The 70,660-nt window shown below is 37.1% G+C and overlaps 1 protein-coding gene and 2 non-coding genes across 3 annotated transcripts; all 3 read right to left on the bottom strand.

The window, feature by feature from the left end:
• Nucleotides 1-16,047: 16,047 nt before the first annotated feature.
• On the bottom strand, nt 16,048-20,894 carry LOC118491600. Its single transcript, XM_035989494.1, has 6 exons — nt 20,810-20,894; nt 17,143-17,274; nt 16,858-16,982; nt 16,578-16,763; nt 16,404-16,472; nt 16,048-16,305 (listed from the first exon to the last, which is right to left on the bottom strand). The coding sequence occupies exons 1-6, from the start codon at nt 20,892-20,894 to the stop codon at nt 16,048-16,050; spliced, it is 855 nt and encodes a 284-aa protein (XP_035845387.1).
• On the bottom strand, nt 19,922-20,028 carry LOC118491780. Its single transcript, XR_004892225.1, has one exon. It is a non-coding gene; the product is annotated as a small nucleolar RNA R71 (small nucleolar RNA).
• A 30,030-nt stretch (nt 20,895-50,924) lies between the features above and the next one.
• On the bottom strand, nt 50,925-51,031 carry LOC118491932. Its single transcript, XR_004892377.1, has one exon. It is a non-coding gene; the product is annotated as a small nucleolar RNA R71 (small nucleolar RNA).
• Nucleotides 51,032-70,660: the final 19,629 nt, after the last annotated feature.

Genomic DNA, 70,660 nt, shown 5'->3' with positions numbered 1-70,660 from the left:
AATGAAAAAAAAACATGGGGGGTGGATGGAATGATTTTGAGGGAATGGAATGCCTTATGGAATGGGTGATTCCATTCCCTTGACCAACCAAACACCTTTTTCTTCATTCCCTCATAATGACCCATTCCATTCCGCCTCTCATTCCTGCATAACAAACACTACCTAAATGAAGTCTTAGATGGACAATGGGTTACTTAAATGGGTAAACCGAATGTTTTAAAAGGGGGCCGGGCATGTCGAAAAGCATAATGATTTTTTTTCAAACAAGATCATAACTCAAAAGAAGAATTATGGGTCAAACATGCTCTCAAAAGACCTTGTAGTAATTGAAAGACTAAAAAGGACCAAAATGCCCTTGTTAGCTAATTCGAACAAACAACCTTTAAAGGTTGTTTGGAAACGAGTTTTATGATAGGTAAATACTTAGAATAAGTATAGAAGCCGAAAGAGATATTATATTAGTCAAATGGCACTATTTGAGTTTTTGCCGTAAAATAATGATTCGAGATGTAAAATTTGGTTTATATAGGTCACCACATTAAACCCACCGTAAATACAGTTGTGGTGGGAGATTATAGGATAAGAAATGTGGTGATAGAATGCTAGAAGCAATTGCGAAACAAACAAATTGATCAAGTCAAGATCAAGTAGGAGCATAGGAAAGGTTCAGACTCTACGTGGGAGTCTGAAGAGGAGATGCGACGTCTCTACCCTACATTATTTGGTACGTACTTCGGTTTCGGGGACGAAACCCTTTTAAGGGGGATGGACTTGTAACATCCCGAAAATATAAGTTCATAAAATTTACAATTTATTTGTAAATAAATTAGTAAAATAAACTAACTAGGGGTGACACTAACCTAGTTAGATAATGACTAGTGAGTAGTTAAAGGACAAAAAGGGGACTAAAGAAAATTAGAGGGACCAAAAAGGGATTAAACTAAAATTTAGTTTAATAAAACATGAAAAATAGAAATCTCAAACACACATACGTGTGTGAGATCGACCAGACAAGAGCAGGGGGCGACCAAGTTCATCAAAACCCTAGTTCAGCATAAAATCTCTAAATTGAAGGATCAAACTCAGTCCAAATCAAAATCCGAACATAGATTAGTGATCCTCATCACAAGGGGGTTACAAGGTATGTAAAATTTGGTGTTAATTCTCTGTTTGAAATTCTCATGAAATTGGGAAATCTGAAATTTGATGATGCATGTTTGTGATTTGGTTAACTTAGTGATGACATGGTGTCTAGGAGTAAAAACCTAGACAATAACATGTGAAATTATGGCTAATTCCTGAAATTCTCATGAACACCATGAAGGTGATTCATGGGTTTTGTGGAAAACTAGTAAACACTAGGGTTTAGAAGGATTATTCTAGTGTGATTTGGTCATAGAAAGCAATTTCTGAAATTATGATATTTAAAAGTTACATGAAGGCTTTATTGATGAATAAGTTTAGCTTAATAGCAAACTATGAACTTGAAACATGAATGATATAAAATTCTGCCCGATAGGTGTTCGCATAAATGCCTCAAAGAAGACTTAAATCTGAAAATTTGAGTTAACCGTATGATTGTGATGTCTAGGCAAAATATGCGAATTGTGAATTAAAAGGAGTTCTAAACGTGTTTTCGTTGAACTCAATAGGCAAAGAATCCGGATCGTCAAGCGGACAAGCCGGAGCGGATACGCGTTTGAAGGGTGTGCTCTAAAGGTACGCGACTTGTCGTCTCGTTACATTTATGTTGATAAGCCTAGTCGTAAATACGTTAATGTTGTTATAGCAAAAATAGTTGCGTTTGGTGAGCCTAGGAAGTGATGGAATTCACTCGACAAACCAAACGGGTCAAAATAAATAGTTGGGTAATTATGGTTAGAAAGCAATGTCGACGAATTATGAAGGTATGTAACTTGACCCGTTACATTTATTAGATTTGATGATTTTAATGTGTAACTAAATCTTTGAATAAGAGTTGTTTTGAAATAAGCGATGAAGTCGTATATTGATTGATTGATTAAACTCGGTTGGTACTCGTTGGTAGTCGTCATAGAGGAGGACTCCTTAGACGAGCCAAACGGGTCAAATAATCTAGTAAAACATGATTAAGGCTCCGGAATACGAGGGAATGTTCTTTGATTTTGCTTAATATATAACATGTTTGAGTCACTAGAATCTTATGTAGTGGTTTGTTAGAAAAGTAAATTCCAGGAGTTGGGTTTGAGTGAAATGAACAAAACAAACGAGACATGGAATTTCCAGGTACCACCGTAAATTACGGTAGTACCGTAATTTACGATAAAGATCATTGATTGTTACGATGTGGGTCTCCTGGTTTACGGTGACCAGAAATCTCCAGGTCTCACCGTAAATTACGGTGATACCGTAATTTACGGTGGATCCAGAATAACTTATATATATTTTTGTTATTTTTAATGTGACGTCAAACCTTGGAATTATGTTATATCATATCGTTAAAACTAATGATTTTAACGGTTTGATCATAGGTAACAAGATGGATCTTACGGATGGCGATCAAGCACATAATGAAGAACCGAACACTATATTTTGAAGCTTCCGCAATGTTTTAAATCTTTAGTAGTATTATGTACGGGTTGTAAACGTTATTAAACTACTTTTGAAATGTTTTAACTTAGCCACTAGTTGACTAAGGTTGATGTACTTATGAGTTCCGTTAACGAATACTTGTCACTTAATCAATATTTTGGATATGATGGTGTATTTTACTATTAAAATCAAGTGATAAATAGAAGGGTGTTACATGAAGTGCCTACGGGTAATAATTAACGTCCTCTGGGACTAAGAGACAGTAGAAGTCTACAACTCACTGTCTAGAAAGGTTTTTGAACTGCGATTCAGACCCAAATACCTCGATTCTGTGAAAATCCTGGTTATAAATTAAAACCGTCCTTGGGATTAGAATTTTATGCTAATATTAAAATGTGATATAGGATTATAATAAAGGTCCTGAATAAATAAATGAATAACAAATTAACCAGAAATGGCTAATTAAAACCATGGTTAATAAAATTATAAAACACTGTAAAAGCTTCTAAATAAAACCTTGCCCATTATTTTCTATATGAAGCATTTGAAGCTACATGGCTGGGTCGGACGAGGTGAACAGTCGTCCAGTGGAGAACCACGAGAATGCTAAAATACAAGTTATAGGTGCAAAATTGCAAGCATTAGTTGACAATGCTGTTGCAAAGGCTATGGAACGTCAGTACAGTGATTATAGTGGGACCCGAAGTAGGACCCTATCTACATCACCTTCCAAGCCTAAAACTCATCCCAAGGCTCATAATAAGCCACCACCTACCCCACCTAAGTTTAAGAAAAATAAGTCTAAGAAAGATGATGACAGACATTCCTCCAACGAAAATAGTATTCCATTCAAGAAGATTGTGTTTGATGATGCACCACGTGCCAAGTCCTGTACATATAAATATTTTGTATCTTGTAAGCCCCGGGATTTTACTGGGGAGAAAGGGGCGGTGGATTGCATGACTTGGTTGGATGAGATGGACACGGTGGTAGACATAAGTGGTTGTGCTGAAAGGGACATTATGAAGTTTGTGTCACAGTCTTTCAAGGGTGAAGCCATAGCATGGTGGAGATCGTTGATTCAAGCCACCGGAAAGGTACATTTGTACAACATGTCTTGGGAACAATTTGTTACCGTCATCAAGGAAAACTACTACCCTCAGCATGAGGTTGAAAAGATAGAGTCTGATTTTCTATCTCTGGTTATGAAGAACCTGGATTGCCAGGCTTATCTCACAAGCTTCAATACTATGTCAAGGTTAGTTCCCTACCTTGTGACACCTGAACCTAAGAGGATAGCCCGTTTTATTGGGGGTCTGGCCCCAGAAATAAAAGCAAGTGTCAAGGCCTCTCGGCCTGCTACATTCAGATCAGCAGCTGACATATCTCTGTCCCTCACGCTGGACGCAGTTAGACAGAGATCGCTGAGAAATACGGATGCCGAGAAAAGAAAACGCGAAGATGACAGTTCACGACGCTCAGACAAGAAGCACAAGGGAAACAACGACCACAAGAAGGAGTCGGGTTCTAAGAAAGGCGATCAACAGACGGGTGATAAACCCAAATGTAAGGTTTGTAAGAAGCACCATTTTGGGAGGTGCAGGTATGAGTCGAAATCCCAGTCCCAGCCGAAAGCATGTGGGATTTGCAAGTCATTAGAGCACAAGGCTTTGGATTGCAAAAAGATCAAAGATGCTACGTGCTATAACTGTAATGAAAAGGGGCATTTTAGGACCAACTGCCCAAAGCTTGCAAAGAAGGCTGAGGAGGGAAAGAAAACCAATGCTAGGGTCTTCCAGATGAATGCACAGGAAGCTATTCAGAACGACAATGTGATAACAGGTACCTTCCTCGTAAATGATATCTATGCAAGGATACTTTTTTATTCTGGAGCAGATAAATCCTTTGTAGATAATAAGTTCTGTGAGTTATTGAAATTACCTGTTAAAGCCTTGAGTGTGAAATATGAATTGGAATTAGCTGATGGAACCATAGAAACCGCTTCGACTGTATTAGATGGATATGTCATATCCATTAGGAACCACTCTTTTCCTTTGTCCTTATTACCTTTTAAGCTAGCTGGCTTTGATATAGTGATAGGCATGGATTGGTTATCGCAAAACCAAGCCTAGATTGTGTGTAACAAGAAACAAGTGGTTATCAAGACTCCGTCTGGTGAACCACTTACCATTCAGGGAGATACTCAACATGGATTGCCTGAGCAAGTGACGATGCTCATGGCATCCAGATGTCTGAAGAAGGCTTGTGTCATCTATATGGCACAGGTAACCATTGATGAGGAGAAGCCTAAGATTGAAGATATACCTGTCATTTCTGACTACCCTGAAGTTTTCCCGGAAGAGCTGCCTGGTTTGCCACCAGATAGGCAAGTGGAATTCAGGATTGACATCATCCCTAGAGCTGCACCTGTTGCTAGAGCGCCTTATAGATTAGCACCAACAGAGATGAAGGAATTGAGGACGCAGCTAGATGATTTGCTAGCCAAAGGTCTTATTAGACCTAGTTCGTCTCCATGGGGAGCACCAATCTTGTTCGTCAAGAAGAAAGATGGTTCGATGCGTTTATGCATCAATTACCGTGAGCTTAATAAGGTCACTATCAAGAATAGGTATCCTTTGCCCAGGATCGACGATCTGTTCGATCAGCTACAAGGAGCGAGCTACTTTTCCAAGATTGATCTAAGGTCAGGCTATCATCAATTGAAGGTCAAGGATGAAGATGTACACAAAACTGCGTTTAGGACTCGTTATGGTCATTACGAGTTCCTAGTGATGCCTTTTGGGCTCACTAACGCACCTGCCGCATTCATGGATCTCATGAATCGCGTCTGTAAGCCTTATCTAGACAAATTCGTCATCGTCTTCATCGATGACATTCTCATTTATTCAAAGAACCAAGCTGACCACGAGAAGCATCTTCGATGTATTCTGTAACTACTTCGGCAGCAGAAACTTTATGCCAAATTCTCAAAGTGTGAATTTTGGCTTCGTGAAGTCCAATTTCTTGGACATGTGGTTAGTGACCGTGGTATCCAAGTAGATCCCGCTAAGGTTGAAGCTGTAATGAACTGGCAAGAGCTGAAGACGCCTATGGAAATTCACAGCTTCCTAGGATTGGCAGGATACTACAGATGCTTTATTGAAAACTTCTCAAGAATTGCAGCACCCCTGACTCTACTCACTCGCAAGAATAGCAAGTTCGATTGGGGACCTAAGTAGCAAGAATCTTTCGATATTTTGAAGCAGAAGCTGAGCAATGCTCCTGTACTGACATTGCCTGATGGGATCGATGAGTTTGTAGTTTACTGTGACGCATCACACACCGGGATGGGTTGTGTGTTAATGCAGAAAGGCAAGGTCATTGCCTACGCTTCACGACAGTTGAAAGTGCACGAAAAGAACTACACCACCCATGATTTGGAACTGGGTGCCGTTATATTTGCACTTAAGCTTTCGAGGCACTACCTGTATGGAACTAAGTTTGTGATCTACTCTGATCACAAAATTCTTCAACACCTGTTCAATCAAAAGGACTTGAACATGAGACAGCGACGCTGGATGGAAACCTTGAATGACTACGATTGTGAAATAAGATACCATCCAGGAAAGGCAAACGTGGTTGCTGATGCCTTAAGTAGAAAGGAGAGGGTGAAGCCTCTAAGGATCAATGCCAAGCGCATTGAGATAAAGAGTAATCTGAATGAAAGATTGTTAGCTGTACAGAAGGAAGCTATGCTAGAAGCAAATTATCCTGAGGAAAAGTTAGGAGTGACTGAAGAACAGTTATCCTATGGTAAGGACAGAATCTTGAGGTTAAATGGACGAATATGGGTTCCTGTTTATGGAGGACTTCGGGATGTTATCCTCAAGGAAGCCCACAGTTCCAAATATTCCGTTCACCCTGGAGCTGATAAGATGTACCATGATTTAAAGGCTAACTATTGGTGGATAGGCTTGAAGAAGTCTATAGCTGCTTATGTAGCTAAATGCTTGACGCGTGCTCAAGTCAAGGCTGAACATCAGAAGCCGTCAGGTTTGCTACAACAACTTGAAATTCCCACTTGGAAATGGGAAATGGTGACAATGGATTTCATCACCAAATTGCCAAGGAAGAAGAAAGGAAATGATACTATATGGGTCATAGTTGATAGACTGACTAAGTCAACACATTTCCTACCCATTAAAGAGACTTATAGCTCCGACATGTTAGCCCAATTGTATGTTGATAAAATCGTATCTCTGCATGGAGTACCAGTGGCTATTATCTCAGACAGAGAAACAGATATACGTCTTGGAAAAGTTTCCAACAGTCTCTGGGCACGCAATTGAATTTTAGTACGGCTTACCATCCTCAGATGGATGGGAAGAGTGAGCGTACCATCCAAACCCTGGAAGACATGCTACGTGCATGTGTGATTGATTTAGGAGGTAGCTGGGATAAGCACCTACCTTTGGTCGAGTTCTCCTACAACAATAGCTACCATACCAGCATACAGGCTGCACCTTTTGAGGCACTATATGGTAGGAAGTGCAGAACGCCCATCTGTTGGGCAGAAGTAGAAGACACTCAATTATCAGGTCCTGATATAGTCTTTGAGACAACGGACAAGATTATCCAGATTTGCGACCGCCTAAAGGCTGCCCGGGATAGGCAGAAGAGCCATGCTGATAAAAGGCGAAAACCCCTCAAGTTCGAGGTTAGTGATAAAGTTTTGCTCAAAGTATCACCTTGGAAAGGGGTGATGCGATTTGGCAAGAAAGGTAAGTTAAGCCCAAGATATATAGGACCATTCGAGATCATCGAATGTGTAGGGTCAGTGGCTTATAAGTTAAACTTACCGGAAGAGCTCAGTGGTATTCATAATGTATTCCACATCTGCAATCTGAAGAAATGCCTGGCTGATGAATCGCTAGTCATACCACATACAGATGTGCACATAGATGAGAGCTTGAAATTTGTGGAAAAACCTGTGTCGATTGAGGATCGACAGGTAAAGAAGCTTCGAAGGAAGCTTGTGCCTATTGTAAAGGTGAAATGGGATGCCCATAGAGGTCCCGAGTATACGTGGGAGTTAGAGTCCACAATGAAAGAGAAATACCCTCAATTGTTTTCGTAAATCTCGAGGACGAGATTTCTTTTAAGGGGGGTGAGGATGTAACACCTTGAAAATTCATGTCCAATAATGTACGAACACGTGTCATAAGCTCTGAACGTGTGAAAGAATACTTTAGAGGGACTAAAGTTGACAAACAAGGAAACTATGTGAATATAAGGGTCCAAAGTGTCAACAATGGATAATTAAATTTAAAAATATCCCTACAAGATATTTATACCTTCAAACGAATAAATCATGGATCATACGAAGCTAAATATGAAAGAAAGTGAGGAATTACAAACCACAGGGGCTAAATATGTCAATATGTGTAAAGTATACCTCTGAGTGACCTTTTAGCAGACCCGAAGCTTTGTAACGGTAAATTATACTCACTAGAAAATGTGGTAAAAATTTCATAAAGTTTCGCTATCGTATGAGAAAGTTATGATCAAATTCGTGTACGAGGGGTTAAAAGCGTCAACATTGAAATTTATGACTTTTCGGGTGATTACAAGTTGATCAAGGACTTGCCCATGTTTATACATGTTTTGGAACCCTTAAAAATAAGTTTAAAAGGGCAAAAATGCAAGAACAAGAGTCAAAACCACGTAACAAAGGACCAGGGACCAAAAATGCAATTGTTAAAACATGTTTGGCTGGTTCTGGCAGGCCAGACGGCCCGCGTAAGAGTCCCTTATGGACTTACGCGGCCCGCAAGAGAGACACAACGACAAAAAAACCTGCAGGTGCCAGTTGCAGGGCTGTAACCGACTTAAATGAGTTGTTTTCTTATACTAGAGGCCTCTCCAATGGTATAACATGCAGTAGGGGCACTTGTCTTGATCTGGTAACAATTGTAGACCCTTTTGGCATGATCTTAGATGATCAAAACTCATATATAAGGAGCTCTAGTTGTGACCATGTTGTTCATTCATTTGCAAAAGTTCGCAACTTCATCTCTGGAGCTCTCTGGACATCAAGCCAACTTCTTAGTGGTCCCTAATCATAATTAGGACTCTTGTAAGTATACTTAACCTTTCTAAATTCGTTTTAGCTTAGTTAATTAGCTAAAAGTCAAACCTTCGTAATTAAGGTTTGACTTCGTGATTAATTAAAATTTTTCCAGTCAAATCACGAATTAAAAATACCTATAAGTAGGTAATTATGTGGGTAATAAACCCCTAAAAGGGTATTCTCAAATTCCCACTCTAACTATGTTAATTGTCGAGTCAAAGCTTACTTTAAAAAGTCAACAAAATGTTTATTTTCAAATTAATGCATAATTAGCAATGTAGGATACATGCAACCTGTTTGATCATTAATATAACTTGGTAACTAATGTAAGAACATGTCCCAACATGTTCAACTCGACAATTTTCAGTTTAGGCTCAGTTTGGAACCGAAAGTCGTATAGTTTGACTTCTGCTTTGACTTTCAGTTCTGACCCGTTTAAGCCAAGTTTAGGATTGCCTTAGAGCTTCTTTTGGACCTATACACATGTTAGTATAACCCTCTGTGATTTTACAACTTGGTTCATTAGAAACCCGATTCACATGCATGTTTCCGGTAAATGCTTATATGTTGACCATTATGCCCAAATGACCTTAAAATATGATTTTTGGAAATATGAAAAGGTAGACACCTTAGCTTCTGATTTATAAGCTTGCACCAAAAATTTGACATCAGTTTGAGGTATAGATTAAGGGTTATGCTCATTAGCGTAATTAGAAGCTTCTTTAGTAATTAAATGGCGTAAATTGCATATAGCCTATCTAAACCCAAATTTTTATACAAAAATTTGTACCCACTGTTATAAAATAATATTTTGGGATTTTTAAAGATTTTTATTCAATTTTAGGCTGAGCATAACTTAGTGTTCTAAGCTTAATTCGGCTAATGCCGGTTTTGCCCTTTTGGGCTATAAAATGAGTTTTATAAATCCTATTGACCCCAAACCTTTTTTCTACTGATCTAATATATTAAATAAAGTATTTTGAGCCTTCTGGAATTTTAAAAATATCAGCCTTCTATACCAAACCCCGAAATGGCTCCAAATCGCCTTTTTAAGCGTTTTTAACGCATAAGTATGTACTAGAACCTTTTTAAACAAATGGGGTTGAAACCTACTGATGTATTCACTAAATTTTTATATTTTAACAGTAGGCTAATGTTTTAAACTCAGAATTTCAGTTTTGACCTTTTAGGCCCTTGTGAAATTACCAAAATGCCCCTATGGAGCATAGTATGGTTATAAGTAATAAATTTCACATATATATGATACCCTACTGTTATAACTTATTAAATTAAGTATATTTATTGATTTAATCAGACCTGTAACCCAGGTTATTAGTTAAACTCTTTCACACCCTTTAAAATGACCAAAATGCCCTTATGAGGCATAGTTTGGGTTTAAAACCATTTGGGGCATAATGGAAGGTATCTTACTGATATCACAACATGTTTAAGGCATATTAACTTAGGAAACTTGTATATGACTCTTATGGTTACTCGTTACGCACTTTACGCGTTCGGATCGGCTTATGTAACTAGTTTACCCATTTTAGCCGAAACGGGTCAAACCATATCAGTTCTGTCTCAAAATCCAGAATGTGATTAAGTTACCCATAATAAACAAGTATGCAAGCTTGTCGGGTCAAAACCACATTCTAAAACGGTCTTCTCCTTATCATGCGTTTAAACCGTAATCTTCATTTAAAACTAACCGGTCTAAGCTTAGGCTAAATGAAAAGACCCGTTAGGATTCTAATAGGTTATTAAAAACCTTCATTCCAGATATAGGAGCCCAGTAAAAGCTATCTGTACTTGCTGATTTGATACGGCTGGGATTAAATCTATATTTAGCTCAGGTAAATACATTTAACTTATTTTCCCTTATACGGGCTTGGAGTACGGTATATAAAATACCGCTTCGTCGGGTAATTGACCTTAACCGGTCGGTGGTTAAGTGTTGTCAAAATGACCCGTTTGAAAATGTTGTTTTGTTTGTTTAACGCCTTTGGGAGTTTAATGACCATGTCCCGGATATCCTTGGCATCATTCAAAGAATGGCCACGACCTTAGCACACGGGTGTAGGCGTACACCCGTAGTGCCTTCAAATCAATAAAGTATAATTGTCGGTACGAGAGAAGTCTCGCGGCAGAACTATACTAAGTGGTGTGTCTATTAATCTTTAACCCGGCACGACCCGAACAACTGAACGCATAATAAAGATGTAATTCTTTTACAAGATTATAAGCAAATAATTATCCCAAGTTATAAAAAGTTTTGTGCCGCGGGCATTCAAATCAATTTTAAACCTTTCAAAATGAGTCAGTTAAGTTGTATTTACCAGTGTAAACTGACGTATTTTCCAAAAAGGCTAAGTGTAGGTACTACGCGTAATAGGCTGGCCACTCCTTAGCATCAATAAAAGTCTCGCAAGCTTAGGATGCATGAAGTCTGTTGAATAAAAGTTTCCTCTTTGTTTTGATCCGCCTGTGGATCTGTTTTAACTGTTTGTGATACTCGATATTACAATTTTATTTGGTTGAAATAAATCTATCTTTTGCTTCCGCTGTGCATTTATATTTTGTATTGTTTGACTATGACTATATCAACTACGTCACGGAACCCCCACCGGGCCCACCGGTGACACGTGGAAAATAGGGGTGTGTCAAGATGGTTTGTTAAGAACCTCGTCAATGTCATCGTCTGCACCATATACTACGTTTTGCTGACCAGGTAAATGAAACGGCAATCGAATAACTGCGGGATATCGATAATGAATATCATAGGAAAAGATCCTCCAAGCAGATTCGCATGCAGAAATATACCGGCAATCGTAATACTTTTCTATCTCATCGACTACAGGTTCCTACTCATCCTGATTTCCACTTTCAACAACTCTAAGAATAGTTCTATCTAGGCCTTTGTTAATGTACTTGAACAAATATTTGATAGAACCAACTTGATTGCACCATTCAACGTTAATATGCGCCTGGTATCTTTTTAACAGCACTTTACTATATGGAACAACATATCTATTGTCTACGTTCACGCGTGATTTAACAACAGATAGGCCAGAATCCCTTCTACGATAAACTGGAAATCCTTTTTTATCCAAACATGTTTCGTTAACAATTTTTTTAGGAAACGTCTTGGAACACTTACGATCGATCATGCAAGGATAATTCATATTGAGAGCACCACATGGACCATGAATCATGTAGTCTGCCACAAGTTTATATAACTTTGGATCCTCGGCTATGTCTGGAATTTCGGCAGAAATGATTGGATCTAGTTGGTCAACGGATAGTATCTTGCTGTCAGCATGCATGAATACACATATGTGTGCATGAGGAAGTTCGCGTTTTTGAAATTCAACAGTATAGACAACTACAGAGTACAATAACAAAAATATCATACACTAGAAAAAATATATAACTAACTTATATTATCAACAATAAATATAGATTAATAATAATACTATTAATAAAAAATAAAGTAACTTTATTTAAAAATATTAGCCTTTAAATGTTATCGTATAAAACAAACATACCAGAATTAACCCTGCCCAGCAACTTGCCTTCTTTCAAGTCTTTTGTTATGGAATCTAGTTTTATCTTGAAAATTCGACAAAAAATGTCCGGTCTATCTTCAGGCCTTATCGTCGTATCTTTTAAAAACCTTTGCACTTCCGGCCATTTTGGATTACATGTAATAGTAATGAAAAAATCTGGATACCCAAACCATTTGCACAAAGACATTGCATCTAAGTAATTTTGCATCATATATCGAGAACCGCCAGTGAAGGAAGATGGAATAAAGATACGTGTTCCAATTTTTGACATATCTTTTTTTCCAGCATTATTTGCATTTTGTATATTCTGAACAGTTTCTGACCTCAAATGTGTTTGTTGTCGCCGTATGTAAAACAACCTTTCACTCTCGATCATAGTGTAAGCATCAACAACAAATTGTTGGAAAAGTCATTTTGCATTATGAATAACAGAAAACTTATCGACACGATCTTGTAATCTATAAGCAAAGAAATCACGCATAGTACACATTGTACGTTTGCTGTTCGTGTCTGGATTGAGACCTCTATGAAGAATGTCAACCCTGTACATATCTTCTCCATATGGAAATAGAAGAGGGTATCGTAGAGAAAGATAAGAAGGATGTAATTCACTTATGCACTCAATCCGACCAGATCTTCTTTTCACTACTATATCACGATTTTCAACAGCTTGAGTCAGATCTCCAATAACTAATGCAGCAACTTCAGAAGCTTCAGGAAGGTTATATGTTCTACCATCTTTGGATCTTTTACCAATAAGACAAAGCTTCAAGTCGATGTAAGGGTTTTCATTTAAACAGTTTCTAGCTTGTCTATAACTTTTAACCAAAGCTTTGTTAGTGTCTAACATGAGTGTAAGTTCCTCAATGATCTGAACATCAAAAGCTGACTCAGTTATTGTAAAAGAAGTGTTTGAGCCCCTGTAAAATTAACAAAATGTATGGATTAATAATGTTTATATCTGTATTACTAACATTAATAGCATATAAAATAAATCCACCAATATAAGTAATTATAAAGACTACGAAATAAATACATACCCAACAGCATTTTGTCGATTAAATATTTCATTATCTGTGTCGTATATATACAACTGGCTGAATTTTGGCTCATTTCCATCATCAGGTAATAGACTCCCTATAGTATGATAATTTTGACCACTTAATCGAAAGACATAAGGTGCATTTCCACGGTTGATAGTTTTGTCAATCCTTCCTCCCATAGATGTAAATGAGAACATAGAATTATAACGCCGAATGTTTTTTAAAAAAAATTGCTCTTCGCACTGACGCCAACATATAAATCTTTCAAAATTTCAGGAGGCTGCTTAAAATCAGGTAACAAAACTTTACCGTATGAACAGCAAATGAAATAGTTAAGTTTATTTCGCTTATGTTCTCCCTTATCCGCATCTGCTTTCCATAGCTTTGCGTTACACGTTTGACAAACGATGATCTGGTCACCATGATCCAAGTAGTCTGAATGTTTTTTTTTGTATTTCAGTTAAAAGATTAATATTATTAAACATAATAAATCTATGTTGTTCAAAGTCAATATAAAAAGAAATATGTGAAACAGTAATAAATAAAAGAGGATCAACTTTACCTTTTGATATCAGGAACCTCGTTATCATCATCTGTTGTCAAATCAATAATAGGTATAGGTGTTAAGTTTCGTCGTTTTCTTACTAATTTACGCTTTCCTGATGACATTCTTGTCAATGGTGAAGCTTCGTCTGATGCGAGAACAGTGTTTGGTGGAATTCTAGATGATGACGAAGATATGATGTCAAGACTTAAAGTGGATGCTGAGTTGCTTGTAATGTTTGTTGGAATACCACTGGAAGATGCAATATTTCCTATAAAATTATTATAACAAATGATATAAAATCATATAATAAAAAACAAACTGAAAAAAATATATAATTTCTTAAAATATATAAAAATAAGTTTCATCTTAATAATGTTTCATCAACCAAAATTAATGTACAGAAATGACATGGATTAGTAAAATTAGAGAGAATTAAAGTTGTTATGTTTTTAACAACACTTGATGATAGACGAAAAAAATCTTATTTCATAATTTGATAAACATGACAAAAAATAAAGTGTTACCTGAATTGAATTTAGATCAACTGGAAGAGACATTGATGCTTGATAGGACGCTAAAAGATGATCTGTTCAACCTAAAAGTTGTGTTCGGACTAATATTCTCTTTATTTTGAGTATAAGAACTTAATGTCGATTGAGTCTGTGTTGAGATTTTATTTAATCTTTTGCTATTCAAATATATCCGTCTAGCCTTCCTTCTTTTAGCAGCCTCATCCTTGTCTACATTACGTATATCAACTAAAATGACATATACATTAGTAAAATATATATATATATATATCAATAAAATATTTGTAATAAAGTAAGGAATATAGATTTGAAAATACCATTGGAAATATCATGTGAACGATATGTTGTAGAAGGAAGATTCGTTTTATGAATTTCCGAAGATGATAAACCGCAAGAAAAAATGATGTTTATACCACGGGTAGAAAATGATCTGTTATACAGGGGAGATGTGGATGAACTTAAATTCTTTTATTATTAGGAGTTGAATATTTTAGTGTGGATTGACTCTGCGATGAGGTTGTATTGAATCTTTTACTATTGGAATATATTCTTCTAGCTTTTGTTCTTTCAACAACTTCAAATTTGTCACTATTGCAGCATATATCAACTGAGATGATATATGAATTAGTAAAAAAAAATGAAATGAAAAAATAATTGAATAAATAATAGTTCATAACAAATACTTTAAGAACATACCGTTAGATATATCAGACAAAGGATTTGTTAAATTCACATTTATGTTACGAAAATCGAGACTTGATGCGGATGTACCTTTACGAATGTGAGACATTTTCTATAATGCAAAGTATAATTACTTGTCATATAATGTTGCAAATAAATAAATAAAGTTAGATACACTAAATGTATAATGAGGATAGAACACGTACCTTATATCACGTGAAAGCGGTAAGTATAATAGTATACTTTATCAAACTCGATCAGTGACTTCTTTGTTGTGAGAACAAATGATGTACATATAAATAACAATATATGAGAGTGTATTCAAGTACTGAAAACGAAATAACCTTAATTATGGATATAAATTTAATGATACTAATTAAGAAATAATGCATTATTGTATTCCCTAAATTTATGAAATCTGTATTTAAGGTAATTACACGTTTTTTAAAAAAAATTATTAGTTAAGACGTAAAATATATATGGAAAGACGAAAAATTCTATATCGGACAGGTATGCTTTCTATAACTATTACACCTTAACTAATTTAAATAAAAGATTCGTAACTGTAAGTGGACAACATAAATTTCTCTAAAAAATATATTTAAAATAATTTACTTTATTTTTGTTTTAAACATTGGAAAAATTCGATATATGTTCTCATAATACATATTCAAGTTACATGAATAGTTATAATAAAAACCACATACAAAATACAAATATACTATTAGTAAGAGTTAAATGAAATGTAAAGAAAAGACATTAAAATGGAACTAAAATTAACATGTACATTAAAACAATGATTATTATTCAAAACCAAACATCAAAACTTTCGGAATTCAAACCATGTATTGTCCGGAAGAAACAAATAAAAACCATAAACCAAAACCACGAATTCAAACAATCAATTGTTTTAGAGGACACCAACAAAAACCAACTTTTAAAAAACAACCAATAACTTCATGTTATGAAAACTTCAAAACTATTTCTCAATTTTAGGAATTAAGAGGTTCCTCTTCTCTGCACTATTGACATCCTTAACCTCGCCAGACTTATGGAGCTTCGTTGCAGATGTGTGAGAATCTTCTTCAACATCATAGACTTGAACCAAGTTTCGCTTCACTTCATCCTTAGCTAACATGGAATTAGGAGTATCAGTAACATCCAAAGCAAGAGGTGAAACGGTGCTCGCCATGTTAGATACAGGAGTTGTGTTTTCGGTTCCTTTGGCACAAGAGTCCTAACAAAAGACAAATTTAACAGGTTACAAATGCAACTCATAGTTGAACATATATGAAATAAAACTAACACTAACAAAACACAAATTCACACAAATACCTTCAAACCATCAGATGTCTGAGAATCAAATTCTGAACCACCAATATTCAGAGACAAATTCTGAGAAGACTGCATATTTTTTAAAATAAATACTTAAAAAACGATATCTAAACTTCAGGAAAGTAAGATATTTAAAACGTAAAACAATAAGGTCAGAAAATTTATATAACATACAGTTATCTGTGAAGAAGATTGCTTCTCTTGAAGTTCAGATATAACGTTAGGATCGATAGTTAGCTTGATTATACCATACTTATGGATGTTATACTTCAAGACATAGCTAGTAACGTCTATTTTAAAAGCAGCACTCTGGCCAACCAATGCATCTACTTCAGCAGGAAACTTCATGGAATCAGAACGCTGAAAAAAGTAAAATATTTATCATTTATCAAGAAATATTAACTTTTATGTAAATATAAAACATAACCAATATGAGTACAAAAAGAAAAGTTACAAATTCAGGGTTGGCAGTAAGAATATCTTCAACAGACTTTCCTAACAACTTCCGTGCTTCACGATCAAACAAAGTAAGTGTAACAGAGGCAGAAGGGGTCTTGAACTCTAAGTTGAGTCTTAAACCTATTGAATGTGGGAATGTTCATATTATAAAACAAAAAAAAGGTCTTGCATGAAAAAAAAGGTTCGCAAGGTATATTGACTTACTTGAGCGAAGAAGTTATAGTTTTAAAAGCACAACGATCAGACAGATAGGTAAGAACCTCCTTTGTTACAGCAGAACCTGATTCCTGGGTGTCATCAGTCAGATTAACAACTTTGTTGATCTTCTTGTTACATCTGTTACAACCCTCATAGAACCATCTTTCATCTTTGTAAACACCCATTATATTACCCAGAACAATGACCTTGCAACCTGAATATTTATATCATAAGATAAAAATCTATACAATTAAGTTGTAGTGTAAATGATGTGTGTAAAATGCAACATATAAATTACATCAATTAAGGCATAAAACTAACCCTTTTTAAGTACTAATGTTGGAAAAAGAGTATTTTTGTCTTCCTTTTGTATTTCCAGGATAAAATGAGCTCAAATTCGCAAAAGAAGCAAAAAGACAACTAATTCTAACATAAATACAAGAAAAGGAACAAAAGTGGATTGCCCGACCCCTCAACAGCATCCTCCCAAGCAGAAAAGAGAAGTCAGAAGACTGAACACGCCCCGTGCTCAGCCAGCACGGGGCCGTGCCCAAGAAGCAGCAGAAAAGACAAACCTATAGAATCTTCTATTGCCCACCACGGGGCCGTGTCCAGTGAGCACGGGGGCGTGGCGAAAGTACAGCAGGCACATTAATTGTAATTGCGAATTACAATTAATGAAGAGAGAGAGTGTCAGACGGGCACGGGGGCGTGTCCAGCGGACACGGGGCCGTGCCCAGCCCTCTGTTCAGCCTATAAATAGGAGTGCTTGGTTTCATTTCAACTCATCCCTTGGCACACCACCTCTCTCACACTTCATCCACCACCCACCACCATCACAACACCATCATCCACCACCATCATCCATTGTCCATCATAGAGTGTGTGAGTCGTCTCGGGATCCAAGATTGATCGTAAGAGTTCTTGACAATCAAGGCCATGTTTGCCTAAGTCTCTTACATCACTTGGTGAAGACAAGTGTTTAGTATAATACTTTTTATTTTTAATCTTTTGCACTTTTTATTTGGTTTTGTATTAATGACTTTAATAACTAGTTGCTTATGTTGAAGGTGATCTTTCCTTATCGTTTGTCCGTGGTGTCTTGGCATTATTTTACTGTCTATATAAAATAAAAGATTTTCACCATTCATATCTCCACCATTCATATCTTCACGGTCTATATGGAGGTATGTTGGCTACCTGGTCGGGGGTTAAGGGAACGGTTTGGTAAGGGTCTTGCCCTTGTTCTGCGTTTAGAGGTCCTGCAAGGGACTTGGGTCAAATTTAGTAGGATCTCCTTCAATGCCCATAGGTATTGGATGGCGGGGATCTAAACTCTTTGACCCCCTCATAAGTTAACTACTATTAATACTATAACCCGGCTATTTAGGACTGTATCCTTGCTGACTCAGACTACTTAGCCGAGGGTAACGTCACAGCCAAAAGCGGGGCCTACCACAATTTGCATTAATAACTTAATTCATTATCTTCTAATAATCCGACCCTTTAGGATTGTATCCTTGTTGACGCAAACTACTTGGTTGAGGGTAACGTCGCCTTCAAAAGAGGGGCCTACTACAATAACTAAGATAATCTCTTAAACAAGTGCAAAAGTGCGAAAATAATCAAAGGTTATACTAATACACGAGTCGGATCCAAGTGATTCATCTTGTCTATCTGTTTTTATTTTATTTTTCAGCATTTAGTTACTATTTATTTTCTTAGTTTAAAAACCTTTTCTAACTTTTTGATTTGATTAGACGTTGAGGATAAACCGGTACTAAAAGCTCTTGTGTCCTTGGACGACCTCGGTATCTTACCAACACTATACTACGTCCACGATGGGTGCCCTTTCCCATATGTGTGTTTAGTGTTAGTGAATATCGTGTTTTATAAATTTAAAACTTGGCTAAAAGTGTAAAAAGGGCTTAAAATATACATCAAAAATATATTACACTACACACGCATCAAGTTTTTGGCGCCGCTGCCGGGGACACAAGGATTTTAAGAAAGTTAGGAATCAACGGCCTAATCATATTTTTATTTTTCTTTTTATTTTTTAGGATTTTCTTAGTTTTTCAGCTTCTGCAGAGCTCAGCACGGGCCGTGCCTGGTCGGACACGGGCCGTGCCCAGCATCGTTACTGGCAGTTTTTAGTTTTCCAAGTTACAGAAGGCTGACCACGGGGCCGTGTCGGTGCAACATGGGGTCGTGTCCAACTTTCCAGTAACAGGGATCTGGAAAACAATTATTGTAACTCCGACCACGGGCCGTGTTCACTGGGCACGGGGCCGTGGTGAACCTTCTGACCAGCATTCTTTTCTGTTTTTATTGCAGGACTTGGAACCAGACGCCGTCCTACATAGTGTATGAGCTCCAGTTCTAATAAGGACATAAAAGAACCTCTAGAAGAACCCGAACGCTTTCTCAGAAAAAGACTAAAAGCTAAAAACCAAGAGAAAGTTTCGGGGAACCCACCTCCAATGGCAGACCAGCATACCCTCATGGATTATCTACGACCCACCGTAGGTAACCTAGGCGCCGCTATCAATGCACCGAATGTTGAAGCCAATAACTTCCAACTTCGGCCGCATTTGATACAAATGCTCCAAAACTCCGTAATCTTCCATGGGCTTGCGGACGAGGATCCCCATCTACATATTACTAATTTCTTAGAAATATGTGATACCTTTCGGATCAATGGAGCATCAAATGACGCCATCCGCCTCCGAATGTTTCCTTTTTCACTAAAAGACCGAGCAAAAGCTTGGCTCAACGCCCTCCCAGCTGGATCGGTAAACACTTGGGATGAACTAGCCCAAAAATTTCTATATAAGTATTTCCCTCCCGCTAAAACGGCTAAATTAATGACTGAAATTAATACATATTCACAAGAGGACGGGGAATCCTTATATGAAACTTGGGAAAGGTTCAAGGAGCTATTACGCAAGTGTCCACATCATGGCCTTGCGATATGGCAACAAGTATCCACTTTCTATAATGGACTGTTGCCACACACAAGGCAGACACTTGACTCTAGCTCCGGGGGACTTTTAGGTAATCGCCGCCCGCATGAAATATATAACCAAATTGAGGAAATTGCTCAAACCAATTTTCAGTGGCACACCCCCTGAGGCAATAAATCTATTGCCCCGGGCGCCCATAAGGTTGATGAAAGCACTTCTTTATAAGCCCAAATCGAGGCCCTTTCTTCAAAAATAAAAAAATTAGAAATGACAAAAACAGTCTCGGTTATGGCTTGTGAAGGGTGTGGCGGGCCACATAAAAATTGGAGTTGTATGAAAGAAACGGACGATCAACAAGAGTCGGTCAGCTACATTGATAATAGACCTAGGCCGTCGGGTCCTCCAACGGGCACTTACAACCAAGGATGGCGAAACCACCCGAATCTTGGTTGGAGAGAGCCCGGCAATAGTAGTAACCAACAAACCCAACGAACAACCTTTCAACAACCAAGAAATGAGTCACAAAATTTCACTCAACAACAAGGTGGACGAGAAAGGCTTGAAGATACTGTATCTCGCCTCATTTCCGACACTGAAAGGAAAAACTCGGAAAGATTTCTACAATTAGAATCAAATTTTAGAAATCAACAAGCTAGTATTCAAAATATAGAAAAACAATTAAATCAACTAGCTCAAAATTTTTCCGAGAGACCACAAGGTGCATTACCAAGCAATATCCAAACAAACCCAAAGGCGCAAGTTCATCTCATCACGCTACGAAACCGCACCGTGGGGCCTGCGAAAGCGCAACCACCGACAGAAGAAACTGCACCCCCACCTCTGCAGGAGAAGAACTCCCCTCCGTCATCGGAGGCTACCAAGGCTCCTCGAGTTCCGTACCCCGGTAGGTTAATTCGTCAAAAGACCAATGAGCAATTCGCAAAATTTGAAAGTCTATTAAAACAATTGCATGTCAATATTCCTTTTATTGATGTCCTAACCCAAATGCCCAAATACTCTAAGTTCATGAGGGACTTCCTCACTCATAAAAAGAAAATTGAAACTTTGCAATTAGTTAACTTAGGCGAAGAATGCTCTGCCCTCGTACTCAACAAACTTCCCCAAAAGAAAATCGATCCCGGAAGCTTCACGATTCCCTGCTCAATCGGGGACTCCCCCGTTCGTAATGCACTAGCCGACCTTGGGGCTAGCATTAACCTCATGCCCTCATCAATGTTTAAAAGACTCGGCCTAGGAACAACGAGTCCTACAAAAATGAGCATACAACTTGCTGATCGATCCGTCAAATTCCCGCAAGGTGTCATCGAAAATGTCCTGGTAAAGGTAAGCAAATTCGTCTATCCAGCCGACTTTGTCATACTCGATATGGAGGAAGACACCGAGGTCCCCCTCATACTAGGGAGACCATTTCTTGCCACCGCACAAGCAGTGGTAGATATGAATGACGGAACGCTCACCTTGAGGTACGGGGATGATGAAGTAAAATTCGGAGTTGTGAAGAGAATAGAAGACGACGACCCGGTCAACTACATGAAGGTTATTGATTCGAGTTTGGATGCTGCTCTCCGACGGTGTAACATGGGATACCAAACATCCCACTCAGAAAAAATATAACCTCACACCGGGTCTAGCCAAGGACCCTTATAAACGTGGCGCACCACGGAGGCATTCCGCGGAACTATCCTTAGTTTAGTTTAATCTTTTAGTTTTAATTTGCAGGAATAAAACACACTCATGGTGGTAAAGGATGAAAAAAGAAACGAGAAAAATGGCCCCATGCACAAGAACAAGGCAACCCGACACAAATTTCTCCATTACAGAAGGCTCAACACGGGCCGTGTCCAACCAACACGGCCCCGTGCTGAACCCCCTGCAGAAAAATGCCCAGTTCAGGTAACTGGACACGGACCGTGTTCACCAGACACGCCCCCGTGTCCAGGCTTCTGTCTCATTTCTTTAATTTTTGTTACTGGCACCTGAACACGGGGCCGTGTCCGGTCCCCACGGGGCCGTGTCCAGACTGCCAATAACATAAATATTTGCTTTTTAACACCACATTACACATCCAATCAACCTAAAAATTTATTTTTGGGACACATTGAAGACAATGTGTAATTTAAGTGTGTGGGGGGGGGGGGAAGCTAAAACCTTGAAATTTTGCAAGTCCTAATAACAAGCCTTACACAAAACTCTATTGGAACCGCTAAACACCCCAAATTTTTTCAAAAAAAAAAAATCATTTTTTTTACTTGTCTAAAGTTTAAGTTAGGAATCCTAAGATTAATAAGGTTATATTTTTACAATTTTACAGCCGAGAGCGTCGTGATAACAAGAACCAACATAAGAAAATTATGAAACGGCATGACAAGCTTAGTTAAAATTTGATTATATATACTTGATCACATAAAAACCCATTCCCGCAAAAGTGATTTTTAAGCCTTTATTAAGCATACAAATTTACATCTCTAGACTAAATGCTCATTTTTCGTTTCTTGTGTGAATAGCCGCTTGGTTCTTAGAACTCTAGAACTTGCCACGACGATTCATTCCCGGTCCTTACCAACTTAAACCCAAGTAAGTAAATGATGGAGGCATTAGGACTAACCATTTTTCTTTCTACACCATTATTTTTCAGTTTTTTTACCACCTACCCAAAATCCCTCTAGTTAACCCCTTTGAGCCTAAACCTTACATTTCTTTACTCTAAAAAACCTTTTTACCCACCAAAAACCCTTTTTATTTTCACCCTTTATTTTAGTAACAAGCTCGGTTTTTCGTGTGACTAAAATATATATATATATATATATATATATATATATATATATATATATATGATGAAGTTAGAAATAAACAAACAAAGCTATTAAAATAAAAGCTTGTTTGGAGAAATACTTCGAAATAGAAAGTCACTAAAAACAAAGTGTTTTATAAAAACCGACGCTTTTTACGCTTTTTCGCCCTTTTACTAACCACTAACCCAACCACCCACCTTTAGCCCAAGCCTAACCCTTCACCCAAAAAGTCCTCTTGATATTTACAAAGGCATATAGTTAAAAAGGAGGAGGATTGATTGCTTGGCAAGCTTATGGTAGGAATAAGTTCCATGCCGCTCTCGAGTGATTCACTAAAAATACACCTTCGGCCGAGTGTTGAGTGATTTCTCCCGTGAGGTATGTGAACTTGTATATAAATGAAATTTTAAAAAGGCATGCTATGCCCAAATAAGTAATTTCTCTTATGAAACGTTCTAAATAAATCATAACGAATATGATTGTAAATAAATAAAAATAAAACCCAAAAAGATCTTGGATTCCCGACACTCTATGACAAGCCAAAAACCTTCTCTTCTACCCATTCCATTTGGGAGTGTAAGCCACATATTTAAAGAGTTTTGCTTGAGGACAAGCAAAAGTTCAAGTGTGGGGGTATTTGATGGGTGTAAAATGCAACATATAAATTACATCAATTAAGGCATAAAACTAACCCTTTTTAAGTACTAATGTTGGAAAAAGAGTGTTTTTGTCTTCCTTTTGTATTTCCAGGATAAAATGAGCTCAAATTCGCAAAAGAAGCAAAAAGACAACTAATTCTAACATAAATACAAGAAAAGGAACAAAAGTGGAATGCCCGACCCCTCAACAGCATCCTCCCAAGCAGAAAAGAGAAGTCAGAAGACTGAACACGCCCCGTGCTCAGCTAGCACGGGGCCGTGCCCAAGAAGCAGCAGAAAAGACAAACCTATAGAAGCTTCTATTGCCCACCACGGGGCCGTGTCCAGTGAGCACGGGGGCGTGGCGAAAGTACAGCAGGCGCATTAATTATAATTGCGAATTACAATTAATGAAGAGAGAGAGTGTCAGACGGGCACGGGGGCGTGTCCAGCGGACACGGGGCCGTGCCCAGCCCTCTGTTCAGCCTATAAATAGGAGTGCTTGGTTTCATTTCAACTCATCCCTTAGCACACCACCTCTCTCACACTTCATCCACCACCCACCACCATCACAACACCATCATCCACCACCATCATCCCTTGTCCATCATAGAGTGTGTGAGTCATCTCGGGATCCAAGATTGATCGTAAGAGTTCTTGACAATCAAGGCCATGTTTGCCTAATTCTCTTAAATCACTTGGTGAAGACAAGTGTTTAGTATAATACTTTTTATTTTTAATCTTTTGCACTTTTTATTTGGTTTTGTATTAATAACTTTAATAACTAGTTGCTTATGTTGAAGGTGATATTTCCTTATCGTTTGTCCGTGGTGTCTTGGCATTATTTTACTGTCTATATAAAATAAAAGATTTTCACCATTCATATCTCCACGATCTATATGGAGGTATGTTGGCTACCTGGTCGGGGGTTAAGGGAACTGTTTGGTAAGGGTCTTGCCCTTGTTCAGTGTTTAGAGGTCCTGCAAGGGACCTGGGTCAAATTTAGTAGGATCTCCTTCAATGCCCATAGGTATTGGATGGCGGGGATCCAAACTCTTTGACCCCCTCATAAGTTAACTACTATTAATACTATAACCCGGCTATTTAGGACTGTATCCCTGCTGACTCAGACTACTTAGCCGAGGGTAACGTCACCGCCAAAAGCGGGGCCTACCACAATTTGCATTAATAACTTAATTCATTATCTTCCAATAATCCGACCCTTTAGGATTGTATCCTTGCTGACTCAAACTACTGGGTTGAGGGTAACGTCGCCTTCAAAAGAGGGGGCCTACTACAATAACTAAGATAATCTCTTAAACAAGTGCAAAAGTGCGAAGATAATCAAAGGTTATACTAATACTGTAACACCCCAAATTTCGGTAACATCTGGTTATATATATTGCAAACTACGCAAGTATATAAAAAAAGCGATATGCCAAACAACTTTGGAAGCACTTGTAATGAATCATAACATGACATATCCTTTATTTTGAATAAAATCACATTATGTATTTCCGGCTATACGGTAGAATCGTTGGATTATAACACTGGTATGAAATAACATATTTTCATGACACTGATTGCATATATTTGAAACATGGAGGGCCTTTATATGGATTATCACAAAGCTAAATTGGGATCAGGTCATATTAGTGAGGAACTTTAGGGGCCTTGTTGTAACTTAAGGTTTATTCAACTCTATGAAAACCCTACCATCCTTTGACTGCCGCCTATCTTCATCACTCCCCTACTCAACGCCATCAACAAAGCAGAGAAGGATTTCAATCGCTTGCTTCATTGGCCCCCATGGTTTACGTGTTTCCAAACCGTCGCCTAGGAGGATGCCGGTTGGATTCGTGACCTTCATCGGTTCTGGGTTAGTTCGTGCATCGTTCTCATGTTTGGTAATTTTTGCTAGGATTCTCGAAGCTCCTTTGTGATCATCTTTCTCGAGTAGACTTGTGATCCAAATATTTGGTGGGGCTGAAACCGCGTATAGCTCGGAATGAGTCACGGGTTGTTTGGGTTTCATGTATGCAAAGTCTTGCATGGAAGTTTTTGCATGGTGAGGTTGTCTGTTCGGCTCCATGTGTTCCGGCGAATAGGTGTCATGACTGTGAACGTGGTCCAAGTTTATGTAGGCTGCGATGATGATCATCTTGAAGAGGATGATCGTCTCGCTTTGTAAAAAAAATAAATGAGATCAGAATCTAGAGACAAATTAATTCATTTATGATTGGGATGGATTAATGTTTCGAACGTTGTATGTACAGTTTGTTAGGAGTGTAGTCGGGTCATTCGCTTCATTCTCAGGACTTGAACTCGGCTTTTCTATCACGCAAATCAGGTAATCTTTCTCCCGTCTATGTGTTTGTTATTAGAAGCGATTTATGGATGGGTCTTGATTGTTTGATGAACTCATGGTTTGGTTTAACAGTGATGACAACTTGTTGCGAGAAAATGATGATGCTGTTGTTGTATTGGGTTTAGGTAAAGATGTTGGAGTTTACCTTAGGTTTACTACACAAAAATATATGCATGGGATTTGGTTATAAATGATGATGATGTTGTCGTTGGGATTATGCTAACATGGGGAAAATCAAATGGAATGCCTTTTATCACATTCCCATGCATGCAAAAAAAAAAAAAAAAAAAAAAAAAAAAAACCCGATGGGAGCTTGGTCTTTAGGCCAAAGTTTGATGATGATGAGTATGTGGGCCGTGTATGGGGATTCCTAGTAATATTATGTTGCTAAACCATAAAGAAATAGCATATAGGCTTAAGGAACCGGGTTGTAGGATTCTTATTAATATATGTCTATTTTATCAGGTCTGTGGTTACTTACTCCGTCATAGAATCCTCTAGCTTTTGTGATACGAACGTTACATTAAGGTGAGTTCTTGAGCCCATTCTTTCAAATGCTTTTAAATTTTTCGGGCTAATGTGCATGCTAAACTCATATGATTATTTTCATGAAGGAAGTTGGGAAGCTCTTTTTACATATTTATAAAATTCATTTTTTTTTTCTTGAATGCTTTTTAAACATGAATTGTGAGTGGGGTTATATGTTTTTATATACCTATTCGTGTGAAGGCAATTATTGATGAGAATAATATATATACTCATATTTAGATATGTTTACATATATATAAGAATAAATTTATGTAGATATATTGTTATATAAATACTCTAGTTTATGAGGGATATACATAGTTATGAGGTGTGTAGGTACGAAAGTACATGTATGATGGTTGAAGTATATATATATACGCACGTATGTATTTAAGTGTAAGTTTATGATGCCTTTTATTTAATATCTTAAATTTTAAGGGCTTATAGGCATGCTGGATGTATTAAATTGTTTATAAACTTCTAAGATGTTTGTATAGTTACTTTCAATCTACATTTTAACTATACATGAGGATTAATTGCTTGCCCTTTTATGTGCTTGACTGTGATGTGTTGGGTCATGCCACAACCAGGTCGAACCGAGGAAGTCCCCTAACAGTTTATCTGTCCTTGGGGCAAGAGGAAATCCCCTAGCAGTTTATTTGCCCTTGGGGAAAGAGGAGAAGAAAAAATTCCTTTATCCCCTACTATGTGTTTGGGATTTAAGGTGAGGAGATCTGTGTTGTGTGCTCGACTCATTAAAAGAGGAATTTTAACTATGAGTATAAAATAAATACATTTATTTATTTATGATCATGATGTAAATTTAAAAGATGAATTTTAATTATGAGGATAAAATAAATACATTTATTTATTTATGATCATGATGTAAATTATTATATTGCATTAATATGTATGTGAATATGAATTTGAGTGTGTAGGTTTTTGGGTATTACCATGACTGGGTCGAAAAGTCCCCTAACTGTTTAGTTGATTTATGTGGGCAGAAGTAGTCCTCGCAGCTTAACAGTCCTTGGGGCAGAGGAAGTCCCCTAACCGTATCTATCTTTCTTGGTGGGAAGACCCCTCACAGTTTAGAGGTCCTTGGGGCAAAGGGTCCTTTTTCCTTACTTTGTGTTTGGCTTTAAAGGTCGAGGAGACCCATTGTTATGTACTTGACCCATTTGAACGGATGTTTAAAGTTATCTTAAAGAATGTTTTAAGGAAGTTGATGTTTATTTAAGACGATGTGATGAAAATGTTTTACATCTTCCTTTTTTATTGTGTTACAATATTAAAAAACTTGAATTCACTCAGCCTAGCTGACTTTTGCATGCATGTTAGATTGATTTCAGGTTAAATGGATGAATGATGACCTCTTGGATGTTGCATGAAGCTACCCGACATTGAAGTTGGCATTTCTAGTTGAAGACGATGTTTTAAATAAATAAATTTCAAACATTTAAATTGTGTATTTTAGTTTGGATACTTCCCATGATTGGGAATTCGACTTAAAAGTTTTCCGCTGTGTATTCTTCAAATTAAGATAATAATAATAATAATAATTAAAATTTTCAAGTGTTTGGACTGTTTATGCAATGATGTCCCAACTGTGAGACACCCGGATTTTGGGGGTCTTACAAGTTGGTATCAGAGCGACAGTTTGAGAGATCCGGGCATCCTTTAATGCTTGGACTCGAACTGAGAATGAGATCATAACTAGAAATGCCAATATGGGTTGCTGCATACCAAGAGGTAATCTTTACTGTACCTAAGTATTGTGAGTTGTGTATTCGTGGAATGCCTAATGGCATGAGGTGATAAGTGATAGATTAGTGCCTATATATTTTGATATGAAACGTTTTGACAATGAGTGCTTAAAGGTATAATTTGTTAGATGGACTATTAATGCATTATGCTCAGATGTGAGATGGAATTAATGTTTTTATTAATCATATGATGTGCTAGATGGACTGCTAATATCTATGCTTTTTGAAGTATGTTAGTGTGTTTTCCCTTGAATGCCTATTGGCATGATGTGTTAGCTAGAATGCCAATATGTTTATGTTTTAATGGTATGCTAAGATGTTTTTCTTGTAGTCTTAATTGCAAGTCATTTAGCTAGAATGCTAACGTCATTATACTTTGAAGTATTTTAAGATGTTTTTCCTTGAATGTTATTTGCATGATGTGCAAGATTGAACACTAGTGTGGCCGTGTTGGGAAACGTTTAGAACACGTGTAGTAGCATTGACAATCGATCGCACTTGATCAACGTTATCGGCAGTCTATTGTTACTTCCTTTGTTTTGAGTTGTAGCCTAAAATGATCATATGAATGTTCTGTCTTTGTGTAGGTGTATAAATATGGGTCAATATAGATTATGTTATGTCCAATGCCTTATACTGTAACCAATTTATGAAGATGTCCACATTATATTATTGCTCCGTAATCAGATGCATGGACTCGTTATGTCCATCTAGGTGATGTAGAGTTTCTTTATGCTATACTACTACATGTTATGTATGGTTATGCAATTCTTAGGTTATGCCTAGGGATTATGGATTCCCGAGTAAGATAGCCTTTGCAATATTAAGGGACCCATATCACGACAAGGGAAGACTTGCAACTGTGGATGAAGTTCTGTTTTAGAGATGTAGGAGGGTGACAAAAATCTAGATGTCTACTTGAAAGTCTTCTGCCAATGTACAAGGATGTGTACATTTATAATGGAAAGTAGACAAAAACCCAGTCAGGTGAAGGCTCATCTGCCGATAGTGACGCCCAAAGTTAGGAATAGATGATTGGTGAGCAGGATGAAGCTATGTAGGATGTATGGATCAATAAAGAGTGCATGTTTGATTGGTTGTGCGAATGTCATTACCCATTAGGAATTACTCGAAGAACATAATGGCATCCATCATTCACTTCTTGTTTCTTGTTGAATGATTTATCTAGCATGTAAGGAAGCTCATGTGTTTCCCAATGACATCTAAGTTGAAGAAAGGACTAACTACATCGATAAACCTATGACTTTACTAACCCAACATAAGAGAAAGTGTGAACTAAAGCTATAATCACAATTGTTTATTATACAGTAGGATTCGAGGACAAATCCTTTTCTAAGGGGGTAGACATGTAACACTCCGAATTTTACGTCTGCAATGTTGAATGTTCTATGGATGAAGTTGTTTTATATAAAAAATACAATGTCAAGGAAACTTTGGGGTTATTCCTCAAGACAAAACGTCGAGGGTCATTTGATATTTCTTAAACTCAAAGTGTTCACTACATGTCGATCCAGCAGAACCTTACTACCCGAGGGGTTGTTTCTAGGCACGTTGTGTCAATATCCATCGCCTTTGCCGAGGATACATATCTCACTACTGACTCTGAAACAAAATTTCATGAGGGGTCGGGTCTAAAGTTCATGTTAGCGCAACCCATCATCCATGAGGAGATGGTCACCTCAAAGGACCATCCAAGTTCTTGTAATCTTAATGGGAAAAAATGGATAACCGATATTTTTGACAACAAATTCCTTGCTAGTTTGTGAATGATACTCATTAGATGTTGTATGGACGAAAGCGTAGTACTCCTGTTTGTTGGTGTCAAAATCAACAATAGTTAGAAGTAGATGTGGCAACAACTGAAAAAAAGGGTTCAACACAACGTTTTTATGTAAGCAGCTCTTATGGGAAGAAAGCCTATGTAGTTATGAGGTGATGACTAATTGAATTGGAAGTTGGAAATAGAGTTTTGGGGAAAGGTTGATATCTTATACGGATGCAATTACTCATGTATTGGATGTAGCCGATAAATTTAATGGTATGCATCCTCTATTTTTTTCATGTGAAACAACGACGTGTCTAACAATTGAGGAAGATCAGGTGCTTCATAATAACCATGTGATCGAAAAGAGATCGACGAAGATTATGTTTTAGTTTAGAAGGCGTCCAAACTTAACAAGAGGGAAATGCGGTTATGCACTGAAGTTGTTAAATAATTGAAGGTGCAATGGAATCATGAAGGATTATGAAACTTTAGTTGCAGAGTTTTTGTATACAACAGGATTCGAGGACGAATCCAATTATAAGGAGGGTAGAGTTGTAACACCCCAAATTTCGGTAACATCTGGTTATATATATTGCAAACTACGCAAGTATATAAAAAAAGCGATATGCCAAACAACTTTGGAAGCACTTGTAATGAATCATAACATGACATATCCTTTATTTTGAATAAAATCACATTATGTATTTCCGGCTATACGGTAGAATCGTTGGATTATAACACTGGTATGAAATAACATATTTTCATGACACTGATTGCATATATTTGAAACATGGAGGGCCTTTATATGGATTGTCACAAAGCTAAATTGGGATCAGGTCATATTAGTGAGGAACTTTAGGGGCCTTGTTGTAACTTAAGGTTTATTCAACTCTATGAAAACCCTACCATCCTTTGACTGCCGCCTATCTTCATCACTCCCCTACTCAACGCCATCAACAAAGCAGAGAAGGATTTCAATCGCTTGCTTCATTGGCCCCCATGGTTTACGTGTTTCCAAACCGTCGCCTAGGAGGATGCCGGTTGGATTCGTGACCTTCATCGGTTCTGGGTTAGTTCGTGCATCGTTCTCATGTTTGGTAATTTTTGCTAGGATTCTCGAAGCTCCTTTGTGATCATCTTTCTCGAGTAGACTTGTGATCCAAATATTTGGTGGGGCTGAAACCGCGTATAGCTCGGAATGAGTCACGGGTTGTTTGGGTTTCATGTATGCAAAGTTTTGCATGGAAGTTTTTGCATGGTGAGGTTGTCTGTTCGGCTCCATGTGTTCCGGCGAATAGGTGTCATGACTGTGAACGTGGTCCAAGTTTATGTAGGCTGCGATGATGATCATCTTGAAGAGGATGATCGTCTCGCTTTGTAAAAAAAATAAATGAGATCAGAATCTAGAGACAAATTAATTCATTTATGATTGGGATGGATTAATGTTTCGAACGTTGTATGTACAGTTTGTTAGGAGTGTAGTCGGGTCATTCGCTTCATTCTCAGGACTTGAACTCGGCTTTTCTATCACGCAAATCAGGTAATCTTTCTCCCGTCTATGTGTTTGTTATTAGAAGCGATTTATGGATGGGTCTTGATTGTTTGATGAACTCATGGTTTGGTTTAACAGTGATGACAACTTGTTGCGAGAAAATGATGATGCTGTTGTTGTATTGGGTTTAGGTAAAGATGTTGGAGTTTACCTTAGGTTTACTACACAAAAATATATGCATGGGATTTGGTTATAAATGATGATGATGTTGTCGTTGGGATTATGCTAACATGGGGAAAATCAAATGGAATGCCTTTTATCACATTCCCATGCATGCAAAAAAAAAAAAAAAAAAAAAAAAAAAACCCGATGGGAGCTTGGTCTTTAGGCCAAAGTTTGATGATGATGAGTATGTGGGCCGTGTATGGGGATTCCTAGTAATATTATGTTGCTAAACTATAAAGAAATAACATATAGGCTTAAGGAACCGGGTTGTAGGATTCTTATTAATATATGTCTATTTTATCAGGTCTGTGGTTACTTACTCCGTCATAGAATCCTCTAGCTTTTGTGATGCGAACGTTACATTAAGGTGAGTTCTTGAGCCCATTCTTTCAAATGCTTTTAAATTTTTCGGGCTAATGTGCATGCTAAACTCATATGATTATTTTCATGAAGGAAGATGGGAAGCTCTTTTTACATATTTATAAAATTCATTTTTTTTTCTTGAATGCTTTTTAAACATGAATTGTGAGTGGGGTTATATGTTTTTATATACCTATTCGTGTGAAGGCAATTATTGATGAGAATAATATATATACTCATATTTAGATATGTTTACATATATATAAGAATAAATTTATGTAGATATATTGTTATATAAATACTCTAGTTTATGAGGGATATACATATTTATGAGGTGTGTAGGTACGAAAGTACATGTATGATGGTTGAAGTATATATATATACGCACGTATGTATTTAAGTGTAAGTTTATGATGCCTTTTATTTAATATCTTAAATTTTAAGGGCTTATAGGCATGCTGGATGTATTAAATTGTTTATAAACTTCTAAGATGTTTGTATAGTTACTTTCAATCTACATTTTAACTATACATGAGGATTAATTGCTTGCCCTTTTATGTGCTTGACTGTGATGTGTTGGGTCATGCCACAACCAGGTCGAACAGAGGAAGTCCCCTAACAGTTTATCTGTCCTTGGGGCAAGAGGAAATCCCCTAGCAGTTTATTTGCCCTTGGGGAAAGAGGAGAAGAAAAAATTCCTTTATCCCCTACTATGTGTTTGGGATTTAAGGTGAGGAGATCTGTGTTGTGTGCTCGACTCATTAAAAGAGGAATTTTAACTATGAGTATAAAATAAATACATTTATTTATTTATGATCATGATGTAAATTTAAAAGATGAATTTTAATTATGAGGATAAAATAAATACATTTATTTATTTATGATCATGATGTAAATTATTATATTGCATTAATATGTATGTGAATATGAATTTGAGTGTGTAGGTTTTTGGGTATTACCATGACTGGGTCGAAAAGTCCCCTAACTGTTTAGTTGATTTATGTGGGCAGAAGTAGTCCTCGCAGCTTAACAGTCCTTGGGGCAGAGGAAGTCCCCTAACCGTATCTATCTTTCTTGGTGGGAAGACCCCTCACAGTTTAGAGGTCCTTGGGGGCAAAGGGTCCTTTTTCCTTACTTTGTGTTTGGCTTTAAAGGTCGAGGAGACCCATTGTTATGTACTTGACCCATTTGAACGGATGTTTAAAGTTATCTTAAAGAATGTTTTAAGGAAGTTGATGTTTATTTAAGACGATGTGATGAAAATGTTTTACATCTTCCTTTTTTATTGTGTTACAATATTAAAAAACTTGAATTCACTCAGCCTAGCTGACTTTTGCATGCATGTTAGATTGATTTCAGGTTAAATGGATGAATGATGACCTCTTGGATGTTGCATGAAGCTACCCGACATTGAAGTTGGCATTTCTAGTTGAAGACGATGTTTTAAATAAATAAATTTCAAACATTTAAATTGTGTATTTTAGTTTGGATACTTCCCATGATTGGGAATTCGACTTAAAAGTTTTCCGCTGTGTATTCTTCAAATTAAGATAATAATAATAATAATTAAAATTTTCAAGTGTTTGGACTGTTTATGCAATGATGTCCCAACTGTGAGACACCGGATTTTGGGGGTCTTACAAATACACGAGTCGGATCCAAGTGATTCATCTTGTCTATCTGTTTTTATTTTATTTTTCAGCATTTAGTTAGTATTTATTTTCTTAGTTTAAAAACCTTTTCTAACTTTTTGATTGATTAGACGTTGAGGATAAACCGGTACTAAAAGCTCTTGTGTCCTTGGACGACCTCTGTATCTTACCAACACTATACTACGTCCACGATGGGTGCACTTGCCCATATGTGTGTTTAGTGTTAGTGAATATCGTGTTTTATAAATTTAAAACTTGGCTAAAAGTGTAAAAAGGGCTTAAAATATACATCAAAAATATATTACACTACACACGCATCAGTAAACTTTTTCATTAACAAAAAAGTATACCGTTGTAAGCGAAAATACATCACAAATATTGAAAAAATCTTTGCTCTGCAATATTTCCTCTTCAACAGAGTTTGCCACGGAAACAAGGCTTGTTGATTCACTGACCTCAATAGAATTTGCAAACAAACTGTTGAAGAAAACAATAATGTATATTATAATAAGATATACGTTCATCATAATATTGTTAAAATTATAAGTGAAAAAACGATAAGGTAAATAACAAATAATGTTCACAAAATTTTTAAATACCTGTTTCTGAACTCATCGACTTCAGGACAATCATGATTGCAAAAAAGACGACTAACCGTGTAAGAATTGTTAACATACGCAACCCCTAGTAAGAAACAGTGGGAAATTAGGAATGAAAAAAATATAATATAAGAAACAATAGACAAAAAAAATTACTAAGGAAAGGAAACAAACAATTCCACCACTTGACCTTGCCAAACTGCAATATAATGATTGCATGAACATTTTTCCCTTTGATACTCTCAAAAAACGACAAAACTTGATCACAGTATTGATCCCACAGAGTAAGAAATACTGTCCAACGCCTGAGTAATTCATCAAAAATTGGTAAAAATAAAGTTGCATAAGTTTCATTATATAATTATGGTAAAAAACTACAAACATATGTTTCCTATCAATTGTAACAATAATATGTATACTGGATTCTAAGATAATCGTTAGCATGCTTACTCAAGATCAGATGTCTCTATAGTAACTTTAACAGATTGCTTTCCACTTGATTTGTTAGTTACAGTCTCTTTTGAAAATGATCGAGTCAAATAACCAATAACATCTACAACAATACGATATCGATCAATAAGATGCGGTTAGTAAATGAAAAATGATAATTAATGTAAAAAAACATATTTTGAAAACAATATTTGATATACATACTGACTGTAGAATTTGAAATAACATCACTGTTCAAGATGACCGCAAAACTCAAGAAATCAAAGCCGTACGGTGATCCACCAATATCTTCACATGGAATTACTTGGGTTGTACCCAGGAAACACAGCCTGTTTTGATTGTCAACATACCTGTACGTAGAGTTATTAAAACCTATAGTTGGATTCCTGATAATCAAACATTTCTTTTCAACTAATGACGGAAGAAATTGTGGTAACACTCGATTCAAGCATGTAGCCTCCATCTTTGTCCCCTGTATAACGTATGAACAAAATAATTAAATAAATATCAATCAAATAGTATTATAGTATAATAAAGTAGAAATTTTAAAAATATATATATAAATTGATAAATTGATAAAAATTAAATAAACCTCTTCATCAATTAGAATCATGTCAAATGAGTATAACTGACCGGATTCCTCCTTTCTGGGTGTTCCCAAACCCTGATCACCCTAACCTTGACAGAAAACTGCTCTTGAAATGCATCTACAGCTCTCAACATAGTGATGTTATGGTTCTCCATTATATCTATAACACGGCATAAAACATATTTCAATATACGAATCAGGAAAACTAAAGACCAATGAAGAAAATTAAAACAAACAAAATGCAGAAACATTTTGGACGGGAAAAGATAGTTTAAAAAAGTAGTGTTTAGCAGAAGAAGGTTATCATATGGTGCTATCATATATAAGAATTGTAAGATGTAAGATTAACACGTAACAAAACAATGTAGTAATATGAATGACACAATGCAAAAATGAAAGTAGTTTTGAAAGAATACTTATAAGACCAAAATGAAAAGCTATAGAAGGAAACCATCAATCATTATATTTTAGAAATGATAAATATTGAACAATCAACAATCAAGAATCAATAACATCAATAACAAAAATAATAAAACATATGAATATGGATAGTATCAATTTGCATATTCTTTCAAAAAAATAGATTAACCTAATTTTTAGTATATCTTTTAGTTGGAAATTCAAAAATTGATAATTGATAATGTTGATAATATTAATTTGCAGATTCTTCCCAAAAATAAATAAAGCTTTTACATATTATTATTAATAACATCAAAATCATTTACGGTTGTTATATAATTTAAAAAATACTAACCAAAATTAAAAAAATTTACATATTATTTCTAAAAATAAATACACCTATTTTACGTGAGCTTATAGATTTCAAGGAACAGCATCAAGATCACATATATATGAATCAGTTTTCTGTTTTACATTTGTTCTGGTATATCAAGATCAAGATTTAGGTTTATAACATTTGCTACAATTTAAAAATATAATAAAAATTATTATATTGACTATAATTATTATTATTAAATTTTTAAGCATAATATAAACAGACATGGTAATATATCTTAATATGTTAGTTTATACTTACTAACTATGATTGTTAAATGTTATTAACTAATGTTTGCTATATGTAATATGGTTTAATATTTTAAGTTTTTTTTCTATATGGTTTATTTGGATCTATCTTTTTTAACATTGTAATTCTATTCTAATCATACAGAGTCAAATTTTAATATACATTCATATTGCGATAATTGCAATGAGATAATGGGAATACAAAGTACTTTAAAAAATATATAACTTTTTAAACATGGAATATTTTATATAACATATTAAATAATATGTTGTCCGAATAGTTGTTGATACCACATGTAACTTAAACTTGAAAACCATAAATTTTGTGGTTAAAAATAATAAACATAACTAACTTAATATATATCATATCAAAACCACAAAAAACAAAACCAAAATGTCAAAGAAGTACTAACTAAGGTTCACATGAGAAACAACCCTTTCAACACTCAAAACTTGTTCAATTTCATCAAAACAAAAATAAACCGTGTCACCCACCTTAATGCCAGCAATGTTCATGAATCTTGACCACCTCCTTAACGCATAACGATAACCTTTGACTCTCTTTTCACGTCCCATACCATTAGGAAAATCCTTTTGAGGATTAAGATGCAAAAGTCTGATTGTGATATTTTTTAAACCCAAATCCAGTTTAGCCTTCCTCGAAACATCATCAGGCAGCCGCTGTATTGTTTTAAAAATTAAAAGTCATAAGAACATCAATCTTAAATTATTTATGTATTATGTCAAAAAAAAGTAATATAATATTTAATATTTAGTAGTTACACAAAACATATTACAACTTACAAAATAGTCAGCAGCCATACGAACAAACCGAATAATATGTCCATTGGCTTGTTCAGCAACAGGACGCGGATCCACATCTTGAACAGAATCAATAGGTGCAAAATCAGCCTGAAACTTACATATAAAACTAATCAGATTAATTAATTAAAAAATGTAGTATTAAATATAAAGAATCAACCAAATTTATACTTACATCGGCTTTATTCAAATGCCTACAGAAAGATGGCTCCCTGATAATGATTAGAAAAATATAAGATACTAATAAACATAAAATGAATAGAAGGAATACAATACAGATTATAAGTGTAACACCCTTCTATTTATCACTTGATTTTAATAGTAAAATACACCATCATATCCAAAATATTGATTAAGTGACAAGTATTCGTTAACGGAACTCATAAGTACATCAACCTTAGTCAACTAGTGGCTAAGTTAAAACATTTCAAAAGTAGTTTAATAACGTTTACAACCCGTACATAATACTACTAAAGATTTAAAACATTGCGGAAGCTTCAAAATGTAGTGTTCGGTTCTTCATTATGTGCTTGATCGCCATCCGTAAGATCCATCTTGTTACCTATGATCAAACCGTTAAAATCATTAGTTTTAACGATATGATATAACATAATTCCAAGGTTTGACGTCACATTAAAAATAACAAAAATATATATAAGTTATTCTGGATCCACCGTAAATTACGGTATCACCGTAATTTACGGTGAGACCTGGAGATTTCTGGTCACCGTAAACCAGGAGACCCACATCGTAACAATCTATGATCTTTACCGTAAATTACGGTACTACCGTAATTTACGGTGGTACCTGGAAATTCCATGTCTCGTTTGTTTTGTTCATTTCACTCAAACCCAACTCCTGGAATTTACTTTTCTAACAAACCACTACATCAGATTCTAGTGACTCAAACATGTTATATATTAAGCAAAATCAAAGAACATTCCCTCGTATTCCGGAGCCTTAATCATGTTTTACTAGATTATTTGACCCGTTTGGCTCGTCTAAGGAGTCCTCCTCTATGACGACTACCAACGAGTACCAATCGAGTTTAATCAATCAATCAATATACGACTTCATCGCTTATTTCAAAACAACTCTTATTCAAAGATTTAGTTACACATTAAAATCATCAAATCTAATAAATGTAACGGGTCAAGTTACATACCTTCATAATTCGTCGACATTGCTTTCTAACCATAATTACCCAACTATTTATTTTGACCCGTTTGGTTTGTCGAGTGAATTCCATCACTTCCTAGGCTCACCAAACGCAACTATTTTTGCTATAACAACATTAACGTATTTACGACTAGGCTTATCAACATAAATGTAACGAGACGACAAGTCGCGTACCTTTAGAGCACACCCTTCAAACGCGTATCCGCTCCGGCTTGTCCGCTTGACGATCCGGATTCTTTGCCTATTGAGTTCAACGAAAACACGTTTAGAACTCCTTTTAATTCACAATTCGCATATTTTGCCTAGACATCACAATCATACGGTTAACTCAAATTTTCAGATTTAAGTCTTCTTTGAGGCATTTATGCGAACACCTATCGGGCAGAATTTTATATCATTCATGTTTCAAGTTCATAGTTTGCTATTAAGCTAAACTTATTCATCAATAAAGCCTTCATGTAACTTTTAAACATCATAATTTCAGAAATTGCTTTCTATGACCAAATCACACTAGAATAATCCTTCTAAACCCTAGTGTTTACTAGTTTTCCACAAAACCCATGAATCACCTTCATGGTGTTCATGAGAATTTCAGGAATTAGCCATAATTTCACATGTTATTGTCTAGGTTTTTACTCCTAGACACCATGTCATCACTAAGTTAACCAAATCACAAACATGCATCATCAAATTTCAGATTTCCCAATTTCATGAGAATTTCAAACAGAGAATTAACACCAAATTTTACATACCTTGTAACCCCCTTGTGATGAGGATCACTAATCTATGTTCGGATTTTGATTTGGACTGAGTTTGATCCTTCAATTTAGAGATTTTATGCTGAACTAGGGTTTTGATGAACTTGGTCGCCCCCTGCTCTTGTCTGGTCGATCTCACACACGTATGTGTGTTTGAGATTTCTATTTTTCATGTTTTATTAAACTAAATTTTAGTTTAATCCCTTTTTGGTCCCTCTAATTTTCTTTAGTCCCCTTTTTGTCCTTTAACTACTCACTAGTCATTATCTAACTAGGTTAGTGTCACCCCTAGTTAGTTTATTTTACTAATTTATTTACAAATAAATTGTAAATTTTATGAACTTATATTTTCGGGATGTTACAAGTCCATCCCCCTTAAGAGGGTTTCGTCCCCGAAACCAAAGTACGTACCAAATAATGTAGGGTAGAGACGTCGCATCTCCTCTTCAGACTCCCACGTAGAGTCTGAACCTTTCCTATGCTCCTACTTGATCTTGACTTGATCAATTTGTTTGTTTCGCAATTGCTTCTAGCATTCTATCACCACATTTCTTATCCTATAATCTCCCACCACAACTGTATTTACGGTGGGTTTAATGTGGTGACCTATATAAACCAAATTTTACATCTCGAATCATTATTTTACGGCAAAAACTCAAATAGTGCCATTTGACTAATATAATATCTCTTTCGGCTTCTATACTTATTCTAAGTATTTACCTATCATAAAACTCGTTTCCAAACAACCTTTAAAGGTTGTTTGTTCGAATTAGCTAACAAGGGCATTTTGGTCCTTTTTAGTCTTTCAATTACTACAAGGTCTTTTGAGAGCATGTTTGACCCATAATTCTTCTTTTGAGTTATGATCTTGTTTGAAAAAAAATCATTATGCTTTTCGACATGCCCGGCCCCCTTTTAAAACATTCGGTTTACCCATTTAAGTAACCCATTGTCCATCTAAGACTTCATTTAATGCTCATTGAACCTTACGTTCTAAATGAGTAATTACTCCATTACACATACCTGGCTCGGGTCAATGTATTGACCTGTTTTAATGCCTTGCTATAATATTCGCTAAATAATAGTGATGCAAATATCATTTCTACATTTATTCCTGAAATCATATAACTCGACAAGAATCATTAGTCGCCATTATTAAAAGGTGGTATCTTCACCCTTTGACCCGTTTGGTCTAAATGGCCGATTTTATTAGCGAGATGACATGTATTTTCATCTCGACTATATGACTCGCTCCGATTTACATCGGGCGGTCGTTTTACTTTTAATTCATTTCTTAACACTTTTCGGCCTATTAAGGCATACTTCATAAGCGTCTTTTTAAAACCAACAGTTATGGTCGACGCGTGACCAATTTACCGTTTTGCCATTATTGTTTATTTTGGTTTACCCTATAAGGTACTCATTTAAAAAAAATTCATTTTCCATTCGCCATAAAATGATCGAATTACCGATTTAACCTCTTTTAAAACCCTCCACATGGTTTCTTGTCATGCTCAACTATCTTGTTCCGTACGTCTACACGCCAAAACGTCATACCTCAACTATGTATTCATCTTATTCGTAACCAATACGATAGAGAATTATTCTAAAATATAAGTCTAGTATAAGCCATACTTACTTGACGCTAGTTTTATATTAACAAGCGCTCTACCTAGGTCACAATGTTAATTAGGCTACAACTTGTTTTATTGCCCAAACTAATTGGTCACCATTTTACCTCATACCTCGTCATTCGAGTATGCAATATTGCCGTCATCGGCCCTCTTTGCGTGTTTGTACTTCCATATCTAGTCATTTACACTATAACGTGATTACATTCTATATTACTTTTGTGTCCGTGATCACGTTACGCCATGTTTAGTTTTACCTTGACCTTAGTCTATGGCTACACTCATTTTCCTTCCTATAATCTTTCCGACTCTATGACTTCTTATGTGTCCTTCGTGTCGGTTTATTTTACTCATGCCGTTATTTGGTTTATGCCTCTACTTCCTTTCAACCCGTTACCGGGTTCGTTATCTTAATGTTTTTAACACCCCGGTTTTATTGGTTTGCGTTTTCCTTTCCATAATCTTTTACGACCTATCACGTAGATTTACTAATATTTCGCACTTTCACTATTCGGTTAGCACTTACTTGAAATATCAAGTACTATACTTTATTCAAGCCCGTCCAACATTGGAATAGTTGAACAAAACTATCGAAATTCCTTTTTTGCAGAATTTCATCGTCCTTTAGTCATAACTCTTAATCTGAGTCTTTTAACTTTTAATCTGCATCACCGTCTCTTTTATTAATGTCCCGAGGGTTCATTTCTTAGGCCTTGTTAGGTAAAACCATTGCTATCGTTTTATAGCTCTTGGGGTTTACCCGTTTTCGTTCTAACACTTCTAATATGTTTATTTTACTAATCTTTTATTCAACTACACTTATCAATGTAATTATTGTTCTTCCTCATACGGGTTTGGTTAATAATATGTTACTTGGATGGTTACCCATACCCAATTTTCTAAATTCGCATTTGACGATACTTTCTTATTCGTAGTGGCGAATAATATGTATCGTTTATTTGGTTTAACCAAGTGTACAACCTTGCTCTTGCCATTCGCTACTAATACAATTTCCAAGTTCGGGTGTAATTACACTCCTTCCCAACCCAACATTTATTCACTTCGTTAAGTTCTCGGGTTCGAGTGTACGCACACTCCTTCCCGTTATGACACTTGTCTTTCATTGCATTCCCGGGTTCGAGTGTACATGCACTCCTTCCCGTTGAAATATTTACCGAGATTACTTTTACCTCGGTTTCACATACTCTCCATTATTTATTTTCTTATCTACATATATATATATATATATATACCTTCATATAGGTATTTCTTTTACATAATTTTCCCAATTCATTACTCATATATGCCTTTATGCAACTATCATTCGCACTTGCATCGGATAAATTTGTCTTAAATTAAATTTACAAGAAACATACCTGAAATGATATCGGGTTCAGTTTTAGCCTCTGCGGCTGTTATATAAAACGACCTTGTCCTTGACTTCTGGGCATCAGACATTGTGTCAGTTGCGTCTTTGGTTCCAAGCCTTTCTGGACGTTTAGACTTCTTGTGTCTTGGCTTACCACACGTGCCCTTGTGAATTTTTCCGCAAAATTTGCACTGATGTAACACAGTTTTTGTAACTCCTCTCTTGGGAGCTTTATTAGACTTGGACTTCTTTACGGAACTTGGATTCATATCCAATACCCTCCTCTCTTCTATTTCTTGTAATATGATGTCTTTCAATTCAGCCATCATACCATCCACCACCGGTACGATTGTGGTTTATAATCTATCAATATAATGTGATAAACCTAGAGCTTTTCCGACTGCCTCGGAAATCTTAGCTTTCATTTGCTCAGTCAATTGAGATGCCGAATCATCTCTGGTTACTGCAGACATTTCTTTAACTGAAACATCCATAATGGTTAATCAATACTTATTTAATTCATTTCCATCTTATTATACGGAATTTATATCACACTCACTTAGTCATAAGTAATGTGTTATTTTCCTTCGGTTTGGTCAAGTACATATCTTGCCTTACCTTTCTTACTTAGTGTATTTCCCAGGTTCGAGCGTATTTATACACTCCTCCCATACACTTTTCGCATATTTCATATTGTTTAATCTCAATTATAAGTAACTCTTACCGGATGTCTTGAAACTGAAATGTTTACATCAATTATTAAACATCTCATTTATAACATAACTTTGTTTGCTTCGGTCTAGCCAAGTTCGTAACTTGCTTTGACCGTTCTCATTTAGTGCACTTTCCGGGTTTGAGTGTATTAACGCACTCTTCCCATGCACATTAATTTCCAAGAAATGTTTACATCAATTATTAAACATCTCATTTATAACATAACTTTGTTTGCTTCGGTCTAGCCAAGTTCGTAACTTGCTTTGACCGTTCTCATTTTGTGCACTTTCCGGGTTTGAGTGTATTAACGCACTCTTCCCATGCACATTAATTTCCATCTCTTTCATTTAAATAGGATAAGATCTACTAACATGAATAATTAATCCTTACCGGACGATCGATCAAGCTTGAACCGAACACTTTGTTGACAACCTTAAGCTCTGATTACCAACTTGTAACACCCTTTTATTTATCACTTGATTTTAATAGTAAAATACACCATCATATCCAAAATATTGATTAAGTGACAAGTATTCGTTAACGGAACTCATAAGTACATCAACCTTAGTCAACTAGTGGCTAAGTTAAAACATTTCAAAAGTAGTTTAATAACGTTTACAACCCGTACATAATACTACTAAGGATTTATAACATTGCGGAAGCTTCAAAATGTAGTGTTCGGTTCTTCATTATGTGCTTGATCGCCATCCGTAAGATCCATCTTGTTACCTATGATCAAACCGTTAAAATCATTAGTTTTAACGATATGATATAACATAATTCCAAGGTTTGACGTCACATTAAAAATAACAAAAATATATATAAGTTATTCTGGATCCACCGTAAATTACGGTATCACCGTAATTTACGGTGAGACCTGGAGATTTCTGGTCACCGTAAACCAGGAGACCCACATCGTAACAATCTATGATCTTTACCGTAAATTACGGTACTACCGTAATTTACGGTGGTACCTGGAAATTCCATGTCTCGTTTGTTTTGTTCATTTCACTCAAACCCAACTCCTGGAATTTACTTTTCTAACAAACCACTACATCAGATTCTAGTGACTCAAACATGTTATATATTAAGCAAAATCAAAGAACATTCCCTCGTATTCCGGAGCCTTAATCATGTTTTACTAGATTATTTGACCCGTTTGGCTCGTCTAAGGAGTCCTCCTCTATGACGACTACCAACGAGTACCAACCGGGTTTAATCAATCAATCAATATACGACTTCATCGCTTATTTCAAAGCAACTCTTATTCAAAGATTTAGTTACGCATTAAAATCATCAAATCTAATAAATGTAACGGGTCAAGTTACATACCTTCATAATTCGTCGACATTGCTTTCTAACCATAATTACCCAACTATTTATTTTGACCCGTTTGGTTTGTCGAGTGAATTCCATCACTTCCTAGGCTCACCAAACGCAACTATTTTTGCTATAACAACATTAACGTATTTACGACTAGGCTTATCAACATAAATGTAACGAGACGACAAGTCGCGTACCTTTAGAGCACACCCTTCAAACGCGTATCCGCTCCGGCTTGTCCGCTTGACGATCCGGATTCTTTGCCTATTGAGTTCAACGAAAACACGTTTAGAACTCCTTTTAATTCACAATTCGCATATTTTGCCTAGACATCACAATCATACGGTTAACTCAAATTTTCAGATTTAAGTCTTCTTTGAGGCATTTATGCGAACACCTATCGGGCAGAATTTTATATCATTCATGTTTCAAGTTCATAGTTTGCTATTAAGCTAAACTTATTCATCAATAAAGCCTTCATGTAACTTTTAAACATCATAATTTCAGAAATTGCTTTCTATGACCAAATCACACTAGAATAATCCTTCTAAACCCTAGTGTTTACTAGTTTTCCACAAAACCCATGAATCACCTTCATGGTGTTCATGAGAATTTCAGGAATTAGCCATAATTTCACATGTTATTGTCTAGGTTTTTACTCCTAGACACCATGTCATCACTAAGTTAACCAAATCACAAACATGCATCACCAAATTTCAGATTTCCCAATTTCATGAGAATTTCAAACAGAGAATTAACACCAAATTTTACATACCTTGTAACCCCCTTGTGATGAGGATCACTAATCTATGTTCGGATTTTGATTTGGGCTGAGTTTGATCCTTCAATTTAGAGATTTTATGCTGAACTAGGGTTTTGATGAACTTGGTCGCCCCCTGCTCTTGTCTGGTCGATCTCACACACGTATGTGTGTTTGAGATTTCTATTTTTCATGTTTTATTAAACTAAATTTTAGTTTAATCCCTTTTTGGTCCCTCTAATTTTCTTTAGTCCCCTTTTTGTCCTTTAACTACTCACTAGTCATTATCTAACTAGGTTAGTGTCACCCCTAGTTAGTTTATTTTACTAATTTATTTACAAATAAATTGTAAATTTTATGAACTTATATTTTCGGGATGTTACAATAAGAAACATAAAAGATAATAGGAAATGTAATAAATAAATACTAAAAAATAAGATAACAAACATAAAATTTAAAATAAACATAAACAATTTTTAAAAATAACAATCATGTAGAACAGACAAATAACATAAACAATAAAAAAACAGCGATTAAAAAGACAAATTAAATGAAAATAACAAAACAGATGACATAGAATACTCGATTCAACCAACATAAGAAAACAAATTTTATACATAAAATAATTAAAATTTAACATGAATAAATTCTAATAAACATATTAAACAGAAAAAATACTTAACAAATCATAATAATAAAAAACTATACATAATTTCAAAAAATTTATACAGATCTACATATCAAACACAATAATTAAAAGTTATAGTACAAAACATAATGAAGAAGATAAACATAAATTACCTTGATGAACTTTCCGTCATATTCAAAACCTACAAACAACAGTTACAAAAAATAACGATTCAGATTACATATTTCAAAATTTCAAATTTCAAAGTAAAAAGAAAACAACAATCTGATGTACCCTGTGTGTTCGATTCTTCAATGATAAGAAAAAAATTACAGATTAAAATATGAAGAATTATTAAAGGAATAAAATACATACCGTCGATGTTCGAAGAAATCGGTATAAGATCTAATGAAGAATCGAACAATAGAAAGGAAAAAAAAACCCTAAAATCAGTAATAAGAAGAAAAATATTACAGATTCAAAGATTACGTATTATGTGAATATGATACATACCGTCAATATTCGAAGAATCGGTATAAGATCTGATGAAGAATCGAACAATAGAAAGGAAAAAAAAACCTAAAATCAGTAATAAGAAGAAAAGTATTACAGATTCAAAGATTACGTATTATATGAATAAGATACATACCGTCAATGTTCGAAGAATCGTTATTAGAGCTGATGAAGATGAAGAATCGAACAATAGAAAGGAAAAAGAACCCTAAAATCACAAAGAGTATAAGAGAAGAAAGGTGAATAGGAAAGTTGATCGGTTTATTCTGTTAAATATGGACCGAATATTGAGGACCCGAATGGCTTGCTGGATCCCGTGTCGGGTTATCTTTAGGGAAATGAGGATAATGACAATTTTGGCGGGAAAATGAGCTATAGAGGCCCTAGGAGGGGGACACGTGTCCCCTGATTAAGGCTTTTATTAGGTTGTATAGATTGTAATCTCATTCTTGTAATTTATTCGTTCAAAACATAATACAGTGAATATTTGATATGGTATCAAGAGCTTCATAATATCTCCTCTGAGATTATCGATCCTATCATCCACCTTTCTTTTCTCCTCTTCTGACCAATCCAGTAGCCATGCCGCCCAAAGCCGACGAACCTTCCACCCCGACCATCATTCACCTTACCGCCTCAAATCACTTCACAATTCGCATCACCCCATCCAATTTTTCCGTCTGTTGCAAACAGTTGAATCAACCTTGATTGGTCTAGATCTTTATCACCACATCGACGCTTCTTCCAAGCCTCCCACAGCCACCAGCTCTGAGTACTCTAGCTCTGAGTACTCTAGCTGGTACAGACAAGATCAGATCTTGTTTAGCGCTCTCCTAGGAAGCTGCACTGATGTCGTTCAGCCTCTCATGTCATCCGCCGCCACTTCTCAAGAAGCCTGGCTACGATTGACCACAGCCTATGAAAATACCTCTCGTTCCAGAATCATCTTGCTTAAGTCGAAACTATCCGCAAATCCTAAAGGATTACGTCCTGTGACCGACTTTCTTCACGAGATGCGGTCCATTGCGGATGAACTCGCCTTGGCGCAAGAACAAATTAAAGATGAGGATCTGATGATTCATATTCTGAATCAACTGGGTGATGAATTTAAACCCCTGGTTGCTGCTCTCAAAGCTCGGGACACAGCAATTTCATATTCTGAACTGTATCACAAACTCGTGGATTTTGAAAGGGAAATAAAAAATAACACACAAAATTCACCTGTTGTTCACACGGCTCGCTATACTCACACCCAACCAACTCGCGCCTCTCAAGGGTATCGAACTGGACATGGTAGTTCGCGCCAACAACGCTCACAAGGGCCTAAAACACCACACTACAATGGCTCTCGCAACAATTCTCGATCAAACAATTTTTGCCAGTTCTGTTCCATCAATGGCCATGACACCAAAGACTGTCGCAAATTAGCACGTTTCCTACGTGAAAATAATATAACAGTCCACAATGACCCAATTGTTAACACCACTACTCGCTCGTCACCGGTTCAAGCTCCTTGGCTTTTTGACACGGGTGCTTCAGACCACGCCGCATCCCCTCAGTCAAAAATGCACTCTTTATCGGACTATGGTGGTCCCGACGAAATCGTCTTAGGAGACGGAACATGCCCTCCAATATCCCACACTGGTGAAACTCATATCCCAACTTCTACTTGCCCTTTATCTCTTTCTAACGTTTTATGTGTTCCAAATTTGCGTAAAAATCTTGTTTCCGTTGCCAAATTATGCAAAACTAACCAAGTTTCTGTTGAATTCTTTCCTTCTTATTTTATTGTGAAGGATCTTCGCACGGGGGCGCACCTAATGTGGGGGGTCAACAACCATGACGTCTACTATGCTCCATCATCGCTTTATCCACAAATAAACACCATTAGCACCAAGTCTCTCCTTGAATTACATCACCAATTTGGTCATCCTTCTGTCAAGATTCTAAAGACCATTGGAAAAACTCTAGGTCATCAAAAGTCTACTTGTTATTTTAATTTCATTGTGACTCTTGCTCCATTAATAAAAGTCATAAACGTCCATTTCATAATAACTCTTTTGTGACTACACAACCATTACAACTTATCTACAGTGATGTTTGGGGACCCACTCAAAAATCCATTGACGGTTATCAATACTATGTAATATTCGTTGATTATCACACCAAGTATGTGTGGCTTTATCCAATGTGTCACAAGTCGGATGTATCCAAATTTGTTAGTGCATATGTCTATGACTTCGTCTTGAATCGAGTCTTGTAATCAGATAGGATAAACCAGTGCTCGATAGGCTAGAAGTTAAGAAATGTGTGTATGATAACCATTTCGCACGAAATGAACAAAGGCCATTTCGTACGAAATGAAACATATCCATTTCGTATGAAATGGAACTTGTGCCATTCCGTGCGAAATACCCTGGTCTATATATAGGGGAGTGATATGTGCAAAATGCAACATATAAATTATATCAAATGAGGCATAAAACTAACCCTTTTTAGTACTATTGTTAGAAAAAATGTGTTTTTGTCTTCCTTTTGTATTTTCAGGATTAAATGAGCTCAAATTAACAAAAGAAGCAAAAAGACAGCAAAATCTAACATAAATACAAGAAAAGGAACAAAAGTGGAATGCCCGACCCCTCAACAGCATCTTCCCAAGCAAAACCAAGAAAACAAAAGACTGAACACGCCCCGTGCTCAGCAAGCACGGGGCCGTGCCCAAGAAGCAGCAGAAAAGACAAACCTTTAGAAGCTTCTATTGCCCACCACGGGGCCGTGCCCAGTGGACACGGGGGCGTGGTCAGACTCCTGCAGGCGCATTTATTGTAATTGCGAATTACAATTAATGAGGAGAGAGACAAGGATGGACACAGGGCCATGCCCGAGCTTCTGTTCAGCCTATAAATAGGAGTGTTTGGAGACATTTCAACTCATCCCTTGGCACACCACCTCTCTCACACTTCACCCACCAACCACCACCACCATAACACCATCATCCACCACCATCATCCATTGTCCATCATAGAGTGTGTGAGTCGTCTCGGGATCCAAGATTGATCGTAAGAGTTCTTGACAATCAAAGGCCATGTTTGCCTAAGTCTCTTACATCACTTGGTGAAGACAAGTGTTTAGTGTAATATTTTTTATTTTTAATCTTTTGCACTTTTTAATTGGTCTTGTATTAATGACTTTAATTACTAGTTTCTTATGTTGAAGGTGATTCTTCCTTATCGTTTGTCTGTGGTGTCTTGGCATTATTTTACTGTCTATATAAAATAAAAGATTTTCACCATTCATATCTCCACGGTCTATATGGAGGTATGTTGGCTACCTGGTCGGGGGGTTAAGGGAACGGTTTGGTAAGAGTCTTGCCGTTGTTCAGCGTTTAGAGATCCTGCAAGGGACCTGGGTCAAATTTAGTAGGACCTCCTTCAATACCCAAAGGTATTGGATGGCGGGGGTCCAAACTCTTTGATCCCCTCATAAGTTAAACTACTATTAAAACTTTAACCCAGCTATTTAGGACTGTATCCCTGCTGACTCAGACTACTTAGCTGAGGGTAACGTCACATTCAAAAGAGGGGCCTACCACATTATGCATTAATAACTTAATTAATTATCTTTCAATAATCCGACCCTTTAGGATTGTATCCTTGCTGACTCAAACTACTGGGTTGAGGGTAACGTCGCCTTCAAAAGAGGGGCCTACTACAATAACTAAGATAATCTCTTAAACAAGTGCAAAAGTGTGAAAATAATCAAAGGTTACACTAACACACGAGTTGGATCCAAGTGATTCATCTTGTCTATCTGTTTTATTTTTATTTTTTTTATTTTTAGCATTTTAGTTAGTTTTATTTTCTTAGTCTAAAATCTTTTTCTAACATTTTGATTTGATTAGACGTTGAGGATAAACCGGTACTAAAAGCTCTTGTGTCCTTGGACGACCTCGGTATCTTACCAACACTATACTACGTCCACGATGGGCATATACATCCAAATTATAACACACTTTACGCACATCAAGTTTTTGGCGTCGTTGCCGGGGACACAAGGATTTTAAGAAAGTTAGGAATCAACGGCCTAATCATTTTTTTTCTTTTTAATTTTTAGGATTTTCTTAAATTTTTCAGCTTCTGCAGAGCTCAGCACGGGCCGTGCCTGGTCGGACACGGGTCGTGCCCAGCATTGGTACTGGCAGTTTTTATTTTACGAGTTACAGAAGGCTGAGCACGGGGCCGTGTCGGTGCAAGACGGGGCCGTGTCCAACTTTCCAGTAACAGGGATCCGGAAAACAATCACTGTAACTCCGACCACGGGCCGTATTCACTGAGCACGGGGCCGTGGTGAACTTTCTGACCAACATTCTTTTTTGTTTTTGTGACAGGACTTGGAACCAGACGCCACCTCTATGTAGTGTATGAGCTCTAGTTCTAATAAAGACATAAAAGAACCTCTAGAAGAACCCGAATGCTTTCTAAGGAAAAGAGTAAAAGCTAAAAACCAAGAGAAGGTTTCGAGGGACCCACTTCCAATGGTGGACCAGCGTACCCTCATGGATTACCTACGACCCACCGTAGGTAACCTTGGCGCCGCTATCAATGCACCGAATGTCGAAGCCAACAACTTCGAACTTCGGCCACATTTGATACAGATGCTTCAAAACTCTGCAACCTTTCATGGGCTTGCGGACGAGGATCCCCATCTACATATCACTAATTTCTTAGAAATATGTGATACCTTTCGGATCAATGGAGCATCAAATGACGCCATTCGCCTTCGAATGTTTCCATTTTCACTAAAAGACCGAGCAAAAGCTTGGCTTAACACCCTCCCAGTTGGTTCGGTAAACACCTGGGATGAACTAGCCCTAAAATTTCTATATAAGTATTTCCCTCCCGCTAAAACGGCTAAATTAATGACTGAAATTAATACATACTCGCAAGATGAGGGGGAATCCTTTTATGAAACTTGGGAAAGATTCAAGGAGCTATTACGAAAGTGTCCTCATCACGGTCTTGCAGTGTGGCAACAATTATCCACTTTCTATAATGGATTGTTGCCACATACTAGACAAACACTTGACTCTAGCTCCGGGGGACTTTTAGGTAATCGCCGCCCGCAAGAAATATATAATCAAATTGAGGAAATTGCTCAAACCAATTTTCAATGGCACACTCCCCGAGGCAATAAATCTATTGCCCCGGGCGCCCATAAGGTTGATGAAAGCACTTCTTTACAAGCCCAAATCGAGGCCCTTTCTTCAAAAATTAAAAAGCTAGAAATGACAAAAACAGTCTCGGTTATGGCTTGTGAAGGGTGTGGTGGGCCACATGAAAATTGGAGTTGTATGAAAGAAACATATGATCAAACAGAGTCGGTAAACTACATTGATAATAGACCTAGGCCGTCGGGTCCCCCAACGGGCACCTACAACCAAGGATGGCGTAACCACCCTAACCTTGGTTGGAGAGAACCCGGCAATAGTAGTAACCAACAAAACCTAAATCAACGAACAAACTTTCAACAACCGAGGAATGAGTCACAAAATTTTTCTCAACAACAAGGCGGACGAGAAAGGCTTGAAGATACTATATCTCGCCTCATCTCCGACACTGAAAAGAAAAACTCGGATAGGTTTCTACAATTAGAATCAAATTTTAGAAATCAACAAGCTAGCATACAAAACATCGAAAAACAAATAAATCAACTAGCCCAAAATTTCTCCGAGAGACCACAAGGCGCGTTACCAAGTAATACAAAAACAAACCCAAAGGCACAAGTTCATCTCATAACACTACGGAACCGTACCGTGGGTCCCGCGAAAGGCCCGCCGCCTACTGAGGAGATCGCAACACCGCCCCAACAAGAGAAGGGTTCTCCTCCCTCACCAGAGCCCACCAAGGCTCCTCGGGTTCCGTACCCCGGTAGGTTAATCCGTCAGATGACCAATGAGCAATTCGCAAAATTCGAAAGTCTACTAAAACAATTGCATGTCAACATTCATTTCATTGACGTCCTAACCCAAATGCCTAAATATTCAAAATTCATGAGGGACTTTCTCACTCATAAAAGGAAAATTGAATCATTGCAATTAGTTAATTTAGGCGAAGAATGCTCCGCCCTCGTGCTCAATAAACTTCCCCAAAAAAAGATTGATCCCGGAAGCTTCACAATTCCTTGCTCAATTGGGGACTCCTCCATTCGAAATGCGCTAGCCGACCTTGGTGCTAGCATCAACCTCATGCCAGCATCAATGTTCAAAAGACTCGGCTTAGGCAAAACGAGTCCTACAAAGATGAGTATACAGCTTGCTGATCGATCCGTCAAATTCCCGCAAGGTGTCGCTGAAAATCTGCTAGGAGTTGATAATTTCGTCTACCCGGCCGACTTTGTCATACTTGATATGGAAGAAGACACCAAAGTCCCCCTCATACTAGGGAGACCATTTCTAGCCACCGTACAAGCAGTGGTAGACTTGAATGACGGAACGCTCACTTTAAAATATGGTGATAAGGAAGTGAAGTTCGGGGTTGGGAAGAGAATAGAGGACGATGACCCGGTCAATTACATGAAGGTTATTGATTCGAGTTTGGATGATGCTCTCCGATGGTGCAACATGGGATGCAAAACATCCCGCTCGGAAAACATATAACCTCACCTTGGGTCTAGCCAAGGACCCTTATAAACGTGGCGCACCACGGAGGCATTCCGCGGAACTACCCTTAGTTTAGTTTAATCTTTTAGTTTAATTTTAATTTGCATGAATAAAACACACTCTGGATGGTGAAGGATAACAAGGGAAACGAGAAACATAGCCCCATGCACTAAAACAGAGCAATCCGACAACAATCTCCCATTACAGTAGGCTCAGCACGGGCCGTGTCCACCCAACACGGCCCCGTGCTGCACAATCTGCAACAAATCGCCCAGTTCAGGTAACTGGACACGGGGCCGTGTTCACTGAACATGCCCCCGTGCCCAGGCTTCTGTTTCTTTTCTTAAATTTTTGTCACTGGCACCTGAACACGGGGCCGTTCCCGGTCCCCACGAGGCCGTGTCCAGACTGCCAGTAACATATAATTTTGCTTTTAACACCATTTTACACACTCAATCAACCTAAAAACTTATTTTTGGGACACATTGAGGACAATGTGTAATTTAAGTGTGGGGGGGGGGGATGCTAAAACCTTGAATTTTGCAAGTCCTAATAACAAGCCTTACACAAAACTCTATTGGAACCGCTAATCACCACAAATTTTTTCCAAAAATTTTCATTTTTTTTACTTGTCTAAGTTTAAGTTGGGAATTCAAGTCTTAATAAGGTTATATTTTTACAAATTTACAACCGATAGCGTCGTGATAAAAAGAACCAACATAAGAAGATTATGAAAAGGTATGACAAACTTCGTTAAAATACGATTATATATACTTGATCACATAAAAACCCTTTTCCCACAAAAGTGAGTTTTGAGCCTTTAAACGAGCATACAAATATATATATCTTTACACTAAATGCTCATTTTTCATTTCTTGTGTGAATAGCCGCTTGGTTCATACGACTCTAGAACTTGCCACAACAATACACCCGGTCCTTACCAACTTAAACCCGAGTAAGTAAATGATGGAGGCATTAGGACTAACCCTAGTTAACCCCTTTGAGCCTAAACCTTTTCATTTCTTAACCCAAAACAACCCTTTGTACTCACCTAAACCTTTTTATTTTATTTTTTTTAGTAACAACGTTCGGTTCTCTTATGACTTCCTTGAAAAAAAAAATTCGATGAAGCTAAACAAACAAACAAAGTTTATCAAATATCTTTGTTTGAACATTCCATCGAAATAAAATAAAAATATGAAAAATAAAAAAGTCTTTCAAACCAACGTTTGTTACGCCTTTCGCCCTTTTTACTAACCACTAACCCAACCACCCACCTTTAGCCCAAGCCAAAAAAACTCATAAAGTCCTCTTGATATTTACAAAGGTATATAGTTAAAAAGGAGGAGGATTGATTGCTTGGCAAGCTTATGGTAGAAGTAAGTTCCATGCCGCTCTCGAGTGATTCACTAAAAAAATACACCTTCGGCCGAGTGTTGAGTGATCTCCCGTGAGGTATGGGAACTTGTATATATATGAGATTTTAAAAAGGTATGTTATGCCCAAATAAGTAATTTATCTTAAAAAATGTTTTTAATAAATCATGCCGAATAGGATTGTAAATAAATAAAAATAAAACCTCAATAAAGAATCTTGGAAATCCCGACACTCTATGACAAGCCCAAAAACTTTCTCTTCTACCCATTCCATTTGGGAGTGAATAAAGCCACAATATAAAGAGTTTTGCTTGAGGACAAGCAAAGATTCAAGTGTGGGGGTATTTGATATGCGCAAAATGCAACATATAAATTATATCAAATGAGGCATAAAACTAACCCTTTTTTAGTACTAATGTTGGAAAAAGTGTGTTTTTGTCTTCCTTTTGTATTTTCAGGATTAAATGAGCTCAAATTAACAAAAGAAGCAAAAAGACAGCAAAATCTAACATAAATACAAGAAAAGGAAAACAAAAGTGGAATGCCCGACCCCTCAACAGCATCTTCCCAAGCAAAACCAAGAAAACAAAAGACTGAACACGCCCCGTGCTCAGCAAGCACGGGGCCGTCCCCAAGAAGCAGCAGAAAAGACAAACCTTTAGAAGCTTCTATTGCCCACCACGGGGTCGTGCCCAGTGGACACGGGGGTGTGGTCAGACTCCTGCAGGCGCATTTAAAAGTCAAACTGACCAATAATGAAATCAATTGGTGGTTTTGATATAAAGTCCGTAAGGTGAGATAGTCTTGATAATAATGACTAATCTAATCACCTTGTGAATGATAAAAGGTAGATTGACGCTCGAAAAGCTAGGTGGAAGCTTGGGTAGAAGCGGGTCAAACGGAACTAATACGCGTGGAAAAGCGTAATCAGAATTCAAGGTAAGTAAAGCTTACGCCCTCTTTTGTAAGTTATGTATTTTTTCATAAGTTATAAATACGACAAAAGCTATATCCGATTTATGGTTCCGACACGAAATGAAACGGGTCGGAACATATAAAATAATGATAAACCATGTTTAATGGTAAAACGGGTGAAATGGTAATTGGTCACGAGATGACATATTTACAAAATGAGTTTTTTTGTTTTTAACGAAATGGTAAATAAATACCATTCGAATATAAGTACAAAATGTTTGGCCGTTTAGACCAAACGGGTCAAATGGTAATGTTAATACCATTTGACACATAACGACTAACAAGTGCTTGTCGAGTCTAATGTTCACAGGATAAAACGGCTTATGGAAATTTGCGTTGCTATAAATTAGCAAATTATTGAAGCAAGGTATTAAATGAGTCAATATGTTGACCCGAGCCAGGTACGTATAAATAGGTTTATAGTTAAGAATGAGTTTTTGGTCAAATAATTAGTAAGTCATTTGTAGAAAATGAGGGACTAAAACTTTACCAAAAAAAGCCCTTGATGGGTGAACCGGGTAACCGACCCTTAGAGGTTGTTTAGGATCTTGTTTATTGATTATGAAATCCTTAGATACATATAAAAGCTATAGGCAAAACCATTCATGGATCGAATGCCTAAAAATGGGTCATTTGCGTAAAATGACTAGTTGAAGGGTAGAATTGGGATTTTGGGTTCCATACGTTAAATCCACCACAAAAATAGTTGTTGTGACAACTGTCAAATTTGCATGTTTACGTACAATTATTAAATATTGATTAGTGCTTAATGACTGTGCTGAATTACAATTAATTACTTGAATTGCTTTCTGATTATTACCATATACATACATGTGCATTACATATTGCAAATGACATATCATTGACTGCATGCAAACATATTGACATAAATGATGCACAAAGCACAGTTAGCACAGTTAACAGACAAACCGGGAAAATGCTGACGGAGTTCAGTACATAGACAGACGTTGTTTTAAGAAACAGTATGAGCCAGAAACTAAGTACTACACTAGTATAGAGTGTAGGGAAGTATGGACCACAAAACTGCTTTTCTAAGTGATAGTTTAAGTACCGGAAAGTGCCTAAAACTCACCCAAAGTGCTGAATTCAGCACAATTCAGCAAAAATCAGCTTTTTAACAAGCTTGTATCATGCAAAAATATGACTAAATGGTCCTGAATGCTTTCCTAAGTGTCGGGAATTAAAAGTGTCACAAAAGGGTACATAAAGAACACTAAACGGCATAGTTTGACACTTTAACGAACCGGTATCTAACCGAACAACCGGACACTACCCGAAACACCAAAATTTTACTAGAAGCATTGTTTTAATATTTCTAAGCTAGTTATTGGCCCCGAGCACCCTAACGCACTACATAACACATAATATGCATGAACACTAACTAAATCCCTTAGAATCTAACTAAATATCCCTAACTTACCATCACAACCCAACCCTATACCCCCCCCCATGGTGGACGGTCACAAGGGCGGACCCACCCTTGGTCTCCTTTGATTCATTTTAATATGCTTAGAGATCTTGTTATGTACTAAGAAGACACATTACACAATGGTTAAACCCCTAATATGGATTATAAGAATACATGAAAGGAACTTGATTCATTATCTTTCACCAACACTTCACACACACTCTTCTCTCCCTCTCCTCCCTTGCCCACGGCCGTGAGCCACCAACCACACCACCACCACATCCATCCAATCTTCATCCATTACAAGGTGATCACAAGGTGTTTGAGGCAACATAAAGAAGCTTGGAGCTCTTGGAGATTGAAGGACCACTTCCAATTGCTTTTATCCATCACATTTACCATCTTCATCTTCTTTGGTTCTTCTCTAGCCCTTGTACTATTAGTAAGCTTCTTGTCACTTGAATTTACTTCTTATTTAGTTGGTTAAAAGATGATGTGTGATGAAAATCATGAAGAACACTAATGAACAAGAAGATGAACATTCACATAAAGCTTAATAACATAAGAATACATATTGTTTAGTGTTGTTTTGCTTCTTGGTGATTGATTATTTGTGATTATAATGTTAGACATCATATGAAACCTACTAGGTTGTGATTAAACACATGATCTAGTAAGTTATGATGATAATCTTATGAAAGACCAAGATGATCATACTTTATGTAGACATGAACTTGAATGATGAAATTTGTTTTCATATGTGATGATGATTTAAACAAAATACAAGTCTTGTAAGTGGATGATTTCCAAAATAGTTTTTTTTTTCAAAGAAACTAAGTTAAATAACAAGATTTACATAGACTTGGTTCTTACATAAACCAAACTTGTGTTAATGGTTAAACAAGTGTAGAAACACTTGTGTAACAAAAAGATTACATAAAGAAGCATTTTTAGAAAATGTGTTTGGAAGTTATAAACACCCAACTTCTTTAAAAATGAAGTTTTTAAAGAAGTAAATACATTTTAAAGGGTAACTAACCCTACTAAACACACTACCAAGTTACTACAAGTTTTTATGGAAGTTCAAGTTCATGTTGTTATATAAATCACATGATTTTAGCTAATTGGTAAGTGTAAGTTGTTTAGGGTTGATTGTTGATTGTTTGTGATGATTTCAAAAAAAAAAGAAAATGATATGCTTTTATAGCATGGAGACCTCCATTTTCAGGGGAAACTATGGCAAAATTTTCTAAAAATATAAACACTTAGAAAAATATTTTCAAACAAGTATTTATAAGGGTATTCTTAACCATGAGTTTTCTACATAAACCTTGCCATAAATTTTGTTACAAAAATACAAACATTGGAGGTTGGTTTTTATAAATAAAAGTGGCTATATATATATATATATATATATATATATATATATATATATATATACTTAGAAGACACATGTGTGTGAATACTTGTATACTTTGTGTAATAGTTATATTATTTTAGGGTTAAAATAATATAACATTATAAAATACCAAGAAATTACAATCCAAAATATTACCAAAAATCCGAAGGGATAAATATACAAGTTACACACAAAATACTGAGAAACCAAACAAGAAATGTAACTTGCCAAATATTCCGGAAAATACATTTATAAACGTATTTTGGTAAATAGTATTTTGAATACAAGGGAAACGAAGATATGATTTTTCCAATTATTACAAAGTCTTATCATATTTTTGACAAGAAGAAAATATATTATTTTTGGGAAATAAAAATATATTTTCTTGGAATTTTTAGAAGATATATGATTTTTGGGAAAAATATATATTTTCTTGGATAAACTTGAAAATACATTGTTTTAGAACTACAAATATTTTTGCCAAAAGGAAAAATTATAAATAATTTTTCTAAGCAATAATTCTTAGATATATATATATATATATATATATATATATATATATATATATATATATATATATTGGGAAATGCATAAATATTAGTGGACTTTTATTAGAAATAATATTCCGGAAAGTTTAATACAAAATTAAGTATAAGAATACTTAACGATTACAAGAATACGGATATACATGTATAAGATACCCCCATCCTTGGGAAGGAAATACGAGCATATATACTTGAGAAGTATGATTACAAAAATATTGTTTAACAATTATTCCAAAATTAAATATAATTTAAAGTAAAAATATTTATTATTTTAACAGGTAATTATAACTTGGAATAATATTGAAGACATAAAAGAAACGTAACTCAAAAGCATTAATACTAAGACAAGGCACGACCCGTCCGTCTAATAGACATTAATACATTGTAGGTAGTCGTGTTTGCTGAAGGAACGTGGGTTACGAGTACTGAAGACGCAAGACTGTGAGTTCATGTCCCCCTTTTCTTTTAACTGTTTTCAGTTTTATAACTTCGGGGGTGAAATACATGTTACTAACTGTTTACGAACATTTTATGTGGTATGGTTAGCTAAGGAAGGGTACTGCTTGATCAAGTGAGTGGTGGGTATGACACTTAAGGCCATTAATCCTCGTTGTAGAACCGAGGGACATGAGTGATAGATCTATTCGGGTGTAGCGAGCCCCACCCATGCGCACGCCAAATGAGCCATGTGGTGACTATGTCTTATTGACGAAATCTGCTAGGTTTGAGTTTTGCTGCATCACTTCACACATATCAATGGGCTTGCAAACTATTGGTGATCTGTTTTTCCTTGTTGCTTTAATACCGGGATTTATAAACTTACATACATACTTACAATGATTTCAAAGGTTTACTCATACACACAAACAAACACATGAACTCGCTCACCTTTTGTTGATGTTTTCAAACTACATGTATTTCAGGGAATTAGTAAGTGGATCTGGCGGGCGTTGGAAGTTTTTATGCTGCGTTGGGAATAAAGATGTCATCCATGGTCTTTGATTTTGGTCAGTGTGTCTTATTCCTGGATGAGACACATCTTCCAAACCTTGGTGTTTTTCAATATCTTTTGATGAGTCCTTAAGGAACTCATAAACATTTTGTACGATTTGTAAAACTTGAATTTGAAGTCTACGTTTCAAAACAATATTGTTATGTTTTAAACTTGTTTAATGGATGACGAATCTATGGTTTTAACATATAGTTGTTGTTATGATTGAATGCAATAGTATTAAGAAAGTCACACCATAATCACGCTTCCGTAAAAGTCAGGGTGTGACAGTTGTGGTGGAAGACAAGCAGTTAACTAGTATGGAAATGCGAGGTACGAAAGGAAAATAGCGAGTTTGATGCTTAAATGCTTAAAGGTCCACTAAACGGGTCAAAATAAATTAAAAAGTTAAATAAAGTCAGGGTGTGACAGCTGTGGTGGAAGACAAGCAGTTAACTAGTATGGAAATGCGAGGTACGAAAGGAAAATAGCGAGTTTGATGCTTAAATGCTTAAAGGTCCACTAAACGGGTCAAAATAAATTAATAAGTTAAATGTGAATTAAGTGATTAGAAAGATACATATAAATCGGTGAATGTAAATGCGTACGCGAACCCCGTAATAGGAGTGAAAACGCTAATGTTTGACTAGTCCGGGATGGGTAGAAAGGACAAGACATGTTTTTGTCATATAAGTTATAGTGTGATGTTATAACCAAACGGGTCGAAGAATCATAAAAAGGGATTTATAAGCCTGTTAGGTCCACAGTTTTACGCTTATCTTTATTATGTTTATTTATGTTTATTTTGGTTTAGATTAGGTCTTGGGCTTGGGCTTAGGCCATGTGGGCCAATGGGTAGTGGCTTCTATAAATAGTCTTATTAGATTGTTAGTGGTAGAGCTCTCCATTTTTAATCATGTAGTCCCAATAGAGAGCCTTGTACCAGACAATCCTAGGGATTGTGTGCAAGGTTCTCAGAGATCGTACCAGACAGTCTTCAAGACTGTGTGCGATCTAAGCAGCGGCGCTGAGTTCTTTAATAAAATATTTCTTTTTGTTCTTGCTGGTTTGATCTTACTTTCCGCATTCGATCGAACCGTTAAGTGATGTCACGGGTTTTTCGGGACTAACAAGTGGTATCAGAGCCATTGAAGTCTTTCAAAGGCTCGGTTTCTGATATCACTTGAAGAACGAGAAGATATTTCGCACAGTGTCGGGGGATGAATGTTCGTAAATGAAGAGATCTCGGTTCATGAAATTTGATATTCATCCACAGATAAAAAAAATAAATAAAATAAGATCTGGTGAGGTTATTGTTATGATGGCGGCTGAAGTCGGTGGCGGTGGTTTGGATCGATTATGATGAACGTTGATTTTGGAGATGTTGATTGTGTGTGCAGTCGCCGGTGACGGTGATGATGCAGTCGCTGTTGACGATGAAGGAGACGAATGTGACGAGGGGCTGTGGATGTTTATACGAAGGTGAAGGAGATGGAGAACGGCGGTGAGAGATGGCAGCCGGCGATGAAGATGATGATGATCTGGATTGATCGATGAGGTGAACGTGGAACATCGGAGAAGATGAAAGGACGCCGGAGATAAAGGTGTTGATGACAGTGAACAGTGGGGTGTTTCGGACAGATAATCTTCATGTGTACGGTGACTGTGAACGGACGTGTCGGAGAACAGTGAATGGTGATGATGATGATGATGATGATGACGGATGACGGTGAAAACGTGATGTTGAATGAACTCGGATGTGGTGTGAAGATCTCAGATGATGTCTCAAATGAAAAGTTGAAAAGTTGATGTTGTCTCGGACGATGATACAGCTGATGTGATGATGATAACTATATATTCCAGATGATGTTAATCGATGAATCTGATGATATGACGATTATGAAGGTGATTGTTCGAGATGGAATGTCTGGATGGATGATGATGATGATGATGATGGAGTGACATCAGCAGGTCAGAATTTTGGGAATGTTGATGGCGGCTGCACATGATGTCCCATCAAAATTTTCAAAACCCTAAGAAATCTACACCATTGGATGATGGGAAAAGATCAACGGTGAAAGATGAAAATAATGTTGCAACAACATTTGGTGGGGTCGTCTAATGTCAGCAACAAACAGCAGGGCCACGCATGCATTAAAAATTGGTGGCAGATGACATAAGGCGGCTAGGGTTCACATGTTGGGCCACCTAATCGGATTTATAAGTTATTCGATCATTGCTGCTATCATGGCCTTGTGATTTTATTTGGAGGGACCCACATATAGAAAACCCATGGTAATTTGGGCAATGCACATAGCTGATGGACTCAAAATGTTTGTCTACTCTTTGACGGCCACACATGATTCGTCAGTTCAAAACAGTTGTTGGTGATTATGTGATTCGTTGGACCGGAAGGTTTATGTTGATGGGCTCGTTTACTGCTGGGCCACTAAAGGGGAAGACCCAAGACTGGAGATCATCTAAACCGAAATAAAGAGAGCATAAAACTAAGGGGAGATTGTTAGGTCCAGAGTTTTACGCTTATCTTTATGATAGTCTTTTATATATTATTGGGTTTAGATTAGCATTTGGGCTTGGGCTAGGCCATGTGGGCCAATGGGGTAGAGGCTCCTATAAATAGTCATGTCTAGATTATTAGTGGTAGAGCTCTCCATTTTTAATCATGTAGCCCCAATAGAGAGCCTTGTACCAGATAATCCTAGGGATTGTGTGCAAGGTTCTCGGAGATCGTACCAGACAGTTTTCGAGACTGTGTGCGATCTAAGCAGCGGCACTGAGTTCTTTAATAAAATATTTCTTTTTGTTCTTGCCGGTTTGATCTTATATTCCGCGTTCGATCGAACCCTTGAGTGATGTCACGGTTTTTTCGGGACTAACAAGTGGGCTTCACAGAGATGGATGATTACAACAGTGTCACGGCAAAGTACATCGGTCTTCGAGAGAACAATAAAATTCTCTATGAAAAGATTGACGCACTTAAGAAGGATATAGCTCAGCTTCACAGAGATGTGAATCAACAGCAATGTTGGGTTCACGACTACAAACATAGACTCACAGTTAAAACTCTTGAATGTGACTCTGTGAAGGGTGAGCTAGAGCTCCTCACTGGAAAGTATAAACAAAACGAGTTAAACATCAAAAAGTTTAATACTTCCAGTGACACTGTTCGTTATCTATGCGATGTGCAACTTGCTTATAAAGAAAATAAGGGTAAGGGTTTGGGCTACAAACAGGTTCCACCACCATATAATCATAACTACTCAAGATTGCCCACTACTGAGCAAGAAATAGAGAACTATGATAAAATGATTTATGGTAAACCAAGTAATTATGTTCCATGGGAGCCTTTCAAACCAAAGAATGCCAAGCCCACTGATTTTCAAAAGCCCATGAGTTTTGTTAACAATGAAAATGAAAATTGTTCAAATGAATCAACTAGCTAATCTGAACAAGTGAATGAGACAGAAAAGAAATCAGAGAAAGAAACAGAACCAGTTAAAACATCCGCAAATGAGCCCAAAGAAAATTTATCAAATTTTGATTCTGTAAAAAATGCTAACTGTTCTAGTTCATGTGCAGAACCAGTGACAGTTGAAGAGCAGTCTGCATTGGATGATAAATCACATTCAAACGTTGCTGAAGTTGCTAATGTTGCAGATGATTTGGACGTTGCTGAAGTTGCTAATGTTCCAGATGATTCGAATGTTGCCAAAGGCGATAATTACACTTGGAACTATGTCATGTCTTGGTATGCTGAGAGTCGGGGTATTCCGATTAAAATTGATGATTCAGGTGTTGTGGTCTTAGATTATGGTGGTGATGAAAATGTTTTAACAGGGAAATCTGATGTATTGACTGACAAACTTGAAACACCTGTTTTAAGTGACTCAGAAATCAGTCCTGGTGATTCGGACAACTATTCTAGTATGCCTGAAACATCAACCGATACATCAGAAACTCATGAACAAGAGAAAAATGAGAAAATTGATATGTTTGATTGTGTTAGTAAAGAAGTCGATGAACAGGGATCGTCTGATGAACCTGACATTCAAGTTGCAGATTCTGGTACATCAGATAATAATTGTAGCGCTTCTGAGAATTTTGAATGTGACAAACACTCAGAATCAAGTAGTGTAACGCCCGAAGAGAGTCAAAGAGTTTCAAACATAGACTGTTCTTCGGGTGAGAAACCAGAATCAGCTTATGTCAGAAACTCAGAGGTTGATGAAGCTGAAGAAGAGATATTCGTAGAAACCAATTCTGAGGAAACTTATGAGATCTCGAAGCCTGAAGAAAAAGGATCCACGGAAATCAATTCAACAGTTGATTCAACTGATGAAACTGAAGAAGAGATATATGTGGAAGCCAATTCTGCAGAAACTTCTGAGAACGTAGTTTCTGAGGAAAAGGAATCTGTGGAAGTCAATTCAACAGTTGATTCAACTCTCGATCCCAAAGGATCAGATTCGGAAGAAAGCATTTCAAATAAAGCAAAGTCTACCGAATCTGTTCCTTTAAAGAAAAGACGATCACGCAAAAACAGAAGACCACGGAAAAAGAAAGCTCAAAAGGAAAACCCGACTCTCAAGTAAACTGAACCAAAACTAAAGGGTAAAGTCGCAGATACGTACTCTCATGTCGACAACCGTGAGCAAGGTTCATCCAAGATCAAGATCAAGCACGCACACAAGCAGTCAGAGTCAAATGAAAAGAAGAGACTTGATCAGTTCCTTGGAATAACACAAGCAGAACTAAATGTCTTTTTCTCAAAGAGACAAACCTGTTTTAATTGTGGAATTCCGGGGCACATTGCTAGAAATTGTGTTAATCGGCCTTTCGTGCCTCACTACTCTAGTAACACACGTCATCAGAAGGCTATGCATCATCGATCGGACGGAAATCGATTTTCTCGAGCCAAGCCTTCTGATGGAGACTGGAATCTAGCGAAAAAGAACAACAAAAAGTTTTCAAACACAAATGGGTTCCAAAGACATCATATGGAGTCAAAAGTCTCATCTTTAAAGAAAAATATTTCAAACAACAACACTGACTCTTAGATTTGGAAGCCCACGGTTCTTGTTGGATCCCAGTCTCAGTGTTCACAACCGTCAACATCGACGTCTTCACCTCAAACCTCAAACTCTACTAAAAGTTATATGATCTTTCGTGAGGTTTCATACACTGATAGCAATGGTCAACTCAGGTCAACAATGGCTTGGGTTCCAGTTTCTAATTAATCCCGCTAAGTGTGCAGGAACGGTTATTGAGGGCGATCGTTAGACTTCGGTTTATCAATAGTAGTTGTTCCAGACACGTGACAGAAGAGTTATCCCAGTTGAATTACAAAAAAATATAATATTCGATGGTGGATTTGTCAACTTCGCGGGAAGGGAAACTGGAAGAATAACCATGAAGGGCACTGTCAGAAATGGGGTTCTCATCCTCTCATACGTCAATTATGTCCCAGAACTGAAGCACAACCTTTGAGCGTAGCTCTGATGTGCAACAAAGGGATGGAGGTTCTCTTCACCAAAAGAAAACGTGCTCTTGGAACGCGTAGGGTATTCAGAAACAAATTGGATGATCTTGGCGTGATCATGAGTGTCACACCCTCAAATTACCACTTAGGGAGTGTCCCTATTAGGCGTGTGACCACTAGTAATGAGCCACCAATTACATTGATTCCATAAGTTTAAAATAAAGTTCCATCACTTAATAGTAATGAAATCCAAACATAAGTAATTCAAAAACCATAAAGTTCAGCGGAAGCGTTAACGTAACATAATGTAAGTACTTTCTAAACAACCATAGTAAATAAATGTTTGATAAATAACTCATCAATGCAACCATGACCACTCACGCCCTCCAGCCAGCGAGTTCCTGTTCCCAAGTACCTAACGACCTGCGAGCATGTAACAAGTGTATCAGACAAAGCTGGCGAGTTCACAGTTTTAGAAAACGTTTGTTACCAGTTGTATGTAAAACAGTTCATTAACCAATGCAAGTAATATTGTTAATATCTCATTTCCGAACAAGACGGCTCCTGAAATACATGACTGCCCTTCCCACGTACTCCTATCTAGTACTGGGCCCCGACTGGGTCATTAGTTCACATCCGTCCTATCTAGGAGTGGTGTGAGGGTGCCAAACCTAAGTAGCGCTACCAACTAATACCCGTTACCCTCCAGGTAACATAATAAGGGACTTACAAAAATGATAGGTGAGAATATTAACCAATATACCCGTTTTTACCCAAAAGACTTATCCCTCCACGGGATACCCACTGACTGTCCCCAACCACTGGGACGCATGCTCGAATGTAGTGAACTCACCTTTGATTTGCTCGGTAGAATTAATCACTCATTTAACAACAGTGATTCACCAAGCCCTATGATAGTTACACATAACAGTCAGTTTGCATACAAGCACAACACGTATTATTTCATGTTTAATCATCAGCTAGTGCACACAAATACCAGTGTTAACATCCATCACTAGTCATGGTATATCAATTAATCAAGCACGAATTCCATTATTAAAGTACGTTCTCATACAAGATACTACACATATAGAGTTATACTTCACGTTTCAAGTATTCAAATAACGCCTCATCTCAAACATATGAACAAGGGGTGACTTCATGTACCATATTAATTTACAAGGTTAAGCCGTTTCGTTACACAAGTTAACATACAACATCATTCTATTGATTCCCCGAGTTACCGGCCCAGTCAACATTATAACCCATCTGTTAACTAATGCGAACCTAGCTGACTATTCAGCCCAAACCTTGCTAGCCCAGCCCGCGTTTGTTCAAGTGTTACGGCCTATTCTGTCAAGTTCCTCATTCGACAATTTACACCCCACTCACATGCCATGATTAACCAACCACCCTACCCGAACCCCTGTTTTACCTTATATATTCGATCCTTAACACCCACATATGAGCAGCCATTATAATCACCCCATATAATTAGGCAACATATGAAAGCTAAAAGGCCCACGCATAACACAAGATCCCTATATATATACTGCCAATATCACATGCACAAGCCCATGTGTATGATTTGACCCACTGTGAACCCCTTCCTATCATTACACACTATTTAATAAACATTATGCATGCAAATCCAATACAATCATGCATACAACTGACATACATGATTGTGGACTGTGGCTGTACAAACGAAAGCATGTGGGGGCTATCCCATGTGCGCCACCATTAAAGGATCACATGATTAGATCCCTAAAAGCTACTGCCATATCATGATCGGTTATTTGACATTTGTTAACTTAGTGGACAACTTAATTTGCTTTCCATATTTTCGACAACCATAGTTGGTAGTTTACAAAAATGTTAATCGATTATTCCCTTCAAACAATAAGACAATCATTCCACTTTGATTCATGCTCATGTAAATCGAACCAAGTAGCAACATCAAATGCAAGTTATGTGATGATCATAATTAGCAAATCATAACTATCATAGCATACAAATCGGTCATATATTAACATCATACTATCAACCATTCTTTATCACATACCACAACGACTAATTCAAATCACATATTCGATTACACTTATACGATTTATAGCATCGCTTTACATCTTCTTAATACACACACAATTATTTCTGTTCGTCAATATCACACATGACCATATCATTAATATAGATTCTGTAACATGCCTCACAACCATACATAAATTGTCTACAACTCTAGGCATCGATCATCATGTAAACAAATAACATATTAGTGATAACCTACAACATAATCGGAAATCAAGGTCACAAATCAGAACAATTAAGCATGCGATACAAAAAGATTTGGTCCAATACATGAAGAGATCATACTAACCAAAAGAGTTAAGATATAATGAATCCTTCACGAGGGGGGGGGGTATCTACTGCCTTCGAGATCCAAGAGAGGAGAAGTAGGGTTTGGATGATAATCAGAATGTTCACGTACAAAAAGATTAAAAAAAAACCTAAATAGTGATAACAATTAAACAAATGGGCTTACTCACAACTGGGCCGATTAAATAAAGGTTGTGTCATTATTGCTTTGGGCCGATTAACAAAACACAAGGAAAGGTAGCTGGGCTGGGTTAATTCATTTGGGCCGTCATGTTGTGAATTTGCAAATTAGTATTACGTAGCCTAATACGTGTGCGGCTCAAACAAACGCCATGCTAATTAACCAAGTTAACAGACGTCCAGACTTAACGGAGTTAAGATCACAAAAGTACACGTCATTAACCTTGAAAGTTCGGGTTGTCACATCATCCCCAACTTGAAAAAAAATTTCGTCCCAAAATTTGACAAGTAGCACAAAGGAATGAAGTGAGAAAATCAAGGTTACTGCGGATTTTTCTCAGGTGCCACATCATCCCCAATTTGAAATGGAATTTCGTCCCGAAATTCACCAGTAGTATCAGAATTAGATTGGTTAACAGGAAAGGGTTGAGGATACTTGACTTTCATCTGATCTTCACGCTCCCACATGAACTCCAGTCCACGTCGTGAGTTCCAACGAACTCTCGCAATCGGAATACGAGTATATTTACACACCTTGACCTCTCGGTCCATGTTTTAGGTAGATTACTCGACAACTGCAACTTGTCGTCAACCTTAGATTCTAGTAAAAGGTATCACAAGCGTTCCATCGAACAAATACTGCCTTAGATTTGAGGCATAAAGGGTATCATGTACATTACTCCATTCGTCAGGTAACTCGAGTTTGTAAGCGATATGACCGTTTCTTTCTAGAATTCTGAATAAGTCAACGTAACATGAATTAAGCTTGCCACGCTTCCCAGGCGTACCACACCCTCCCAGGGCGAGATTTTCAACACGATACGATCGCCTACAGCGAACTCCCAGTATTTCCTAAGCTTATCGGCTATTCCGACAGACATGCATTGCCGCCAAACGATTTCAGATCGGGTCAATCTTTCCAGGGGTTTTGAGTACAGGTCCTAGACCTGTGATTAGGTTGTCACCCTACTTTAATCCAACGAGAAGTTTAACGTTACTGCTCATGTAATGCCTCAAACAGAGCTATATGAATACTAGAATGGTGACAGCTACGGTAGACCTCAGCCAAGGGTATGAGTCCTCCCAATTTCACTAAGTCAGTCATGCACATGCTCGCAACATCTCTTCGTGTGCCAGGATGGTTCGTTACTCTGTCCGGTTGTCCTTAAGTGATAAGCAATGCTCATGTCTAGACGTGAGCCAAGGGTGTTGTGTATTGCCGGTCATAAACCAGGTATAGCTCAAAATCAAAAGTAACAGGAGTTGACACCTTGTGCCTAAAAGCCGCTTCTCTCAGAGGAACATTCACAACTGTGAAGACTCGTCAGTCCCCTTGATTGTAAGAAAGTGTGCTGGTGGCGTGAGACAATCAACGATCACCTAGGTGATATTGTTTCAGTTTCGAGTTTTAGGTAGGCTAGCGACAAAATCAGTGGCAGTCTGCTCCCATTTCCAAATGGGTGTTTCTGGTTGCTGACACAACCCAAAGGGTTCCTGATATTCCACCTTGACTCTCACTCAAGTCAAACATCGTTCACCAACATTGCTATGTGGGCCTTCCTGCTCGGTCATCAATACAAAGCTTAAGATTCTAATATTTCTTATCAAACCTAGACTAGTGGAACACCGAGTTGGTGTGCTTGCTCAGCACAAGTTTCCTCCAGTTGCCGTATAACGAGATACACATTCGTCCCATGAGGTAGCGAATATCGTCCGATCTGCCCATGGTTGCTCCTCCATGCCCCGCATGGATTTAACCTGAAAATTCTTTTCCTTCAGTTCTCCAGTCTGAACATAGCGAGTCTAATCAGGTAGGTTGGAGTCGATAGTGAGTTGCAAAGCTCGTGCACGTTCAGGTTTCCCAGTGTAATCATTTAAAGGTTCCATCCAGCGATGCCATCACAAGATTAGCTCTTACGAAACATGGGTACACCAGAGGCCCTTGTGATCGGTCTAAGTAATGCATTCGGTACCGTCCAAGTAATGCCTCCAAGTAAATCCAAAGGCGACGATTTTCACCGCCGATTGTGTGTTGTGCAGTTCCTTTTTGTAACTCCATTACGTAAATCATCACTCTCTCATGTTGCGTCGGAGTGCAACAGGAACTCTGATTCGGACCGTCATGGCATGCCACTAAATTACCCGTACCCTTAGGTATAGACGATACTAAGTGTATTGTTGAGTTAGGATTCGAAGGCTGAAAAGACGTTCTTCTGTCCTGTCTCCCATGAACTCACAGCACCCCGCCGTGCTAAAGAGATTACGGCAGCGCAATCTTCAAAAATCCCGCGTTGAATCTACGATAATACCCAGCGAAACCAAGGAATTGTTGCGTCCCCTAATGAATCTTTGGTGCCAAACGGTTTCTAACAGAATAGATCTTAACGAGGTCCACATGTATTCCACTTCGTTGATTTCATGGTAAAAAAAATGTACCTCTCGAATCCAGTAATTACAGCTAACCAGACTTCCCACGGAGTGGCTCCTCCCTTAGGAGCTCTAAGTTAAGATACCAATGCCGCCCATGATGTTCCTTTCTCCTGGAAATGGTCCAAAACGTCTTCGATAAACGCGGTCATTTTTTTTGTGACCCATAAAGCTGCTGGTGTGCTGATTAACCCAAGGTCGTGAAATACAAGTCGCAATGGCCGTACTGCGTTCGATATGCCATTTCAGGAACATTCTCCTCTTGGATTTCCCATCTGATCATAGTTCGCTCGTAAATCAATCCTTGAATGAAAGCTCGTCCCTTGCAATTGGTTGACAGGTTTTCAATACATGGTTGAGGCAAACGGTTCCCGACTGTCGCCTTGATGAGTTCTCGATAATCAGTACACCTACGAAAGGCTTATCTTCACATATATTACTAGGGCTTCCCAAAGCGAATACTAGGTCCGATAGAACTCCTGTCCAACAGTTCTTGTAGTAGCTTAGACAGTTCTTGCAACCCTCCCGGTGCAAGGCGGTAAGAGCACGAGTCTTCAGAGCTGCCTCTAGCGTGAAATCAACTGAGGTTCCGACTAACAGTTGTGGAAATAAACTTGAAAGTTCCTCGAACGGCACACTAAAAGGAGTCACGAATAATCGGTAGATCCCCGATCCTATTTTCCTTAGCCTTAACATTAGTAACGGTTGCCAACCTGGCAGGGTAGTTCCTCCGTAGACACTTCTGGGCTCTCATTGCAGAATTGATGCTAGCCTTTACACAACTCTGATATT

Source organism: Helianthus annuus, chromosome 4 (genome assembly GCF_002127325.2).
Source record: "Helianthus annuus cultivar XRQ/B chromosome 4, HanXRQr2.0-SUNRISE, whole genome shotgun sequence".
NCBI lineage: Eukaryota > Viridiplantae > Streptophyta > Magnoliopsida > Asterales > Asteraceae > Helianthus > Helianthus annuus.
The sequence above is the reverse complement of the archived record's forward strand: the minus strand, read 5'-3'. Positions and strand labels throughout refer to the sequence as shown.

Bases quoted from the DNA above. Each gene is read 5' to 3' on its own strand.
- LOC118491600 (XM_035989494.1), bottom strand. From the start codon at position 20,894: ATGACGGAGGGGAGTTCTTCTCCTGCAGAGGTGGGGGTGCAGTTTCTT. The intron at 16,764-16,857 runs GTAACTTTTCTT...TACTTTTTTCAG, and splicing joins TTACTGCCAACCCTGAATTT to CGTTCTGATTCCATGAAGTT. The intron at 16,473-16,577 runs GTATGTTATATA...AAAAATATGCAG, and splicing joins AATCTTCTTCACAGATAACT to TCTTCTCAGAATTTGTCTCT.